At 34.2% G+C, this 72,089-nt stretch overlaps 5 protein-coding genes across 6 annotated transcripts; 4 read left to right on the top strand and 1 right to left on the bottom strand.

Annotated features, from left to right (window-relative positions):
- Positions 1-31,649: 31,649 nt before the first annotated feature.
- LOC134718740 (uncharacterized) lies at positions 31,650-39,851 on the bottom strand. Of its 2 annotated transcripts, XM_063581427.1 has the most exons (6): positions 39,641-39,850; positions 38,994-39,059; positions 38,320-38,401; positions 35,358-36,720; positions 34,363-34,581; positions 31,650-33,488 (listed from the first exon to the last, which is right to left on the bottom strand). In XM_063581427.1, the coding sequence occupies exons 4-6, from the start codon at positions 36,717-36,719 to the stop codon at positions 32,955-32,957; spliced, it is 2,115 nt and encodes a 704-aa protein (XP_063437497.1). In that variant the 5' UTR covers position 36,720; positions 38,320-38,401; positions 38,994-39,059; positions 39,641-39,850; the 3' UTR covers positions 31,650-32,954. The 2 variants fall into 2 exon arrangements, with proteins under 2 accessions (XP_063437497.1, XP_063437496.1); XM_063581426.1 differs by lacking the exon at positions 38,320-38,401 and having other exon boundaries at positions 39,641-39,851.
- A 3,657-nt stretch (positions 39,852-43,508) lies between these two features.
- Positions 43,509-50,885, top strand: LOC134717833 (glutamic acid-rich protein-like). The gene is made up of 2 exons (XM_063580327.1): positions 43,509-43,532; positions 50,370-50,885. Exon 2 carries the CDS (start codon positions 50,370-50,372, stop codon positions 50,883-50,885), a length of 516 nt encoding a protein of 171 aa, XP_063436397.1. The 5' UTR covers positions 43,509-43,532.
- A 733-nt stretch (positions 50,886-51,618) lies between these two features.
- Positions 51,619-54,624, top strand: LOC134719563 (titin-like). Its single transcript, XM_063582556.1, has 3 exons — positions 51,619-53,217; positions 53,726-53,809; positions 54,176-54,624. Exons 1-3 carry the CDS (start codon positions 51,807-51,809, stop codon positions 54,286-54,288), a joined length of 1,608 nt encoding a protein of 535 aa, XP_063438626.1. The 5' UTR covers positions 51,619-51,806; the 3' UTR covers positions 54,289-54,624.
- Positions 54,625-55,961: 1,337 nt separating this feature from the next.
- LOC134719562 (uncharacterized abhydrolase domain-containing protein DDB_G0269086-like) lies at positions 55,962-58,676 on the top strand. Its single transcript, XM_063582555.1, has 4 exons — positions 55,962-56,472; positions 56,981-57,064; positions 57,431-57,539; positions 58,625-58,676. The coding sequence occupies exons 1-4, from the start codon at positions 55,983-55,985 to the stop codon at positions 58,662-58,664; spliced, it is 723 nt and encodes a 240-aa protein (XP_063438625.1). The 5' UTR covers positions 55,962-55,982; the 3' UTR covers positions 58,665-58,676.
- Positions 58,677-68,294: 9,618 nt separating this feature from the next.
- LOC134717832 (zinc finger MYM-type protein 2-like) lies at positions 68,295-70,997 on the top strand. The gene is made up of 2 exons (XM_063580326.1): positions 68,295-68,556; positions 69,805-70,997. Exons 1-2 carry the CDS (start codon positions 68,397-68,399, stop codon positions 70,995-70,997), a joined length of 1,353 nt encoding a protein of 450 aa, XP_063436396.1. The 5' UTR covers positions 68,295-68,396.
- The last annotated feature ends 1,092 nt before the right edge of the window (positions 70,998-72,089 follow it).

The following is a 72,089-nucleotide window of genomic DNA, read 5'->3' as shown; positions in this document are numbered from 1 at the left end:
TAAATGCTTAAACGAACTAAAATAGTTAAATGCTTGTAAAATCGCATCGTTTAATTATCTATTTACAAAAACTAATTGAATACTTATTCTGCACTCTTAAAAATATAGAAAATAGTTGAACTAAAAGAATATACTCTTGTAACTATTATTGCATATATTTTGTATAAAGAATTCCCTTTCGAGTGCGCAAACTAGCCTAATTCAAATAAACTGTTAAGATTTCAACTATATCTATAAAAATAATGGAACTGAACTGAATACTGGAAAAGATCAATCTGTGTAAATGTGTAAAATTACTGGTTTGTTTGCTGGTCACCAATGCATTATCAAAACCTAGACATCCTATTACGTTCATGTGTTGGCTATTATCAGCAAAAGAAGGTCACATGCTGATCGTACTTTAATCAATGACATAATAAAAAATAGACATTGAATCAGTCAACATCCATCTATTGAGTTGGGTTATAAGACAAATGATTCATAATGTTAATAGCATAAAGCAAATTTATTCACTGATGTGTCCAAAAGACATCGGTGATAAGCCTTAATACTTGGGCACCTTGAAGCTTCGTTGACCTTGTTGGCAATAAGCGGAAGTTCCTCTCTCCTCTCTCGAGTTGAAAGAACACCACGTACAGCCTTACGGTTAACTTTGCTCGTGTGCACACTTCAATTTTGGTATTCATTCCGACCCTGTACATGTTGCGTAAATTATCTTGTCCGAAAAGATGGGGCTTTAACTCCTTCAACAGCAGTGAGGCAAAGTTCCCGGCTGAATGGACTCTCTCCCTAATAATACACAGTACATCTGCTGAAATAATCATGTCTTCAGGGTAGAGTTTTCGTCATCAGTGTTGTCGTTTGTCGCAATTGCTAGAACTCCTTGTGTTGTTAAAATTTGTTCCAACTTATCTTGTTCGGCGTGTAGCTTGTCTTCTTTTGTTTCCATTGTCCGGAGTCTCTTTTCAAAGTTTGACATCATGGTGAACAGTCTTGATTGGCCTGTTATCATTATATCAAACAATCTGCACCCCAAGGATGAATGGGGTATATAAATAAGGTCACTTTGTCTTCTCACACCCGGCAGTCACGTCCGGTCAGAAGCATGAGAAGGGGGACGTTAAATCCGATGCCTCGTGTTAAGAGAATGCCACGCTCTTTGCACGTTAAGAACCCTTGCAACAACTCTTTGAGGGATCTGTAGGTGGCCTGTTGCAAGGCTAAATTTATGTCCCTATCAAATATACCCGCATTTTCCAGTAGCAGTCCAAATTTCCCTGACCATCTTCCCAGATGGTCTCTATTGTGTCAGAATTAGAGTGTCTGAGTGTTTGCTTGGAATTGGTCTTATACCAACGGGGTATATACCTTGACGACTTGTGATGTCTGGAGCCAAGGTCTGAAACAATATTCAATAACACTTTAAATAGTTTTATGTCTTTATTTCCAAAGAGCGCATGTGAAAGTGACGCTTTTTAGAATTAGAATGTAGGGCTTAGTCATATACACATATATGATAATAAGTCTTGTTCCATATATACAAAAGTAAACATACAAAAGTTAGATTCGAATTTGGGGATTGTTTCAGGTTGGCCAATCAAAATTAACATTTAATCAAAAACCATGACAACTTTAGTCTAATTGACAAAAAATAGGTGGGGCCAAAGTTGACGCGAATGACTAAAAAATATCTTAATTACTTATATAATATTGCTATCAATCATTATGTTTACTCTATACCATATTTGAGCTGGACATTAACAATAGAAATAATCCGAAATATATCTTATTACATGTCGGCTTCACTTTATAAATCATATCTGTCAACACATTCAGACCATTGTCCGATAACTTCTTACATAATCTATATACAACAAATAAGGCTTACTAAAAGGAAATATGTTTGTGTGAAAACCAAACTAAAGCTATTAAAATGTCTTTCCAAAATTTTAATAAAATATTGAACTAAAAATAATTTGCTTTAAACTTAGAACTTTTCTAATTTTTACTGAAATTAAGAATTTCACAAAAATAATAAAATCTGATCAAAATGATACCATGACAACTGTATCAACCTACCTATTGTATTTATTGTAAACTTGTTCTCGTCCTGAATATGCATGAAATATTTGCCACTGGACGTTAAGCAACAATCAATCAAACAATCTGTAGATACTGTGGTAGTCCGGGAAAATGTGGTTTGGTAGTGCAGATGGGGGAATGCTGGTGCTGCGAGGAAATTAGTGGAGCAGGTACAGCTACCTGTATCGGAGGGGGGTCAATGTTTCTGAGTGATCAGTGGACTAGGTACAGCTACCTGTATCTGAGGGGGTCAACGTTTCTGGGTCTGGTGGTGACTGTTACTCGTCTAATGTTCATGATGACGGAGGACTCCCGGTCAAAATCACATTTCCAGGTGTTGATGTATGAAAATGAAATGAAACATTTACTGAAATGACTGTTTATGAATCTTTTTCACAGGTGTACAATTCCCATTACGTGATAAATCGACAAGGGCTGGGAGGATGTGATTGGCAAAAATGTTTGTTTCGGTATCCTTCCCATTCACATTTTGCCAAAGTACATGTAAATATTGAAAAAAAAATAGAATACGGAATACCTGACTACTTGATTTTATATTTTTTTGTATTTTTGCTAGTCACTTTTAAAGTAACATAAACTTACAGGGACAGACTATTTTTATTTTTACAGGAAATACTCTACACAACTGATTACAAGAAAGAAGAAATATTAACAAACCGCTAACTTTATTTTGTTACAAACTAGTTGAGACAAGGATAGTTAAAAACGACAAAAGTTTTTCTTTCTCTTTGTAAATTCTTGATATTATTTTTTTTCTTTTCTCAATTAGTTTGTTTAAAAATAAAACACCTCGTTGTCTCATCTATATTTAGTTTCTATTCATAACACATTTCATTTATTAACCATTTATTTAAAATATTCTAGATTGTATTTGTTTTTAGTTACAACATTTTAATTGTAACCATTTTTTTTTCTCTTCTTTTTTAATGTGAATATACTGTTTATGTCTCGTTGCACATACATTTTGTTTTTGGTTTCCATATTAGTTTGTGTCTTTTTTGTCTTATTGTTCCGTTGGATGTTTTGTCGTTAGAATAATATTTTTTGGTCGTCCAATATAGTATCAAACAGGTCCACTTCCATCGGTTCCTAAAACATATGTACAGATATGATTTATTGAAATATATCGCCTAATAGTTTCTATGTGATGTCCTGTTGCTGTCTCAATGTTTTCTTTGTTCCGTTTTTCACTGTTTTCCCCGTTTCTTCTTGTTCCAAACCCTAAGGGTGACTGGGTATAGAAATATGGTCACTTGGTCTTCTCCCGACCGGCAGTAAAACGCTTGCCGAAGTGGGGCGTCTGTTTGGCTGTGCGGGATGTATCAAGTTCGAAGTCACGTCCGGTCAGAAGGGGAACGTTTAATCCGATGTCTCGTGTAAGGAGAGTGCCACGCTCTTTACACGTTAAGAACCCTTGCAACAACTCCTTGAGGGGTCCGTAGGTGGCCTGTTGCAAGGCTAAATTTCTGTCCCTATACCCTAATTTTCCAGTGGCAGTCCAACTTTCCCTCTATTGTATCAACTTACCTTTCGTGTTTATTGTGAACTTGTTCTCTTCCTGAATATGCATGAAATATTTGCCACTGGATGTTAAGCAACCAACAATCAATCAATCAATTACCGAAATTATCTCGTCAGTTACTGGCTTACCGATATAAATTATCAATAAGAAAAATGTTGCATTGTATGTTGTAAGATCTAAAACAACTCACGTTGGTTTTAGTGAAAATCTTTACTTTTGAAATGAAGGATTTCATAACATATGTTACATGATCTTATATGATAACTGTCAAATAGAAATGAGAATATGCCGTTGTCTTATTCGTAGTTAAAAGAAAACAACAAGGGTGACTAGGGAATAGAAATATGGTCACTTGGTCTTCTCCAGACCGGCTTGCTGGAGTAGGGCGTCCGTTTAGCTGTGCGGGATGTATCGAAGTTCGCAGTAACGTCCGGTCGTTAAATCCGATGTCTCGTGTAAAGAGAGTGCCACGCTCTTTGTACGTTGAGAATTCTTACAACAACTCTTTGAGGGGTCCGTATGTGGCCTGTTGTAAGGCAAAATTGCTGTCCCTATCCAATATACCCTCATTTTCCAGTGGCAGTCCAAATATCTCCGACCATCATCAACGATGGCCTTTATTGTCACAAGACCTACCTATTGTGTTTATTGTGAACTTGTTCTCGTCCTGAATATGCATGAACTATTTGCCACTGGACGTTAAGCAACCAACAATCAATCATTATTCGTAATTTTAACAAAGAAACAAACAAGATACATAAAGAGAATGGTTGTGTTCACTAATAAGCGTACTAGGAGCTGTTTCATCAATTCAAATATTATCATTATCTGAACAGATTTACAAGGGAATCGAGTTGTCTTTCTTTGAACTCCACATTATGACGGTAGCCTATTTTGTACGGAATTGGAACTGGTTTGTGATCGCTATGGTAGATTTTCTGTCGATCTCCTTGATAAGCATGAATCAGTGCCAAAAAGCCACAAGAGTGACTCGGGGAAAGAAATATAGTTACTGCGGGTTTTCATCCGATCAGCATTCATACGCTTGTCGACAATAGCCGTCCGTTTGACTGTGCTTTAGCTGTAGACCTTGAGGCAAAGAATGCCCTGGGTGACCCTCTATCTAACTGTGATATACCATATACTGATTTTAAATCTAATATTAGAGAATATGTTTTTAATATATTGAAAAATAAATGGAGTAAAAAAGATGATAATAAATTGCATGAAATTAAACCTAATTTAGGCAAACCTTTTAATAATATTATGTGCAGAAAAGATCAGAGTGTAATTACTAGATGTCGTATTGGTCATACTAGAATAACACACGAGTGTCTTTTAAAAAATGAAGATGAACCACAATGTGTTCCTTGCAACTGCAAGTATACTATTAAACATGTTTTAATTAATTGTATTGACTTTGCTGATATTCGTAAGAAGCATTTCAATGTCAATAATATGTATGATTTATTTAATACTGTTCCATTTACAAATATTGTTGCTTTTTTAAAAGAAATTGGAATTTATTATAGAATATAAAAATATTATATTTAAATCGATTTTAATTTTTATCACGTTATTTTACTGTTGATTTTTATTTGTATATACTCAATTTGCTTTAGTCAAGAAATTTAGTATATTGAAGGACTTTTTGTCTTATTTTAAAAATATGCTTTAAATTGTAAAAATATACAAATTAGCTCTCGCCGCGATATAGCCTTTTTGTGCAAATGCGGCGTAAAGCAACCAACAATCAATCAATCAATTGACTGTGCTGTATGTTCAAGTACGCAGCCACGTATAGTCAGAATTAAAAAGTTGAATAATAAGTAAATTCACAAATAGTTATCAAAGATACCAGGATTATAATTTAGTACGCAAAACGCGCGTTTCGTCTACATAAAACTCATCAGCGACGCTAATATCAAAATATAAATGACAAGGATCACTTGGTACAGGTATGAAGAAATATTTTGATACTTTCTATATAAATATTGCCAGAACGGCTTCGAGTGGGAGTCCGTCTTTAGGAACGATTCACAATGCGGGGTATTAGCACTTAAGTCGCACACATGTCGGCAGTTCAATACAATAAACATAAACAAATTGGTAAAGTCCAAATTCATTTAATAAAGTCCAAATATACAACCTAGTAACTTTAAATCAAAAACAGTGTATATGATTGCGATAGAATATCCAAACGCAGTTCATGTGCTCTCGTTGGCATATCCAAAGGAGTCCCTGGATATAAATTTATCTTTCTTTAAATACCAAATAAAGTTGCTATAACAACACAGTTTGTTGGGGTCATGTAATAAACAGAAATTATATAACTAAGCGATTTAATTATCAAAGAGAATTACGATAGGTGATCAATCAATTGAATTATGTGTGTATTTGATATGACCGAATAAAAAGCTGCATAACGAACTTTTAAAATATTTACATTAGCTTAGAGTTTAAAAGGTTATTTGTAAATCGAAATTTATAATCTTACAAGTTTCAGATGTAAACAAATATTTCGGACATGTAAATTCATAGCGACTTTCGAGATCATTCTTAGTATTGAATAAATTAAATGTGCATGCTGTATACGAAAAGTACATAATAGAAATCAATATAATTCGACAGTTTGAATTATAAAATTTAGTACCAAAATAATGTGACTATTCCCTTTTTCAAGAAAATTCGTCCCGAATTTAAAAATTTAAGTCATTGAAAGAATAATAGTAAATTAAAATGTTCAACAGAGTTCAATATGGTTGATATCATTAATTTCTCGAGCAAAAAATTTGACAGTTTGTTCTTCTTGGGCTTTAAAGTGTCTGTGATATCATTTGTATCTGGTTGTTTTCCATGTCGCAAGTTCATTCGTTAATCCAGACTTGTCACTTTTCAATTGTTTTATTTCTTGTTCAAGTTCGTGTATTTCTGTGTACTTATCACTACACTGCTTATTTTCCCGGAATGCATTATCTTTCCAAAAGTTTGTGTATCTAATAGCTTTATTAAGTTCCACTGTTACACTTTGTAGGTTATTTTGAAGTTACTGATTTTGTTAAGACGAATGTCCTGACGAAGAAAGGTTTTCTTGATTTTGTTTTAACTTTTTATTTTCATCCAATAAGCTTGACGTATATTTCTCCATGTCAAAAACATACACTCTACACTTATCAACGATATCTTTGTGATATTTTAGTTCATTTGAAAGTATCTCTAGTTCTAATCTTTGGTCATTTGAATTGGTGTCAGGGATGCTTCCTGTAATATTTTCATTTGCAGGTGTCAACACCAATATTATCTTCTTTAAACCCTCATTTGCTCTTTTTAACTTGTTGATCTTTTCTGTTTTGATATCGAATTTTGGAACTGATTTATCTATTATTTGTAATCGACGAAAAGGGTAATTCGTTTCTTAATTCTCTTTGTGGTCTATATTGGAAAAGTCGCTTCATATCCCGAAGTCTCTGTGCTTTGGATTTATGACGATGGTCTTTAGATTGTAGAAAATGGAATTTAATGTATTTCCATTTTCTACAGAGTTCAATTTCCGAAATTCTCGGTAGGGTTGCCACGGTTTAACGTTCCGGCAGCATGCCGACGAGTGCATGCAATGTGAACATATTGGTCTTGATAATTGATATCAATAGTCCATTATTACAATTAGTAGGCGCCCGAACCTACTATGCTACTCGGTAGTCGTATTGCAAGATGTTCCTTTGATCGGTTCGATACTCCACCAAATTATGAAGAAAGATTTTGAAACTTTCTATATAAATATTGCCAGAACGGCTTCGAGTGGGATTCTCTCATGACGAAGAAAAGCAGTTTTATTTATAAGTATGTAATTTCATAGTATATATTACATAATACATATTTTAAAAATGTATCCAACTAAGCTTAAATTTGTTTTAACTCAATTACAAAATATTGAAAATCATATATGTTTTATTACCCAAACTCGGTATTTTGGTTCTTTTTGTAATGCCTAGATCACTTGCATGAATGTGGTATGTTGCTCCTACGACGAAGTTGTTACCTCACTGCATCACAGTGGCTTCGCACCACACTTTCTTGTTGCGTACACAACACCTCCAGTTGAATGTCATAGAAGTTGATGACTGCAAGAAAAAAAGAAAAATAATTAACATTATTCAGCTACATTTGTTATAAAAGCAAACAAGAACATTTGGTCTTTATTAGAGATATGTTTCATTGACAAGCATGTCATGTCTTCTATATATATGTTCCGGACCATACGAGTATTTGGACCATACGCTGTGCACGCTCCTTTGCGGTTACACCTTTTGCTTGCAAGTGAAATGGTAGTCTTCTTAGCAGCTGCGTGCAGTGATTCTGAGGTCCATGGACCATTCCAATGTGTACGGTGTTTTTAAGAAGCTCTAGATCTCCAATATCGTATAACATGACTTTCATGTTGAAACCCTGTTGTCTTTTACATATTGTCTAAATCTAGGTGTATTAGTTTTCTGTCCCTAGGGTCAATTATTAAACTTCATTCTGTCAACCTTTTAGTCAGTTATGGAAACAGTTGACTTCTTGAGATCATTAAAAAAATTAACGGTACCGATTTTCTTGCACCAGATGCGCATTTCGACTTTTTAAGATATGTTTAGAAGTTATCTTCCTAAGTCAACATATTGCCATTCACTAGTCATAACCAATCGGTAATGACCATAGGTATAAAATGTGTTTACTAACTGGGTCGATGCCACTGCTGGTGGACGTTTCGTCCCCGAGGGTATCACCAGCCTAGTAGTCAACATTTCGGTGTTGATATGAATATCAATAATGTGGTCATTTCTATAAATTTTATGTTTACAAAACTGAATTTCGAAAAACTAAGGATTTTCTCATTCCAGGCATAGATTATTTTAGCCGTGTTTGGCACAACTTTTTGGAATTTTGGATCCTCACTGCTCTTCAACTTTGTACATGTTTGGCTTTATCAATATTTCGATTTGAGCGTCACTGATGAGTTATGAAGACGAAACGCGCGTCTGGCGTACTAAATTATAATCCTTGTATCTTTGATATTTATTTACTATAGTTGTGACTAGTGGGTAAACTGAACCGTGTGAAACTGCTTATTTTCATTTAGTACACACTTACAACTTTTCGTCCAATCAAATTGCTTGAGTTTGTCTTCTAATTTTTATATTACATACCATGAATTCTTGTGAAGGGAAATCAAAGCAATTTGATCTATTTCATCATGAATTAATTGATTATTGGTTGCTTAATGTCCAGTGACATATATTTTAAGCATGTGCACTATCCACTAGACTACCTATGGGTACATACCAGGGGCAGATTCATCCATTTTTAAAAGGGGTTCCAACCCAAGATAAAAAGAAGGATTAACTGTATTGACTGTATGCCATCATTCAAAAGCATTGATCATTACAAAAGGGCGTTTTCCACCACCCCAAATTCCCTTTCCTTCCTTGTTGGATCCGCCACTGCAAACTATATAACTATTTTAAAATTTATTATAGTTTTGGTTTTTATGTGAAATTGAAAAAATGTTTTCAAGAACTTAAATCTTTTTCTTTAATTTAATTATTGCCTGCGTTTGGTCATATATAATTTGTCATCTTACCATGGAAATAAAAACACGGTCCGCTTTATATAAATAAACAGACTTACACCAGCAGCTACAATCTATTCATTCTGGAGTCAAGGGTCTTTTTTAAGTATGATGTAACATAATTACCTTTGAAATCGTCCTTTTAATGACGTGACAACCAGACGGACCATACCGTATACTTTAAAAGATGCCAAACGTCAAACTGATGTTTCTTGTCACTGTGATCTGTTGCCATGGCTTTGCGGATCTAGACATGTCTGTCTATAACCACGACTCCAACGGTAAGGTCTGCAGCCTCAATGCTTGCAAGGGACTGCTGAAATCCTATTAGTTCCATCTTGCATGATGATGTGGTCTCGGAGACTTGAACTAAACTGAAGTCTGGAACGATGCCGATGGCTGAGTCCATGAACGTATATGTACACTACTCGGCTGAAAAGCCCGGACTGTCACAGCGTTAATCTCCACCAAGGATGAGCTGTTTAACATGTAGTTGTTGCAGAATGACGTCTCTTTGCATGGTGTAATAGCGGTCAATGGCAGGGATGGCGATGTCTTTCTGTAAACTGTAAAATTGGGTTGATCCAATAAACTTTAGGGAAAGTATTTCGGCAAAGTGAGATATAGTCTTGAAAAGGTTTCACCAGACATGATAACAGCTGTAGCAATCAAATTACCTGCAAGTTTATTGTTAACCAATGGTTGTGACTCCCTATAAGTTTTGTGACTTTGCATACACAGTAACTTTACTTTCGTGGCAGTAACGTTATAGATTATCTCGGATTCGCCAGCAGCAATCGGTTCGTCACAGTCTGTGCAAATAACTCGTGCAAATAATGACGTCAGGCAGCTCTCAAACGCAATAACCTTGGGTTCCGTGGTGATGTGATGCAAGGAGTCTGAAGAGGATGACTGATTTGAGTCCCGGGATCCGTCGCTAGGTACATACGATAAGTCGCTGTCGGGCTTCTCTGGGCTGGATGCATCGGATGAATCCTGGTCTTTCTGAAGAGAAAGGGACCTGTGAGTAGCTGTGGGTTGTCATTGATGTACCGAAATCGGTGTCAGTTTGTGGTTGTGGTATTGTCTGAACCAAGACGTCAACCATTTAGGGTTTCGACTGTAATGAAAATGGGGAGATAATCTAAACTAACCATACTCCTTTGAATTGATTTCATTTCGAAGCGTTTAAGTTCACATGCAATATTGGTTTTACTCGTTGTTTCTATGTCACTTGGTCGCTTGTGATCAGTTGTCGCGTTAGCAATGATACCATATCAATGATCTCGTTTTTTTTTTATATATATATAATTTAACTTGCAGAGAGCCTTGAGGTACAGATTTTAAAAAAAATATATAATACACTGTACTGATATGCATTTTTTCAACACTTACCCCTTAGTTTTGTCTGAACTAAATTGGTTATATACATACTAGTAATAGGATTGCACACTCAGTACCAAGGAATGACATTATTTAATCGAATCAGAAATGATATTTGTTCTTCATATATCATGGTTCATTCAGCATTTGCAGACAAACATTAAAACACATAATTTCTATCAGGCATATGACCTATTATATATAAATGCATGAAGATGGCAGTATTTCCAGAAGTTAAAAGAATTAAATTCCAATTAAAAAAATTACTGACTATCTATTACCATACATGTAACATCTATAAAATGGCCTCTTTACCTTGTGAAGAAAATTAAAAAGAAGCTAAGAATATTTACCAATATATCGAACTTTTCCACTACAGCATTTACAGCATGTCTAGTTTTTTTTTCAGTGGAATGTTGTTCTCTGAAAAAGTTTTACCAAAGTTAGGTGATGATGGCATTATATCTGAACTTTACATTTTGTATTGGGATATAATAAAAAATGACTTTTTCACACTCCTTCAAGAAATATTTAATAAAAATGCCTAAAGTAAATCAGAACATAAAGGGGTTCTTACGTTACTACATAAGGGTGGCGAAAAAGAAAATATTAAAAACTGGAGACCTCTTACATTACTTAACACCGATTATAAAATCATAACAAAACTTCTTGCAATGAAACTAAAAAAGGTCTAACCAAAAATAATACATCCAGATCAAATAGGATGTGTTAAAGGCAGAAATATTAGAGATGGTAACAGATCAATTCAAGATATAATAGACTATATTGACAACGAAGACGAACATGGAATAATAATATTTGTTGATCAACAAAAAAAAACTTTCATAGAGTTGAAAAGGGATTGGGAGGATTTTGTATAAGAAAAGTTGAATTTTGGGGGAAATTTAGACAATGGATCAAAATGTTACTCTATGATGCTATTACTTGTATAAAAACAAATGGACATGATTCAAAATAGTTTACGATAACACGTTCGGCCAGAAAGGGCTGTTCAATAGCACCCCCTTATAAATACTTATCAAAGGTACCAGGATTATAATTTAGTGAACCAGACGCGCGTTTTGTCTACATCAGTGACGTTCATATCAAAATATTTATAAAGCCAAACAAGTAAAAATTTGAAGAGCATTGAGGATCCAAAATTCCAAAAAATTTTGCCAAATACGGCTAAGGTAATCTGATGCCAATTTGCTGACCCAGTGAATCATTCATAGACCAAATTTAAATTTTTAAATTTTAGGGCACTAATGGTATCTATAAACAGTTGAATAACATTTTACATGTTGAATATATGCATGTATTAATATCTGAGGTTTTAATTTTGCTTTTGTGTTTATTTTTTCTTTATTCTATATTTTGTCATTTGTATATCATTTAGAATTAATATGAATCATTGTAATAAATTGTTTGCTATTACACTGCACTTTTAGGGCGTCCTTGATTGACAATAAAAATATTGTATTGCATTGTATATACATTTTGCAAGCAGAACCAATAATATGTGCAATACAAGGTAACAAGGGAATTGAAGGGATTCAAATATCTGGTTAGGGGGGTAAAAGTATAGAGACAAAATTATACATATTTGCTGATGACACTCAGCTTTTTAACAAAAATGAGAAATTAGTAGAAATCCGTTGATGTCCTCACGCTATATGAAAAAGCTTCTGGATCTGAAATTAATTTTGATAAAACGAAAAAACGAAAATTTAATAAAATTAAATGGATAACAGGTAATGTAACAACCCTCGAATTAAATCATGGATGCTATATGGCCAAGTATTATAAAGGATTAAAAACTGTGTCCACGTGTAGAAATGCAGGAAACTTTCATTTAGTGGTAAAACCTTAATAGCAAAAAAATCATATTGCCCATGTGTAGTTATGAAATTGAAATGCGGGGAGTTCTTGAAAAATATTCAAAAGAAATAAACAATATTATTTGGAATTTTATATGGGATGGGAAAGTTAACCAAATAGACAGGTTTGTTGTCTTGATATAACAAAGGGTGGAATGGGCATGATTAGTATAGACTTATTCATAAGAGGTAAACAAATAAAGTCTCTTTATCGCATTTTCATGAACCGTTAGAAAGCTGTTAATGCGTTTCCATCAGTTTCAGATTGTTACCTCAAGAATAAATTTAGGAATTCTGAAATACGTAAATTTAATATTTTTTACATTTCAGGAACCATTTTTCCGATGAAAAGGCAAGAACAAGAGTGAAGGGAAAACAGAAAGAAGGAGAAATTGATAGGGACAGAAATGCTATACTAAAATGAACACTGGGCGTCCGGTGGGAAACGGCTAGAAGGAGCGAGGAGAAAATGCTTATGACCAAAAAAATTGGAATGGAGTAAATTAAGCTGAATGAAGCAAACAAAATGATTGAACCTTCGACAAATTAATCATTCAAGTGTTCTAGTGTTTACCATGATTTTCCTGTGTATATACATATAGTATGTTAAATTATGTAAGGGTTACTTCTTCGATGAATACCTCTTTTGACATTTACCTTTAAGTTAGCTACTTATGTATACGTATTTAAATATTTAATTACTCAGTTTTTTTGCCATAAAAAAGACATGTGAACACAATGCAGTCAAAATTATTTATTTCAATGGTTTTTAAGATGTCTATTCATGCTCGACCGGTAACCAAAGCTCTTGTTACACACGGTACATCTGTATGGTTTATCTCCACCGTGAATTCACGTGATCTTTAAGGCTGGTTGAATCTTCAAACGAACTTCCGCTCTTATCACATTTGTGTTTCAGTGATTTACCTTCCTCCCTTTCATTCTGGCGCTTCAAATCCTTCTCTGAGAAAAACAGTTTACTACAATTGTCACATTGAAATTCTCTTTTCCCATTGTGGGTTTTTAAATGCCTCTGGTGATTGGCGGAACTAAAGGAATGAAACCCACATTCCAAACACTTATATCTCCCTGAGTGTCTGTGTCGGGCTTCATGCTGTGACAATCCTGATCTTGTCTTTAATCTGTCTCCACAGACCGAACACACAAACACTGGCATCTAAATATAAATTATTATTGTTAAAGGAGTGACAGATTAACCATTGCAATGAAACCCTTCAATCATGAGCATCAAACTTATTCTACTCCAAAATATTATGATCCCCAATGTTATGTGAAAACATTATTATTTGCAAGCAAAAGAGAAAACAAATCCATATTTCCCTACACCCTCGTAGTTTTATGTACGAAAAAAATAATAATCCATAACGTCGTAAAAAATTCTTTTTCAAACTAAAAACATTCCCCCTACCTACTTGAAGTAGAACGGTTGCTCTCTTATAGCATTTCATTATCAAAAGAGCCGACGGCGTAAATCGGCGGTTTGACGGTCAAAATACACCTTACAGAGTAGCATTGTCTAATAATTATATAAGATGAATGTTTCATCTAAACCAGGTTCAACCCACCATTTTTTTCTTTAAAATTGTCCTGTTCCAAGTCAGGAAAATGGCCATTGTTATATCATAGTTCGTTTCTGTGTGTTTAACTTTTTAACGTTGTGTTTCCGTTGTATCGTTTGTTTTTTCTTATATTTCAGTGTGAATTCGCATTACTATAAGACGTGTCACGGTAATTTTCTTTCCCAAATTCACGTATTTGTTTTTTATGTTATATTTGTAATGCCCATCGGATTTTGTCTAATGCTTATTCCGTTTCTGTGAGTGTTACATTTTAATGTTGTGTCGTTGTACTTCTGTTATATTTAATGCGTTTCCATCAGTTTCAGATTGTTACCTCGATTTTTTTTTCTTTTCCATAGATTTACGAGTTTTAAACAGCGGTATACTACTGTTGCCTTTATTCATTACAATACGATAGAATGATTGGCTAACAGATATCTCTCGTCAATCTGAAATCAATATTCATTAACACGAGCTTCTACAATAAAGTGCACAGGTATATATAAGAAAACCTTGGTAATAATCGGGTTTTTTTTTTTATGATCATATCATCCCCAAGGGTGACTGGGGTATAGAAATATGGTCACTTGGTCTTCTCCCGACCGGCAGTAAAACGCTTGCCGAAGTGGGGCGTCCGTTTGGCTGTGCGGGATGTATCAAGTTTGCAGTCACGTCCGGTCAGAAGGGGACGTTAAATCCGATGCCTCGTGTAAAGAGAGTGCCACGCTCTTTGCACGTTAAGAACCCTTGCAACAACTCTTTGAGGGGACCGTAGGTGGCCTGTTGCAAGGCAAAATTTCTGTCCCTATCCAATATACCCTCATTTTCCAGTGGCAGTCCAAATTTCTCCGACCATCATCCCAGTTGGCCACTATTGTATCAACCTACCTATTGTATTTATTGTGAACTTGTTCTCGTCCTGAATATGCACGAAATATTTGCCACTGGACGTTAAGCAACCAACAATCAATCAATCAATTTATGATCATATCGAAAATTGTAATAAGTATTGAATGCGTCTTTATGTAATTTCATAGGATTGTAAAAGCATTGACAGTGCGCTTTATCCAAATGTACTGCGGTCAACGCTTTGACACCTCAATGAATTTACAAAAAGAAGCACATGATTTTAAATTAAAGTATTCGCATTATATATAAAATAGATTACTAACATGCAATGTGTGTCCGTTAGCAGTTTTGTATTTTACTGTGACCGCTAGCATAAATTTGGTGAATAAAAAAAAACTAAAATAAACATGAAAAGGTGGACAGAGATAGAGCTGAGGGGGCATGGAAAACAAATGAGAGGAGGCTTGTTACTTGGTCTTTAGTTTTCTATGCTGTTTTTTGTGTAATGGACTATTATTTTGCCAGTTTGTCTTTTTCGTTTTAGCCATGGCGTTGTCATGTTATTTTCGATCAATGAATTGAATGCCCTCTGCCTCTGGTAAATTCCCCCGCTGGTTTTTGACAGTTTTTTGCAACTTTGTTTCACAGAAAAATGAGTTTGAACCAATCTGCAAACAATCACTGCTGAAGAAACGAGTAAAACGGAAAAGGGCTGGAAAAATGGCTGGACGAAGGAGAAAGGTAATCGCTATACCACTAGGCCAAATAATTATGACGTCTTGAAAGGCTCTTTAATTATTTTTTTTGACGCCTTAAAAAAGAAAATATAATAGCCTTTCAAGACGTCATAATTATTTTGACTACTATACCACATGAAATGCACGAAATTGGTGAACTATCAATATTTTACGTACATTTATATTATGTTTCTTTATTTGTCGAACAACATTGGATGTGAAGATCTGTGAATGATACAACGTTATCAGTACAGGGACAGATCCAACCATTTAAAAAAAAAGGGTGGTTCCAATTTTTAAGTTTATGTCCCCATTCAAATGCATTGATCGTCCAAAAAAAGGGGGTTCCAACACCAGGAACTATCCCTAGGTTCCACTGCAGTGGCGGATTAAGAACTTTTCATAAAGGTGGCTGACTGACCTAGTTGATGAGGGGGGGGGGGGGGGGGGGTCCAGTTATGCTTTAGTGATTCCCTATAATATATAATCAACCATTTTTTTCCGACAAAACGGGGGCCGGGTTCCGCATATGGTTAGGGCATATTACAGGAATTAATAATGTTGCTATTGCTATTAAATTTATACAATCACAGCTGTATCGGAACGAACGAGAACCCCGATTTTTCCTGTTTTCATTGTTTCTATGAACATGTATCAATAAAAGTCGTGAAACCATTTTACTGGAAAGTAGGTGTACTTGCTTTTGCTTAATGTTTCTGTTGATCTATATGGTCTATACTATCATTTATCATTCTGTTACTGAGGAAATAAAAGAATGTTCTACTTTGTGTTTACACTGTGTCATGGTGCAGACTGAGACAATGCATGATCCGCTCACGGTTTTTGAGAGAGTTTGTAAAGTAAGAACGTTTAACATGAAAAAGTAATGCTAAACCATATCAGTATTGACTGCTATGTGCCGGTCAATATATTTTTACCTATACATGTTTTCATGACAAATAAATCATAGATTTCTTACCTTTGTTCACTTCGAAATTGCAAAAATGGCGGCTTGAAACTTACAAATATCACGTGACTCGTGACGTACGTTGTAGATCCTGTGGAATGCGATTGGCAAGTATTAGCTTCGACAATTTGAATTTTGTTATGTAAATGTTCAAATATTAAAGGACTAAATCTTTAAATATTCGTTTTATTTATCAGAAAATTATTTAAACATGGTGTAATTTTCAAAAAATTGGAGATAATCCCGAAAATAAGAACGAGGTACTTAATATGAGACTATTTGGTAATTCAAAATTCATTTCAAAATAAGCCATTGTTTTTTGGTTTTTTTTTTCCCTTTCTGAAAAGTAAAATGAAATATATCAACACCCCAAGGGTGACTGGGGTATAGAAATATGGTCACTTGGTCTTCTTCCGACTGGCAGTAAAACGCTTGCTAAAGTGGGGCGTCCGTTTGACTGCGGGATGTTTCAAGTTCGCAGTCACGTCCTGTCAGAAGGGGGGACGTTAAATCCGATTGCTCGTGTAAAGAGAATGCCACGCTCTTTGCACGTTAAGAACAGGTGGTCTGTTGCAAGGCAAAATTTCCGTCCCTGTCCAATATACCCTCCTCTTCCGGTGGCAGTCCAAATTTCATCTACCATCATCCCAGATGGCCTCTATTATTTCACTATCTATCTATAGAATTTATTGTGAACTTGTTTTCGTCCTGAATATGCATGAAATATTTGCCACTGGACGTTAAGCAACAATCAATCAATCAATGAAATATATCAAAGACATATGTAATAAATAAACCAACAAATTTTACAGTTTACAAATATTTGAAAAACTTGTTGATATAAAAGAAACTGTATATCGGAATTTTCAAGACTAAAAAGTTACATACCAATCGACTTCTTACAAGTTTTAGAAGTTGATAATGAAATTAATGAAAAAAACAAACATAGAATTTTTTAACCCCCAAGGGTGACTGGGGACTAGAAATATGGTCACTCAGTATTCCCCCGACCGGCAGTAAAACGCTTGCCGAAGAGTGCCCCGCTTTTTGCACGCCAAGAACCCTTACAACAACTCTTTGAGGGCCCGTAGGTGGCCTGTTCAAACAATTCAAATGAGAAAACTAACGGCCTTATTTATTTAAAATAAAATGAACGGAAAACAAATATGTAACACATAAACAGACAACATGTCTCTTAGAAATATACACCCCAAAGGTGACTGGGGTATAGAAATATGGTCACTTGGTCTTCTCCCGACCGGCAGTAAAACGCTTGCCGAAGTGGGGCGTCCGTTTGGCTGTCAAGTTCGCAGTCACGTCCGGTCAGAAGGGGGACGTTAAAATCCGATGCATCGTGTAAAGAGAGTGCCACGCTCTTTACACGTTAAGAACCCTTGCAGCAACTCTTTGAGGGGTCCGTAGGTGGCCTGTTGCAAGGCAAAATTCCTGTCCCTATCCAATATACCCTCCTTTTCCAGTGGCAGTTCAAATTTCCCTGACCATCATCCCAGATGGTCTCTATTGTATCAACCTACCTATTGTATTTATTGTGAACTTGTTCTCGTCCTAAATATGCATGAAATATTTGCCACTGGACGTTAAGCAACCAGCAATCAATCAATCAAACTTAGAAATATAACCAATAGGGCATTTATATTTGTTGTATTGAATAATTGTAAGGTGAACATATATTTCTCGTTTAGTCTATCTGGCTTTAACCTCACTTTCGTGGATAATATAAAAAAAGAAGATGGATGTGGTATGATTGTCAATGAGACAACTGTCCACAAGAGACCAAAATGACACATACATTAACAACTATAGGTCATCGTACGGCCTTCAAAGTTCAGTTTATTGGCTACTTGTTTAAGAGCTTCAAAATATTGAGGACTATAAAAAAAAAAACAATGGTTAGGAAAGATATCGAGACATTTCAGCGTGTGCACTCTTGTCTTTCGTTGTAATGATACTGAGCACCTTCAAGGAAGGATTGTGCTTGATTTTGATATGATCATGAAAACATAATTTTTCAATCATTTCAAATGAGGACCGACGCTATCATAACAGCAACTGCTAGAAGTCCTATGTTAATTAATGTATCATTGTCAATTTGCTTTGTTGCTTTTGTTCACTTTTCTGACATCGGAGTCGAAATTCTTTAAAACTGATTTGTACTGTGTATAATGTGTGTTTGTTCATTATACACTGGCCAAAGGTATAGGGGTAATGGGAGATTTCACAAATCATGAATAACCCCGCAGATTATTTTGGCGCCAGACCCAAATGAATTATCAAATAGTAAAAAAAAAATATTTGAAATTATAGAGGACAAAATACTGTCGGCTACCAACGCAATATATATTGAGTAATGGTTGAGCTGCCGTACAAGGTTAAATTGTAAAAATTACGGTGCAAAAATTTTTGGCTATATATCCTTAGTCGTTCAATAAAGTATTTCCGTCTGCAGTACGTGAATCTAAAGGTAACAACATTAACTGTATAACATTAGCTGAAAATTGCACACGTCAATATTTATTCATGTTATTAACAAACAAATATCAAAATCATCTAATAAATGTTTCAGTTAACCTTTTTCTATCTTCAATCATATTATACAGCTATCACAGATTAGTGACAGTGTTGCAGTCATTTGGTTACTGAAGACAACATAAAAAAAACTTGTTAAGCTATACAAAATTTAATTTTTCAATAATAGAATATTTCTGTTTGCATCATAAATTTTATTCATTACACCATCAATTGTTACTTTATGAAACGGTAAAAAAATCAACCATAAAAATCGACCTCCAATGATTTTTTAAATATTTATACCAAGGAAAAAGCTCAAAATTTTGAATCATCTTTTTTTTAACTCATCGTTGACCTATATTTTTATTATTGTATTCAAATAAACTAAAAAAAAAAAGTAAAATTTTAGCGATTTCTGTAATTCATAGATATAGGAAGTTGTGGTGTGAGTGCCAATGAGACAACTCTCCATCCAAATAACAATTTTAAAACAGTAAATCATTATACGTCAATGAACGGCCTTCAACGCGGAGCCTTGGCTCACACCGAACAACCAGCTATAAAGGGCCACAAAATTACTAGTGTAAAACCATTCAAACGGGAAAACCAACGGTCTAATCTATATAAAAAAAGGGAAACGAGAAACACATTTATATTACGTAAACAAACGACAACTACTGTACATCAGATTCCTGACTTGGGATAGGTGCAAACATTTGCAGCGGGATTAAACGTTTTAATGGGCCCAAACCTTCTCCCTTTTTCTGAAACAATAACAACATCACAACATAGAAAAATTTGATCTGCGATATCTGAATGCAAATGCACAGATAATAAAATATTAGAGACCAACATTCAAGGCCAAAAAGCAAACAAACAAGTCCAAACAAAGCCATGGCACTGAGAAATATTTAACCCTTCGAAAAAAACTGATCAATATTCACTTTAGAAAATAACCGTTTTTAAAAAAAATAATTTAAATCTTGAAGTTTATACAAATGTAGTAAGAATAAGTTCTTTGTTATTTCGATATCACCTATATTTCCCCTATTTGTTAAACAGAACAAAAGTATTTACGGTGGTATGGGAGTCTAAAATAAAAATGATAGAATTTGTTCATACTTTGCCAAAACGTAGTAACTATTGATATATGTTGAAATATATAATTAAAATGATAGGTCACCGCGCATTTTCTCAAGCTACAGGACACGACAAAATGACACATTTTGTAAGGATTATACAGGAAAAAACACCATTTTTGCAGTAAGAAAATAAACAAAATGATAGAAATGTTAAATACTTCAGGAAAAGATAGCTTTCAGACAATGCTTTGAGAATTTCAAAAGAAAAGATAAGGTCACCGTGAGTTTTTTCCGGCTAAAATACAAAATAGGAAAATTCCATGTAGAATCCTTCAGAAAATGCACTATTTTAGATTTACCTCCCCTTAAAATGGCAATTTGAAAACAAAATAAAAAACAAACAAAATTAATCAACATTTGCAAAAATATTGATATTCATAAGTTATATTCTTATGAATTGGTTCTTTCAACAGAAAATTCATATTAAATTTCTGCATTCCTGCATCAAATTTTGCTAACTTGATCAAAGATCTGGACCTTTTTTTCACTGTTTTTTAAAATCCAAGATGGAGGAAGACACCCATACCACCTTAAACAAAAATGCATGCTACTTTCAAAAGTAGATCGTGAGTTGAAATGAACGGTGACCGCAATTTTTATTTTTATTCTATTAAGTATATAATAAAGTTCATTTATAACAAAAATAGCGAAATCCTATATTTAAAAAGAAAATCGCTTAATACCCCGCGAGCTCCCCTCCCCATGCTCCCCTCCCATCAATATTCCAGTTTCAATAACTACATAACCAGAGATTTACACTGGTAACCTATGCACCATCAGTGTATGAACCCCTGTTTAAAAAAAATCTTTACATTATCTTATTGACAATTTTGCACACAATATCTATATTGGTACAACTTAACGACATTACTATTGTAGCGTCTGGATTCAAATCAAGTATTGCACTATGATTACAATAACAAAGTATTAATATGAAAAATGGGATAATCATTCAGAATAACAAAAAAGAATTAAAATAATTGGGAAAATGTTTCTCATAAATTGAAAGTAAAAAGTGTTTCTCATAGATTGAAGGTAAAAAAATGTTTCAAATTACCTGTGTGCAGTTTATAAAATTTTTAAACTTATGAAAGTCATATCAATATAAATGAGAAATGAAAGACGTAAATAAATACAAAAAAGTTGATAATCACATAATAATAGTTATTTGAATTGTCCTGCAATAATATTAATTTCAAGATGTACAAAAGAACTGAAAATATCTAATTATAACATGCATGACTTCCAACACATCTCTGTAAAGGAAATACATTTCAACTGAATACTGTTGAATCATACAAAAATATGCACACCACAATGCTGCGATTGTCACTTATTCATCATTCTTATGAACATACGATTTCTTTTCTGGCCATGTCACCATTTACCTAAAAGGAATACAAAGTATTATTCTACCTAGTATATAATAGTTCAGTCAATAGAATAAGTGCGAACATATCTAGTTTGATAACAAAATAAATGGAATACTATGATATAAAAAAAAGATGATGTGAAATGATGGACATTCTTCATTGAGAACATACTGAAGTAAAGTAAGCTATGATTAAAACCTAACATCAATTGCCAATGTACAACAATTTATATGAGAAAAGCAAGGCCTAATTTATATACAAAACGATACACAAAACACCTTTAATGTGTCTCCTTTCTTGTAATGTTGGCCAGTGAAGTGTGTTAATTATGTTTGTTACACTTTCAGTATATTTGTAATTTGAGCATACATATCTCGCTGCACGTCTTTGAACGTTTTCTATGGAGTTAATGTTCTCTGTTGTGTAAGGGTCCCAGACAGTGCACCGGTATTCAAGTTTTGGTCTTATAAGGGTTGGTATGCTCGGTCTTTGATGGTTACTGGGTTTATTTTTAAGTTTTTTCTGATGAATCCAAGGGTCTTATTTGCTTTAGATGTCATGTTCTGAATGTGTTTGTTCCATTTTAAATTTGATGAAATAGTTATACCTAATTATTTTGCATTTTCAACTGACTCAAGAATGTGACCGTGCATGTTATAATAACAATGGATAGGTGTTTTCTTTTTGGTCACTCTAAGTATGTTGTATTTATCAGGGTTGAATTATCCCCAAGGGTGACTGGGGTATAGAAATATGATCAGTTGGTCTTCTCCCGACCGGCAGTAAAACGCTTGCCGAAATGGGGCGTCCGTTTGGCTGTGCGGGATGTATCGAGTTCGCAGTCACGTCCGGTCAGAAGGGGGACGTTAAATCCGATGCCTCGTGTAAAGAGAGTGCCACGCTCTTTGCAAGTTAAGAACCCTTGCAACAACTCTCTGAGGGGTCTGTAGGTGGCCTGTTGCAAGGCAAAATTTCTGTCCCTATCCAATATACCCTTTTTTCCGGTGGCAGTCCAAATTTCTCCAACCATCATCCCAGGTGGCCTCTATTGTATCAGCCTACCTATTGTATTTATTGTGAACTTGTTCTCGTCCTAATATGCATGAAATATTTGCCACTGGACGTTGAGCAACCAACAATCAATCAATCGGGGTTAAATTGCATAAGCTAGTCTTGTTCCCATTTGATTGCCCCAACAAGGTCTTCCTGGAGTTTAAGGCAATCTGATGGTGATTTTATCTGTCTGTAAATGATGCTATCGTCAGCAAAGAGCCTGATTTGACTGTGATGTAAGTAGTCAGGAAAGTCATTGATATATATTAAAAATAGTATTGGACCTAATACAGTGCCCTGAGGAACACCTGATGTATCTGGTATGTTGTCAGAGGAATGGTTTTCTATCATAACTGTTTGTGTACGATTTGAATGGACAGATTGTATCCAGTTTGCGGCTTGATCTGATACACCAAAAAATTTAAGTTTATATAGTAAACGGTTATGGGGAACCTTGTCAAATGCTTTTGAGAGATCCATGATGATTAGATCAGTTTGTATGTTTTTTTCGTTATTTGAACACAGTTGGTGAATTAGTGATATAATTTGGATTCGCATGATCTATTTGCCCTGAAGTGGTGTCATAAAGTATGTTGTTGGATTCAAGGTGTTTCATAATGTTGCTTGCAATTATGTGCTCTAATAATTTGCATGAAATACATGTTAGTGAAATTGGACGATAGTTACCAGGATGATGTTTGTCTCCTTTTTTGAAAACAGGTGTTACATTTGCGTGGTTCCAATCGTGAGGAACTTTTCCTGTTTGCATTGATTTTGTAAAACTTAGAATGAGTATGTCTTTGCATGTGTTGATGTTTTCTTTAAGCACTATTCCAGTAATGTTATCAGGTCCTGTTGCCTTTTTTGGGGTTTATATTTTTAATTGATTTATAGATGCCTTCTCTTTCGACGTCTATGTCGTCCATTATTGGATGTGTTGATGGACCTTTGTCAGGGATAACTGTATTGGTCTCAGATGTAAAAGCTGTTTTAAATTGTTCATTTAATATGTAAGCTTTTTTCAAGGGATCTATATGAAGTAAACCTTCACTCCTAAGAGGTACAATACCACTGTTTTCATTGTTTTGGTCTTTTATGTATGAAAAGAGTTTTTTAGGTTGTTTGTTAAATCTCGAATGTTCAATGTCAAAAACCATGTTTTCGATATAATTCCAATAGGCATTTCTCATCTCTTTCTGTAATTGTGTTTCAATTTGTTTGAATTTTTTGGTATGTTTGTTATCCAATTTTGAATCTATCCCTGGTAGGTGGGTTTTATTTCCTATTAGCTTACTTATAGTTGGTATATGCTTTTGGATACTGTCTGTTGTTTTAGTTTTAAAAAAATCCACATATTGTCAATATCAAGTTCTATTTTGTGTTTTTTCATATGTGTGTATGTTGTTTTTAAGTCTTTTTCATTTTTTTCCCAGTCTGCTTTCTTGTAAATAGATATAGGAAGATGTGGTGTGAGTGCCAATGAGACAACTCTCCATCCAAATAACAATTTAAAAAAATAAACCATTATAGGTTAAAGTACGGCCTTCAACACGGAGCCTTGGCTCACACCGAACAACAAGCTATAAAGGGCAACAAAATTACTAGTGTAAAACCATTCAAACGGGAAAAACAACGGTCTAATCCATATAAACAAAACGAGAAACGAGAAACACGTATATATTACATAAACAAACGACAACTACTGTACATCAGATTCCTGACTTAGGACAGGTGCAAACATTTGCAGCGGGATTAAACGTTTTAATGGATCCAAAGCTTCTCCCTTTTTCTGAAACAATAGCATAACATCACAACATAGAAAAACATACGATAAAATATCAATTGGCAGACTTAATTCAATCAAAAAACGTATGATTACACAATGAACGAATAAATTTGATCTGCGATATCTGAATACAAATGCACAGTTAATTAAATATTAGAGACAAACCTTCGTGACCAAAAAGCTAACAAACAAATTCAAACAAATGAACACTTTGTGTGGTGACTGTTTGGCTTTCGAGAGGGAAAGATTAATTTCACTGAAGATTATGTCATGATCACCCAGTGGTGGTAATGTTTCTACTCTGTTTACTAGGGATGGATTTGACATGCACAGTAGATCAAGTGTGCGGTCATTTCTTGTTGTTTTGTCAACTACCTGTGTGAGATTGTGATCTTGTAATATGTCTAATAGGTCTAATAGGTGTTGATGAAGAGAAGGATCTGGTTTGCTAGGTATTACTGATGAATTTGACCAGTCAATATGGCCTAAATTGAAATCACCACTGAGCATGATATTTGCACTGGATATGTTTCATATCCTATTTAGTGAGGTACATAGATGTTCTAGTGATTCCCGTTTGTCTGATGGTTGTCTATAATATGCTCCAAGATAGATGGTTTTATTTCCCGTTGGAGTTATGTTTGCCCATATTAATTCGCAATCTGTGTCTAATTCAGGCACATGTGATGTAATAAGTGTTTGTGATTGCGAGTAGCACACCTCCATAACCATCTTTCCTTTTTTTGGTGTATTTGGATGGAGAAATATATTCATATGCTGATGTGTCATTTGAAAGCCAAGTTTCAGTTCCAAATATAACATCAGGTTTTCACGAGTCTATCATCTCATCAATTTCTGGCTTTTTGTTTTTTATTGATCGAAAATTAATAGTGAGTACACGGAGAGGTGGAACTGTACTTTGTTTCTTATTCTGTTTAAATGGTTTTGATTTTTGTTTGAGTATTGGTGATGATGTATGAGTTGGTGTTTTGATGTGAACTAAGCTTCGTGTGTTATCATCTGTGCTTAAGTCTGCATAGCTATTTGATGTTTCAATAGTGGTGTTAAAACATGTGATAGAAAAGTTTGGCATGCCACATTTAATGCATTCCCAAGAGATGTTGCTATTATTTTGGATTTTATACATGTGCTGATCAATACCTTCACATTTGTTGTGATACCATTCATCACATGTGTCACAGCAGACTGCTGTTTGTCTCCATGTGACTGCTTTAGAACAAGAACCGCAGGGGTATTTTGAAGGACCTGGGTTTGGCTAAGGCGCATAAGAATTTACTAAGAGAAGACTACATAGGTAAGTAAGTACTAATTTATTATGCTTTATTTCTCTGCCTCTCCTTATACTGATGTTTATTGAGAGGGTAGATATGTTTGCCTTTTTTGTTCTTGACTTGTGATTGACCAAGAGTTGTCTGAAGAACTGCTGTTATAGTGCCGACTACTTTGTCTTGTCAGATCATTGATGTAATTGATAGTAGTGCTAAGGTTCAGTACTTTTGCTGTTAGAGTCGTCACAGCTATAGTAATAAGTACTGTGTTTATGATTTGCATTTTGTTTTTGTTGTTACTAATTTTTTTAATGGTCTGTCATACTGAACCATTAGTTCGGTTAGGGGAAATACTCGTACTTCTTAAAGGGATGCAACTCTGTTATAATATCAAGGGAGGCACATCTAGCGGGAATTCAAGAATAGTAAAAAGTCCTAAAAGCTTTACGAATTGGAAATACTTTACCTCACAACAGTTGAAGGACAAATATGACCAGCAGAGGATAGAGATAACTAGAGGCTCTAAAGAGCCTGTGTCGCTCACCTTGGTCTATGTGAATATTAAACAAAGGACGCAGATGGATTTATGACAAAATTGTGTTTTGGTGATGGTGATGTGTTTGTACATCTTAATTTACTGAACATTCTAGCTGCTTACAATTATCTCTATCTATAAATAACTTGGCGGGCCCAGTAGTTTCAGAGGAGAAGATTTTAGTAAAACATTACTATGATTTACGAAAAATGGTTAAAAATTGACTATAAAGGGCAATTACTCCTAAATGGGTTAACTGCCCATTTCGGTCATGTTGACTTATTTGTAAATCTTACTTTGCTGAACATTATTGCTGTTTACAGTTTATCTCTATCTATAATAATATTCAAGATAATAACCAAAAACAGCAAAATTTCCTTAAAATTACCAATTCAGGGGCAGCAACCCAACAACGGGTTGTCTGATTCATCTGAAAATTAGAGGGCAGATAGATCTTGACCTGATAAACAATTTTACCTCATGTCAGATTTGCTCTAAATGCTTTGGTTTTTGATTTATAAGCCAAAAACTGCATTTTACCCCTATGTTCTATTTTTAGCCATGGCGGCCATCTTGGAAGGTTCGGCGGGTCACCGGACACAATTATTAAACTAGATACCCTAATAATGATTATGGCCAAGTTTGGTTTAATTTGGCCCAGCAGTATTTTCCCGAAAGAAGGATTTATTTCTTTTGTGATGTACCCCACTTACTGAAAACCACAAGAAACAACTTAGAAAACTCAAATTGGCACAACAAGACGAGAAATCTTCATGTAAGTTAGTCATAAATATAGATACAAATAATTAAGAACAAGAAGAAAGGGCTTTACATGTTGAGGTCTTAAGCATGCTGCAATGTATGTGTATTTATGGTGCGGGTTTTACTCATTGTTGAAGGCTGAACAGTAGCATTTAATTGCCTATATCCACATCATTTGAATTAATTTGGTGGATATTTGTCTCTTTTACAATCATATCAAATCTCTTTAATTTTTATATAGAAAATGTATTGGTTCCTGTACGGTAATACCCAAACCTTTTTTAAACAACTGCATGCATCACACAGGACCACACATGAAAAAAGTCATGAAATTGAAAATATATGTCTAACTACAAAATGGTCACATTAGAACCGTTGGCAACCACTTTTTATGTTATAACATATATACAGGGAATAACATTTCAGTGTTTCCTAAATGTCCAGTTGCAAATATATCTGGAATAATCATGACGAATTAATTAAAAAAAAAAATTTAATATAGTATAATGGTCAATCTCTTCAATGGACACAAATAGTGAGATTGGTTGAGAATGATCTTCAGGGTCTTGGTTTGAGACTTCTACCCAGGATTACAGTGGAACATCTTTACCTTACACCAACTCTACGAATGCGTGACTGGCAGTTCAGGTAATAACTAACATAACCAATTTTAAGACAATTTGTTGAAAGAGAAAATAACGTTATTGTGGTTATTTTTTATACTAAGGTGTTGTGCTTTCTGGTCTCTTCTCTGTTTGTCCTATAGTAATTTTATGTAGTTAAACAGTAGACCTTCATTTTATGGTTATACAAGTTTTATCTCATAATATATATATTATGTTTCAAATTGGCGGATCCCAAAGGGTGACTGGGGTATAGAAATATGGTCACTTGGTCTTCTCCCGACCGGCAGTAAAACGCTTGCCGAAGTGGGGCGTCCGTTTGGCTGTGCGGGATGTATAAGTTCGCAGTCACGTCCGGTCAGAAGGGGGACGTTAAATCCGATGCCTCGTGTAAAGAGAGTGCCACGCTCTTTGCACGTTAAGAACCCTTGCAACAACTCTTTGAGGGGTCCGTAGGTGGCCTGTTGCAAGGCAAAATTTCTGTCTCTATCCAATATACCCTCATTTTCCTGTGGCAGTCCAAATTTCTCCGACCATCATCCTCTATTTTAACAACCTACCTATAGTATTTATTGTTAACTTGTTCTCGTCCTGAATATGCATGAAATATTTGCCACTGGACGTTAAGCAACCAACAATCAATCAATCAATCAAATTGGCGGCACCAGTGTTTTAGTATAACTCATATGTGTATGTGTGTTTTACAGGTCTTGAGTAGTAGTACAGCACATGCCTTGCATCTGATTGGTAGACAGGACACCCAGTCTTTATGTCTTTTTATTCAGAAAGTTGATACATTTTTCGACTGCTTAAATGTGAGAAACATCACAGAAGGTTTACACACTAAAAAAACAGCATTGTTTCCTTATAGAGATGTTCAAGATTGGCGGTTTGAGGTAAACTTAAATGTGATCAACATGTACAAATTAATTTAAGATGTAGTGCATGTTTGTATACATGTAAATGTTGGGATGTATAAGTACCTGACCACGTCCACTTGTATTTTATATCTATCTGATGAGTTAAGAATTTTTTAACTAATTTTTATAGTTCGTTCTTATGTTGTATAGCTGACTATGCGGTATGGACTTTGTTCATTGTTGTTTCATTGGCAAGTTAATGTTTGTGTCATTTTGGTCTTTGGTTGATAGTTGTTTCATTGGCAATCATACCACATCTTCTTTTTGATAAGTACTATATAAACATGATAAAGACAAGCAATATTAGATACAAATAGATATATGTTGTTGATTGCATTCTCGTCATAATGGTCATACACTGTAATTATGTAATTTTAAATGTGTTTTCATTGAATGACAATTTTACATCATTCATGATAATTATATACAAAACACTTCCAATTTATGATTTTGAATAATTCAGTGGCTGGAAAAAGATTTCATTGGGTGGCTTGATCAGTGGGAAGCCAGTTGTCAGCAGCAGCCAGACTTGACACAGAAGGAAAAAAACAAGTTATGCTTGAGCAGAGAGACTTCAGAAGGATTTCGAATAACTGGTACTATTACATTTCATATTTTTCAATTAGTACAATTAATAACAGTTTCATTATCTCAACTTTTTCAATTTTTGATAAATATCATGCCCAAAGGAATACACACATGCTCATAAAAAGACAAAATATTGTAAGATAGAAATTGTATGTAATTAAGTTTCTAATTTTTGTACAATTTGTTTCTTTCAGTAAAGTCTTTTGTGTCCCTTGCGAAAGAGCTTTTACCCCTTGATGATGTAAAGTTCTTAACGAGCCACAAATTCAACCAGGAACCATTGGAAGCATACTTTTCGAAGCAACGTGGAATGGGAGGTAGATGTGATAACCCAACTGTCCAAGATTTCCAAAGGAATGCATTAGCCTTACATGTCACAGGATCACCAACTGTTATGGCCTCAGCACGTGGAAATTGTCAGCTATGGGAAATCAGAGAATTTCAAAGCAATCCCATTCCTCGAAGAAAAAGACATTCAAGATAGTCAATAATGCTTTCTTTTATGACAAAGGAGAAGGGTCATTAAGGGCCATTTTTGGCCCAATCTCAAAACTAGTGCTGTGAAGGATTTCCTGGTGAAACTAACATGACTTTGCCATAAAATGTTATTTTCTAACACTTTTGGCCATTTTTTCACCATTTTTGGGCAAAAAAGTAAAAAAATCAAGAAAAAGTGAGAATTTCTGGATTTGAGTAATAACAAATTTATTAAACACAAGTTAAATGTATCCAATAATGCATATGTTATATAACAACACCAACACCTATATCAGAGTTTTTAATTGACATTAAACTGCAATTAAATGTCTTTTTTGGGGCAAAAACCATTAAAAATATACATAAAATGAGGATTTCTGGGATTATTTAATAACAATCACTCCACAAATAGTTTAAATAACAAGTATGGTGCATATGTTTTGAATTGATACAGTTTACACTATCAAAGTTGTAAAAATACATAAGAATGCATTTTAAAGTTATTTTTTGGCAAAATACTGTAAAAATCTTCATAAAGTGAGGATTTCTGGGATAACTTAATAACAATCGCTACACAAATAGTTAAAACAAAAAGTATGGTACATATATTTTGAATTGATACAGTTCACAATATCAAAGTTGTAAAAATACATAAGAATGCATTTTACAGTATTTTTTTGGCAAAATACTGTAAAAATCTTCATAAAATGAGGATTTCTGGGATTATTTAATAACAATCACTAAACAAATAGTTAAAACAAAAAGTATGGTGCATATATTTTGAATTGATACAGTTTAAAATATCAAAGATGTAAAAATACATAAGAATGCATTTTAAAGTATTTTTTTTGGCAAAATACTGTAAAAATCTTCATAAAGTGAGGATTTCGGGGATAATTTAATAACGATCACTGCACAAATAGTTAAAACAAAAAGTATGGTGCATATCTTTTGAATTGATACAGTTTACAATATCAAAGATGTAAAAATACATAAGAATACATTTTAAAGTATTTTTTTGGCAAAATACTGTAAAAATCTTCATAAAGTGAGGATTTCTGGCATAATTTAATAACAATCACTGCACAAATAGTTAAAACAAAAAGTATGGTGCATATCTTTTGAATTGATACAGTTTACAATATCAAAGATGTAAAAATACATAACAATACATTTTAAAGTATTTTTTTGGCAAAATACTGTAAAAATCTTCATAAAGTGAGGATTTCTGGCATAATTTAATAACAATCACTCCACAAATAGTTTAAATAAGAAGTATGGTGCATTTGTTTTGAATTGATACAGTTTACAATATCAAAGTTGTAAAAATACATAAGAATGCATTTTAAAGTCATTTTTTGGCAAAATACTGTAAAAATCTTCATAAAGTGAGGATTTCTGGAATAATTTAATAACAATCACTACACAAATAGTTAAAACAAAAAGTATGGTACATATATTTTGAATTGATACAGTTCACAATATCAAAGTTGTAAAAATACATAAGAATGCATTTTAAAGTCATTTTTTGGCAAAATACTGTAAAATCTTCATAAAGTGAGGATTTCTGGGATAATTTAAAGGAGCACTAGCTACGATATTTATAAAAAAATAAAGTATATATTTTTTTAGATTTATCATTAATTAGATTGGAATAATGAAATAATAATTTGCTTTTAGCAATCAATTTGCTTTAATTTTGTTGAAATAAGCGATTATACATAATTTTTGACTGATTCACTTGCAAGTGAAAACGTCATCATCATTCTAACCGGTATTCATGTGAACTTAACTTAACCCCCTAGCTAGAGACTGACAACGCATGCATTGTACGTGAACTGGTTATTTAAAGAAAAAAAATGTCAACAATGAAAGTGAAACTACGGTAAATCATTTGATTACTAATTCGATCCACATAAATCATTTCTTTTACAGTTAAAAACAATGAGTAACTTATATTTTTAATCTATAAATTCAAATCAAACAGACCTATAAAAATCCAATTGCACGTGCTGGTTTAACCTATTCATATCTTTATTTGTGTTTACATCGCTTATATGGTCATCTGAGGTCAAATCGATAGTTAATTAGATGGCGTCTGGATTTAAATACACACGAAACGAACCTACATATCATCTACCCCATGCTCTGTAAACTGTTTATTTTAAACGTTTGATAGATTGGATAAATTTTTTACATTGTTATTAATCAAATATGAGAATTTGAGTCAAATTGGTGACCATGAATTTGACAGCTAGTGCCCCTTTAATAACAATCACTACACAAATAGTTAAAACAAAAAGTATGGTACATATATTTTGAATTGATACAGTTCACAATATCAAAGTTGTAAAAATACATAAGAATGCATTTTAAAGTCATTTTTTGGCAAAATACTGTAAAATCTTCATAAAGTGAGGATTTCTGGGATAATTTAATAACAATCACTGCACAAATAGTTAAAACAAAAAGTATGGTGCATATCTTTTGAATTGATACAGTTAACAATATCAAAGTTCATAAAAATGCATTTGAAAGTCATTTTTTGACCAAATACTGTGAAAATCTCTCTAACATGAGAATTTCTGGAATCATTTAATAACAAACACTTAACCTGATACTAAAACAACATCAATTCATAGTTATCAAATCATTTTTGGTCAAAAAAACTATTAAAATTCTACAGCAATGAGAATTTTAGGAAATAATTCGTCATACTTGCTTTGGTCTTTGAGATTATCATTTTGCTCATGAAAAATTGTCAAATCAAATACTTAAGATTGCATTGCATGATCTACTCTCACTCTCTGTATAACATCTTTCCTGACTTAAACTAACTATAATTATGAAATTCAAATGATATCCTTATCAGATAAGACTTAAATTAAGTTCAACTTGAAATATATACCAGCATACAATTTGGTTGATTCACTACCTACTAGATACTGAAATGGACATTAGAATTACACAGAAATGTACAGTGTTGAACTTTCCATTAATCAATGACCTAATACTTAAGATGCAAAGAATTTAATGGACATGGAAGAGAAGTTTGATGTCTATAGACAGCAACAACAAATAGATGCAAAACAATGACAAAAGTTCATCATACTTTCATTGAAGCAATTTATGCAAAATAATTCTGAATATAATTAAATATAGAGGGAAGATCATTTTATATACATGTACATAAATATTATGCATATTCAGTGACTGACAGTGAAATAAAACACATGCTAAAGCTGTTACTCTTCAATACCACTTGCTTCACTATCTGAGTCCTCAATCTCTTCTGGTACATTGGATGCATCCTCTAAATACATTGACCAGTTCTTAATATTGCGCACGGAATCAGCATACCTAGCATATCCTAAGTACCACAGTACTGATGAAACATGAGCACAAGCCCCCACAACACGAGCACCAGCCTTGCATTGACAATACCACCCCTTAATTACTGCAGGCCCATACTCGATCCACAGCAAGTATAGTTTTGATGAGGTATGACGACTTTGGATTTTTACGCGCAGTATATCTGCTATCTCAGCATTTAACATAATAATGTAGTCGCCATCCTCATCCAAATGTTCACAAGTGTAGCTTCTAGCTAGTTTGAGCTGATATACCCCAACAGTAATGTTTGTTAATTCTTCCTCAGACAGAGTGGGAAATCCTGCAACGACATTCTCTGCATCCATTTTTTTCCATGCTGCAATCCTTCTATCCAATTTCTCTTCCACCACTCTTTCAAACAAGGCATTCCCTTTGGATGCTAACATCTGGAAATAATGATTATACAACATAAGCAATTAAGAATAGTAATCAATTTAATTCTAGTTATTTGCTGGTATCTTGTACTGTTTGCATCCCAATATCATTATGATACCATTTAATATTTTATAATATATAATATAAAAAGAATTGACAAGTCTAATTAGAAACAGGTAGAAATGAAAGGTTTGCCGAACATTTCCTGCTTGTTTCACGGCAAGCACTAGTAAAAAAAAAAAATCCCAGACAATGTGTGTATCAAATGTTTTAATCCTACGTAACAAATACAAATTAAGATACATTTGTAAATAAAAGATTCTCAGAATAGATGTGGGCAACCTGTGTTCCTGACTGTAAATTATAATGTGTGAAGCTCTAGAGTACTACATGTATTATGGGACAATATGACAACAAAATCAATTACCTGAGTATAATAATAATAATAATAATAATAATAATAATAATAATAATAATAATAAATTCTTTATTTAAAGAGGGTAAACGTGAGTAACTAACCAGAACACTATGCAAAAAATCATTGAATGTCTATGCAATAGATTTATTAACAGAATAACCACTTCCCTCAGTGGTGTGGCTTAACATTAATTTTGTATACTGAACTAATATTACTGTAGTGTATTCCTACCCTGAATTTGTATAGTGAACATGCTCATTGCAGAATAATACTATCTTTATAGGCTTTAAATACTATATAAAATGTCCGGAGAACAAGCAGTGAGCCCTTAATGGTGGTATGTGAACTGAGTCATCAAATTCAGTTTAAACATTAATTCCAGATGTGTGAAACACCAGCGTAGTAATCATAAATAATGTAAATTATTCTAGAATTATATTGCTTCCTTGTATAAGTGCTTTAATTACCTTCATTTTAGCAGCAAGAAGTTGATCTTCTTCTTGATTTCCAGAATTCAAAGGAGGTTTGTATTTATTACAAATTGCAGCGACCAATTTTATGTCATCTCCAATGTGTGGTATCTGTGTGTTTGGCACAATATTTGCCAGGTACCGCCACAGCTTGAGTCTGCCATTTACAGACTCAACCACCCATCTTATTTTGGTTATCAACCTTGATGAATTTGCCTGAAATGTGAAATTGTAATTTATAATCCTAGCATTTTAAATTAGCTAAAAAAAACATTACTCATTAGGAAACTAGAAAATGTTGGTATCCACTTGGAATGCTTTTAATAAGATTTGGTAATCTGTATAACTACAAATTGTGTCAGCTACCAATCAATTTCTACAAAAATCTGTACAATACTAGGTTTCAAAGAAGTTGTGCTGACAAAGCTGCATCAGTAAAATAATTTTTGAAATTTATTAGTTCAAAGGGGCATTACTCCCACATAATTCAGCTGACCAAAAAAATCCTTGTTAAATGGACATCTTCAAATTGAAAGGTATAGCTGCCTGCAAATGGGTAACTGGTTCATTATTGAAGATCATGTGGTACAAGCATTTAATTTCATTTTGTAATTCATTTAGTGAGTTGGTGATGTCTTCGTCACATTGATCCATAAATGTCTTTTTTCATGTTGCTGATTATAAGTTCCTAAAATTAGGATCAGTATTTAATACTGTAATATTGGAGGATACATAAATATAAGTAGTAAGACTATGTGATTAACTGAAACATGAATTAAATATTAAATAGCTCATCAAGAAATCGTATGGTATACGTGTAACACAAATTATGTCTGTTAGTAAATATTGCCCTCTTTCACATTGATCATGCACATAAAAGTTGAGACCAAAAATAGTGACGATCAAAATTAGTGAATATCTGTTGTTTCTTTTACAATGGGTCAAACAGACACTATTTTTAGGAGAGTTTTGTAGCTAACAAAATTTTATACCTCTTCTACTGTGTGCTGCTTCTGGCCCTTTTTAAGAAAAGAAGGCATCTTGGAATGGACCCCCATCTCCTCAAGAAAGTCAACAGCATCCCGAAATCCTCTGTCCACTATAAGAACGTCCCCTTCTGATATCCAATCTGTCATCTGCTCCATATTCAATTTAAAGTTATGTTTAATAATGTTGGCATCATTGTTCTTGTAATCAGCATGATATGGCCCTAACACTGATACAATATATCCTGTAGTAGATACAATAATCATTGGCTTAACTAAAGGTCGATTTTTATGAAGACTATATGACCGTCTTTGGAATTTAAAGTTATTGCTCTTTTGAATGTAGATGTAGGTACCATCTGCAACTAAAATGACAGGATTTTCAATTTCATTTCCAAATAATTCTTTTGCTAGAGGTCTTGTATGATTGTCTTTGATGTCCTGTCTGGAAATGTGCTGAAAGCCAAGATATTTGGGAGTGAAGTTGATGGAGAGTTCTTTTCTAGCTGTTGCAATTGCTCTTCTTATTCCAGTTTTGCCAATGTTAAAAAGTGTTGAGAGCATTGGGTATGACATTCCAGTTCTTAATCTGACAAGAAAAAGTGCTATGCATGTTCTTATGCTTCTGTTTTTTGTCTGTCTGATGGATTTGACATGTGAGATTAGGTCTTCAAAATTTTCTTTTGTAATGCCGGTAAGGTTTAGGAAATCGGAATCTTTGAGTGTGTTTTTGTTGTCAAAATCAATTCTTAAATTTTCATTTTTTAAAGCAATTGATCGGATATCAGTGATTAAAGCCAGCAGTTCTGTTTTGTTGAAAAATGTGGTTGATGATGTTGATAAACTTTTGAAATGGAGGATGGCTTGTTCATTGAGGCTTCCATCTGAATCAATGTGTGATGGACAGCAGCGTGCTCCTGACAATAGCAAATGACCAGTTGATAAAAATGCTTTGTGTCTATTTTCAGTTGATAAAGTCTGAAATTTGGATTTTCTGTCTTTGCAAACACAACATGAAGAATGGCTTTTCCCAGCTGATGTTATTGGTAGCTGTATTATTTTGGGACTTTTATTTAATGTAGTTATTTGTTGTTTCTTTGCGGGAGGTTCATAGTCATCTTCTGATTCAGACAGTTGGTTTTCAGATTCCTCTTGGTTATCTTCATATCTTTTTGCCTGAGATTTACTTTTACGGTTAAATTGAGAGTAACATTTTATGCAGGTTACATCATTATCTTTGCATGAAATTACTTTGAAATGTTTTCTGTAGTTAGCATATGCAGGACCAGCAATAAATCTCCTTCTGTCTGGTTTTGTTCTTATTCCACATGCGATACAAAGATAGTCTTTAGGCCCTGTTCCAGGCATCCTATAAGAAAAATCAAATATTGCTCAATAGATGTTTAGAAGTGAAAAACAAGAGAGTGTTCTTAGAACACAGATATCACATTCACACATTCATTTTCTATGTTAAGTTGAACATGTTGAACATGAAATCGGGATCAAAACACTTATTTGGCAGTAAAATCAAAAAGATTATATCATAGGAAACAAGTGAACTACTTTTCAAGTTGATTGTACATTGACCAAAACTTTAACCTGAAGCAGACAGACAGAGGCAGCAATGTACTTTTGTGTTTTGATTTACGGTACCAAAAAAAGGTTAAAAAGTCTTTTTGTCTTTTGTTGTTATGATGTTCAAGTACCCCGCCACGTCCACTTGTATTTTTGCTCATCTGATGAGTTGAGCCTTTTTCAACTGATTTTTATAGTTCTATCTTATGTTGTATTTTTATACCACTGTCCCAGGTTGGAAGGGGGGGGGGATCCTGTTAACCTGTTTAACCCGGCCACATTAAGTATGTATGTATGTACCTGTCCAAAGTCAGAAGCCTGTAATTCAGTGGTTGTCTTTTGTTTATGCTTACATATTTTCTTTTTGTTTATTTTTTTAAATCAATAAAGCCTTTAGTTTTCTCCTTTAAATTCTTTTACATTGTCTTTTCATGGTCTTTTATATTGACTATGTGGTATGGGATATGCTCATTGTTGAAGGCCGTACAGATACCTACATATGTTAATTTCTGTGTCATTTTGTCTCTTGAGGAGAGTTGTCTCATTGCCAATCATACCACATTTTCATTTTTATATATTAAGCAGCTCTGATAGGATTCGGTACCAAAAAACATCAGCAAATATTCAAACATTTTTTTTTCCATTACAAATTTCATTTATTGCAATATAAGTTGTTTTTCTATAATATGGTACAACAGTCAACCAAAAAAAATCAATTCGTTTAGTTCCAGATGACTTTAAATATGTTAATTTCATTGAAAAAGCTCAAAATTATCTCCCTTTTGTGAACAAAATGCATTAAAATTGAAATATTTTTTTTTACTCCTCAGTTACCTATATTTTTCTTATTTTTTTCAAATAAGCTGTACTGAAACTGAACTGATGCAAAATTTAAGCAATTTCTGTAATTTCTTTCTTTTTTATTTCGATATTACCTTTTTTCTCCAATTAGTTCAACAGAAAAAAGTACCTCAACAAAATTGCAGGTTTCTTTTGAAGGCAGATTGTGAACAGCAACCCCATATTTTAATTTCATTTTTCTATTTGTTATAGGGTAAAGTTTATCTACAGATAAAATAGCAAAATCCTATCCCAGAAAAAAATATTTATACCCGCGAGCTAGCCCCCTAAAACAGGAAAAGAGCTCTTTTTTTATTCTCTGAGAGAAACATGTCTTTTTTTACATATGTCACTTTTAAGTGTTCATGCAAGTTTAAATGATGTTTTCCTTTGCAATTGTATATAAAATAATGCTGTTATGTTGTGTACACACAACTTTTGTAAATAGAAAAGAATTAAGGCTTTGTTTTCAAATTATCTCCTCATGTAACACTAACTGCATTTTCCAATAGTGATCGACATGGACAAATTAATATGGAGATGTTATACATACCTTATATCTCATAGCACAATCCAATATATGCATGTAACCTTTGACATAGGTAATCTTCCATTGGGCTTGATCTGCTTTATTCCTGTAAAAGTATGATATATGTTTTTATAAATCAACTATTTGTCATTTGGCTATTTTTTTTTATGTTGATTGTCTATTCAAATGCAATATGTATGTAACACACATATGGTTAAATCCTAACTGTCAAATACTCTATGCCTCGTCAAGGGAAGGGGACCATTCTTTACCAATATTTGGCAGCCATTTTGAAATTGCAATTTATCAGGAATTCTGTTTTGCACCATTGAGATGAAATAAAACTGACACTCAAGCATATCTTTTTAAATATCCTTTAATGTTATTTAATTGATATTTTTAGGGAACAGCAATTTAAGCCAAATTACGTAATAATTGTGAGAGATGCCATATTGTTACACTGATTGAAAAGAACCATACATACACCCCCAACTCCCTCCCCCTCTCCATTTTTAATTCATGTGACTGGAATCACACATCTAATTTTATTTGACCCTCCCCCATTGTTTTACATGTGACTGGAACCTCACATATTATTTATTTGCACCTCCTCTCCATCTTATTCTACATATTAAACGTATTATTTTATTTAACTAGCTGAGTATAAATATTATATTCCATATTTTTAAGAATGGTACCTTGTGAAACTTGACATGTTCTATCAACACTAAATTCACATTTCTTTTATTCTTCACATTAGCAACCTGAAACAAACATATTTATAGAACATCACAAGATCAATATTAAAACAACAATGCTCCATACAGTTCTTTGTTTAATACATTGTAAAATAAAGATTTCTTGTATTTGAAATTTGAATTCACATTAAATCATTATTACATAATGTGTGCTTGCATGTAATATTTCATGGTTTACATGCACTAATAAAGTCAAGTCATTGCAAAGTTTCAAATACCATGCATATAAACCTTAGTCTAGAAAATGCCATGGTGGACACATAGCACTCAAAATTCGGGACTATATTATTTATTTAACTGATATATTATTTCAAAGCAAACTTTGAGTTATCGTTTTCACATGAGTGTTCTAACCAGGATCAAGACTTGCAACTGCAATAATTGTACTGTTTGTGTTTGGGGTTGCTGTTCAGGGATGGTTCCAACTATATGTCCCCATTCAAATGCAATGATTGTATACATGAGGTTTATGAGAAAACAGTGTGACCATAAAGTTGAACAGATCAGTTGAATTCAATATATAGCTGTATATAAAATTGGGTTAATTATATGACCAAACACTTTTACTTGTGAAAATATAAACTTACACATGTTGACAATCCTCTTCATTGACGGCCATGTTCATAAACAGTGTAACAACTACATGTATCAATCATATATAAGTGCAGTCAGGTCATCTGTATAATCGAACTGAAATAAATAAAAAAAACATAAGTTTTATGTAACACCACCTTATTTGCGTTGGATCCCTCAACTGAGTCAAACCCAACATAAAAAGGTCAAGATACATAAAAAACCTATCAGAACTGATAAATGGATACATGTACCTTCATACTTAACAGTGTTCTAGCTAGGATTTGAAAAGGGGAATATAACACGGAAATGTCATTGAATAAGGGACAATTCAATGTGTTGATGTCATTGATAAAAGGGCACTTGTGTAAGCCTAATTATACATCATAATATACATGTAGCTAAGGTACTTTGGCATGATCAAGTTTCAATGAAATTATGTATTAAATTCTATCCTATTTGCACTATCATCATCAACACATGTACTCTTACACTGAAATAACTTAAATTAATTTTTTTAACACTCAGATTGGTTGTGAACTGGCCACTGCCTTTTTATATGAACATATTTTTTTTATATATAAAGAATGACTGGAAGTAGTTGTGTGCTTACATTCAACTAAGGAGCTGTTAAAGATATAGTTGAGTATATTAAAAGAGTGTTCAAGGCAACTTATCACTGAGATTTCAAATTATTACTATAATGCACTTTTAAATCATTTAATGGAAGTGAAGATGTAAAAAACAGTTTTCAAAATATTTTTTTTATAATGTTTTAATGTATAATAATTAAAATTTGATATGCATACAATTTGCATTTTATTTGTTATAAATTAAATCTTTTTTTTTTGGAAAAAGAGCATAAACTTTTCAAGAATTTGATTTTTATAGTTATAAAAAAAAGGGAGAGTAATGCATTTGTTTTGTTAAACATTATAAAGGGCAGCTCCCTGTCAATCCCTGTTCAAACTTTGTAGCTAGAACACTGCTTAATTCCCGAAGGGCTTACATCATCATGTATAAGAAATGCTTAATTTATTATTCAGGTACATGTTCAAGTACATTATTTTTAAGGTTATTTTTAAGGCAGATTCAAAACTTCAATACCTATGCAAGTTTCATTTAAAATTGGTGGCATTTATTTCTGCGATTATGTTGTTTCTGAAAATTTGCACACGTTAAAAATACACGCTATAAATAGTATTTGTAATGAGCAAATTAATTTTCCTCTGCATTAGGGTTCCTCACATAGGTATGAAATGGTCAGGTTATTGAATTGGGGAAGTACAGGTACATGTATTGCTCAATTAATTGGTATCAATGCAATATGTGACATGTTCCTTATTAATGCCATCTATTAGTTTTACATTAGTTGTAGGTGCTTATAGCTAAAGGAAGGACATATTAGTACAGGAGTACATTGTGATTGTTTAAAAAATATTAAAAAGCTAAATCCTTATTCCTGGAGAGATTGATTTTGTGGTTTGGGAAATATTTCTAGCCTTTCATTCCAGTGGCGGATCCAGGATTTTTCATAAGTGGGGGCCCACTGACTGACCTAAGAGGGGGCCCGCTCCAGTCACGCTTCAGTGATTCCCTATATAAGCAACCAAATTTTTTCCCAAAAAGGGGGGTCCGGGCCCCCCCTAAATCCGCCTCTGCATTCAAGTAACATTACAATGTATATTGTCTCCTACAATCCAGGACTATATAAAAGAAGATGTGGTGTGATTGCCAATGGGACAAATCTTTACATGATACCAAACCCCACAGAAATTAACAATTATAGGTCACCGTTTTGCCTTCAAAAGTAAGCAAAGCCCATATTGCATAGTCAGCTATATGTATATTTTTGAAATGAAAACCAAATATAAATATGTATGGCAACAACAAACAACCAGATCCTAACTTGGGACAGGCACATACATAATGTGGCCAGAATACATGTCATGATGGTTGATTCCAAACCCTCAAGCCCCCTTTCCATAAGGAGTTTATTGGTGTGACAGTATCAATATAAAAACAAGTTATAAAAATTGGTTGAAAAGGACTTACTCATCAGATGGTTAAAAAAAATTCTAACAAACCTGGGCATGTCTTTTGATACACTTAGGCTAGCATCCGAGTCATTTAGATATTGCCTAACTACAAGCTCCATTCTTCTAAAAAAAACATCATCATTGATTTCGTAGACTCCTCCACGATTGATTAAGTCAATCCAATGTTTTGTGTAACTAAGGCAGTTATAGGTTCTGGTAATTGAAGATTTGTGGAAACTGTCGAACTATTTCAGAGCAGATTTTGGCTGTATCATTTCTTGGATATCTCTTGAAGTGTCTTGATAATTCCCTGCATACATATCCTGCTGTATAACGGCGCACTTGCTCCTCTGTTCTGTCTAACTTGAACACCCTTTCTGGCTCAGCTGTTGGCATTTCTTTTGTTCGTTTTTTTATCAACAATTGAAATAGTTTTGGCAGTAAAAATTGAAGAATGAACATTGTCATAGCCCCATTTGGAACCTCAAGAACTTTGAAAAGCTCTTTCATCTTTAAGATCATTGATGGTGCAGATCTAATCTTGTGAACTAATGCAGTCTTGTCCTCCAAGCGTGAGTTTAACATTGCTTTTTCATCTGAAGTAACAATGGAGGGCCAGATCTCTGTAATAATATTACTACATACATTTTTTACTGACTCCATGGATCTCAGTTTAGGGTTTCCCAAATTTGAGAGGCAAAGTGTCACTGTCTTCCCAAATTCAGGATTCAGTTTCATAGTAGAATCCTCCATTAGATGCTTGACAGAAAGTTCAATCATGTTTATAGCATCTGCTTGCGTGTCTTCTAGTGAGAACTCTAAAAAAAAAATACAAAAAATAATTATTTTCAAATTGATTATCTTACATGAGAAAGAATTAAGAGAATAGATTAAAGCTAGTCAGTTGGCAGACTTGTTCCTTAAGAGTACAAGCGAGGACATAACACATTTCTTATTTATAGACAGGAAGAAGTATGAGAAAAAAAAATTGGCTAAACTTATAAACAAGAACATATTTCAAAGTGTTTCAACATACTGAACAGTTATTGGGACATTACAAACTTTTAAAGCAGAATTAAGTGTCATGCATTTATTTAAATGTTATGTGCACGAATCTGATCATGGGTACAGCACTACCTGTGACTAAAAAACTATAAATTTCTATTTGTTCGCTATGTTTTTACCTGAATAACTGTATATAGAATTAAAGCTTAATAACCAAGGAATCTCATTGTACCAGAGATCGGGGACTTAAAACATCGGTGTTTTTTTAATTTCAACATTTTTTTCGCAAAAAGTGGTTAAAATTCAGACCTGAAATGTTACATTCCGCCATCGTGGGTATTAAAATGGTTCTGTACTAAATATGTTTGCGAATATTGAACGGGTTTTTTTTAAACGAATAAAACTGACTTTAGAATAGCTATTTAAAGTACCAGAAACATATTTGAGCGTTTTGTTAAGTCAGAATATGCTGTCAAAAAAACGAATTATGTTCATAACAGCGGTGTCCAAAAAAAAGTTGGAAGAAAAGGTCAATAATTTCTAAATATTTACATTCTTATTAAAGCTACAACTAACAAATTCTCATTTTTAAACATTATTGAGCTGGTAGTTGAATATGAGCACGGTAGTTTTTGACGAACAGATTTTATTTACCATTTTGACAGCCAGGTCTTCGTGGTGTCCGGTTGTTATGAACGTTAAAATATGCAATTGCTTCGTATTTAGAACTACAATGTGCTCCACCTAAATGTAAAATGGAATATTCCAGTACACACAAACTTATGACGTAGCTATCATATTGATGTGACTACACTCATAGATGTGACCACATACACAACGTCGGTGTCCGTCCATAGAAGAGGTAAGTTATGAACGTTAGAAAAGATAGAGTAGCTAGTTTTAATTAATTTTAAAGATTTTCGTAAACAGTATGAATGTCATATGAAGTTTATAGCAAAGCATAGTATCTCTTTAATGGAATTGATGTATTTCTATGGGTTATAATCTTTGCAAATTGCAGAAATTCAGTTTTATATACCGACTTGGCGTAAGGGGCATGGTGTCCATAGTTATGAACAAGACGTTTATTTAAATTTTAACTTGAAATACAAATTATTCAAAGACGTTGCAATCGAAAATATAAGCCATTTTTAGGGCTACATAGATTTGGTCGAAATACTAAGTCTGAGGTGCACGATAAACTTTAAACAGAGTGATTTATGACGTTCATAATTCTGACACTAAGATACAGTATTGGTGTTATGAACAAATGTATTTATCTGTTTTTTAATTAAATGAAATGGATTACTGATGCACCTTCTAAATAAAATCTATAACATTTTATGCTTGATTTTATTTTATCATGTCACACATTAAATACTTTTGGGATGAATATTAAATTTTCAATAATAACATTGTTCATAACGAAGACACAATATGTAGGTGTCTGTTGTTATGAACAATTATGGTTAATTATTTTTATATAATTCTGAGCTATAAAATTACAAATTTGTAATATTTCCAAGAACACTTATGTTATCTTTAAAACAGGAGTTGTTAAAATTGCCAGAAATGTTCAACTTTTAGTATAATTCATTTGAATTTCTGAAAATCTTTGAGTTCATAACCATGACACCACAATAAGTACAGTTTTAATATATTGTTATGAACGTTTTTATTTTGATCTAAATATTGTGCTAACTGGTGTTTAACCTAGCTACATATAACAGAACCTTTTACATTCATTTCATGATTTTATTCTATCAGGAAACACAATATTTGGTTCTTTGCAATTGATTGCTATCTTTCAAAATCAATAGCGTTCATAACAGGGACTCTCAATTTCTGTGTCCATTTGTGTCCATTGTTATGAACAATGTTGATTTAGTTCTTCATGTGCATTTCCGAGCAATAAATTAATAAAAAGAAATAAAAATCAAGAAAACTTCTTATTGTTTAAACACCAGCAGTCCTTTTATACTGCCTGAAATCTGTTAATGTTTTAATTTATCTAAAATCAGGGGAAATCTTTTTGTTCATAACAAGGACGTGCACTTTTTATATACTGTTATGAACAATTCTTTTTGAGTTGACATGTCATGTTCAATGAACATTTACCTGGGTAACAACAATGCAATCTAAAGCATTTCATAAATGATTTAATTTCATGATAATATACATTTAATTTATTTTTGTCATTAAGGGTAAATTTTCAATAACAGTAATGTTCATAACAGGGACACAAACTATCTGTGTATTTTGTTATGAACAAATATGATGTTGTTCTTTATTTGTAAATCTGAGCAATGGTTTAATAAATCAGTAGTGAAATTCAGGAAAACTTCTTGCATTATTTTAATATATCAGTAAATTTGAAGTTGTATGAAATCTGTTAAGTTTTAATTCATATATTACGCAAAAATATTTGTGTTCATAACGATGGACGTGCCTTTTAATAATCTGTTATGAACGTTTCTTATTGAGTTAAATATTTAGTTGAATGATCATTAATCTGGATAAAAATCATTTTTTAACTCACTCTAGCATTTAGTTAAGCACAGCTTGTAGTTTGATATTGTTGGACTCTTTGCCATTTAAATTCTCTAAGATACAAATTTGGTCATAACTGTGGACGTCATTACGGGCACCAGTGGTTATGAACAAATAATTAGAAGCATTGCTGAACTGTTTGTAAGCATGGAACTTATTTGCAACAAAAAACACTTTTATATATTGACCATTATTTCACTTAGTATTATAGTTGGATAAAGAATAGTACAGAAATGAGAATTACAACAAACCAAAATATTTGTTCATAACAAACAAATGACATTGCTGTCTTATGTTATGAACAATATTGATGTTTTGATTACATAAAAAACATAATGTTTATGATTGTTTTATCATCTTATATGCTTAATCAGTATCATCACAAAGTTAATGGAGTGATGAAAGATACATTTTTGAGTAGGCATAGATTTTAATCACTGAAATGGCACACCTACAAATGTTCATAAAAATACCTTTTACAGAGCGTTGTTCCTTAACTGCAATCCAAAAAAAATATATATAAATGGAATTTTCCTTTTAACGCTTTTTAGTTTCAAACCTTTGTTGTGATCCGAGCATATAATTAATAATATAAGAACAATATATATGAAACTCACCAGGGTTTATTCAGGTGATACAGCAATTATACATAAAATACAGTAATAATAGGAATAATCAATGCAATCAATAATGTTAATACATGTGGTTAGGTGAAGAGTTCGGGATCGTGTGTTCTGTGTACTACGTCACGGATACATGATAAGGCACATATAAAACATGGACTGGTTCAATACTGTATATTGGTGTTCAGCACCACAATCGCCCCATCTCAGTAGAACCAGACCAGGGGTAAACAAAACGACTGGAAATAACGCACTGTCTGAGAAAGTTATCCATACAGTAATTTCCGAATACACGTGGTATCATTTTACACATACAGTTGCACAAAAGTTCATGAATAAATCCACATCATAAAAGTTCCATTTTCCTTTAAACATGCAAGTTACCAGTTAAGTTTCATAGTTCATAAAATACACAAAATAAACGGACTTAAGAATAAGCTATGTTTTTCCTCTCTGGAAACATAATATAATACTGTATATTATATAGTTCGACAAAGTAACGCAAGATTATAAACGAAATATCAAGATGACGAGTAAGACGCCGGAAACTATTGTACTGTTATACATCCTTAGTTTGGAATCTACAAGATATGTTATACACTGTCATTAACTGTTAACATTAACACAGAAAACGGATTATCAATAAAACAACTCAAGGTGATGGCAATCACTGGTAGGTTCCACGGGTAGTTTACGTGACAGCGTACGAACGGAAATTCTTGAGGTAACAATATGGGTACTTTATGAAAGTGTAAAGTTCTCTCTGTAAAATGTAATCCAAAAGAACTTCAAGAATGGAATATTCTAAAAGTATTGTGCTCATTTGATGGGGTGAACCCAGCATAAGCTTGCACCAACGAAGTATAATTTGGTCTGAGTCAAATACGGAACGTTCTTCTCTATGTTCCATTGCATGTTGGTGGGTCAAATGACCTGTCCGAGTTTCATAGCTCCAGCAAGTCGCGTGTAGTTCAAAATACAACGACAAAATTGTCTTTAAGACGTGGCAACCTATTTTGACCTGTGTTACTAATCCACACACAAAACACGGATGTGGTCGACTTCTAAATGAAGTGATGAATTTAAGGTCAATTGCTGCTGAAATAGATGCAGTAAAAGAGGATTCTGTGGGACCTTGGGCCCCTAAAGATCTCTGTTGGAAGACTTCCTTTCCATGTATTTTACGGTTGTCAGATGCGTGCACCAAGTCCAATACTGCAGTGCACGCTTTCAAAATATCAAGTCTAGTTTCGGTCATATATATCATACACACATCTAAATGCGTAGTATTGAAATGGTAGTGTTTGTGACAAAGTTGCAACTAACTGGTTGAGGTCGGATTCCCTTAATGAGTACATGTTCACGGTTTACAGGAGTGTTTAAAATACATGATCTACTTAGTAAAGACATAGCAGCAGTGTCAATTATATTCTGGACTGGTATATAATTTACTGCAAATATCAGACCACATATACCTACAGTATTAACAACGAGCTCTTGTAGGCTCTCTTTCTCGAGGGTCAGAAGTGAGCCTAATGACCTGACCCTGTCTTGTTTAAATATTGATCGTCTGGTGTATGCGAGGACGAGGTCCTCTGGAAAGATGGTGATATGCTGGGCTGCTCTTCATAAGGTCTTCTTTGGGGTGACGGAAAACGTGAATTCTGAGGACTCCGGAAATTTGATTGCGACAATGGTTGGGTTGTAGATATGTTACTTCTTCTATCTTTTAATAACTGACCAATTATAGAAACTAAGTCTTCAATATTAGATTTTAAAGATCCATCTTCTTTATCAAACCTCTGATTGTATTGCAAGGCCGAGGGCCTCTGCGAAGAATGATCAGAATTACTAACATCAGAAAAGGTAACTTGTCGTTGGTTATATAACTGAGAATAAGACTTTCGGGCTCCATAAATGGCTTTCTGATTAGCTAATGAAGACTTGATCCATTTCAGTGATTCGTTTATAGTCCTTGGATTTTTCTCTATAACGATCCGGGCTGCCTCCTTCTCCTGACATCCACGCAGGAACGCCTCAGTACCTATTTGATCAATGATGTCATTGTTGCTTCGGTAATACCCATCCATTGTCAAGAAATGAACTCGCTCTGCGTATTCCTCTATTGTCTCTCCGTCCAACTGCCTGATGTACTGTAGCTGTCTCCTTGCTGCAGAAGCTTCCTCCTTCTTACTAAATCGCCTTTTCATATATTTCCGCAAATCGTCATATCTTGATATATGCGATCGTCGGGCATATTCAAGTGCAACTTCAGTCAAACAATCTAGAAAACGACACGTTTTCTTTGCGTCATCCCAGTTACGGCGATTTGCAGTTCTTTCAAACTGGTAGACAAAAGCTTCCCAAGATAGATTACCAGAACCAGTAAAGACTGGCATCTTCGGCAGTTGTGGACTTTTGCTTCGTTCTCTAGCATGGGACTCCTTCCAACGGGATGATTTCCTGTCTATCGATTCATCACTTGATGAAGAGGATTCCCTCTGGCAGCGCTTTCTGCCCCTGCCTCTGTGCCTTTCTTGTGTAGCTTCACTTTTGGTCTGATCAGAAGTGTTGTTCACAGACTGTACATGGGAAGGCATAACTACTGGAGTATTCCAATGTACTGGGATTGAAGGAATGTTTGAAATGTCTTTATTTGATCCTGGATTGAAAACTGCAGTAGACGGTAAAGTCGATCCATTATGTTGTTGTACTCCCGGTGGTGGAACATTGCAAGACCAAAATGGTGGCTTGTTAGGTATCGCGGAACCTTGTACTATGATTGGGTTATAAAATGACGATGGGGCCAAAGTCCCCTGTCCAGTGTAACCCTGCGATACATTGTTATGTATTTCATGAGTTGAAATATTCGAAGTGGAGACCAAAGGCCCCTGTCCATCTTTAGACTGATTGTCCAATTGTCCATGCTGAATGAAGCTGGGTTCAGACTTCACTTCCAAAGTTGACTGAACGGGCCCCATGTTAGAGGTAACAAAAGGGGGAGCCGAGGGCCCCTGTTCAACATGGATTTCAGTGTTGGGTTTTACATGGTTTTGGTAAGCCGCTTCAGTTGCAGTACTTACTTTCAGAGTGGACGCTGCAGATGCATACATATCGTCCTGTAGACTTGTGTTGGTAGTGATTGACTCACCTAAACTAGAAAGTCCAGTTGGTTTACTAATGGGTGACACCTTGGAAAAGTCTGGATATGTTGCTGAACTAGCTGGGGTACTAAATGTTTTGGGTTTAGTTCCAAATTTTTCCTCAGCCTGCTGGTTTTTCTGGGCTATCAAAGTATCAATTGTCGCGCCAAAAGCACCAAATTTCGTCTCTGATTGTTCAACCTGTTCATGATGATCGTCCTGCAACAATGGCAGAGGGTTTTTAAACTGATTGGTTGACCCCATTAATTGAGTTTGCTCCATTTTAGTCATGCGAGCACATAAATCATCAAACTTCTCCGTCATGTTGTCAATTTGGGAGGCTTTCTTTTCTACCTCATGGAGTCCTGATATGACATTAGAGAGTTCCTGCCTATTTTCTGCTATCTCATTGTGCAGTTTCTGGTACAAGAATAACATACCAGGTTCAATGAAGTATTTCTTTAAAGTTGATTTTGGCAAACCAGTAATGCCGGACACTGCATTAAGGTCTATGAAATGTGAGGCATCTCTCACCTCAAGTATATTTATGGCCATTTCATTGTCTATCCCCTCAACTGATTGAAGTTGATCCAAGGTGGCATCCATTAGTGTAATAAGTTTTGACATTTTAAAAATTCTGTTAAATTGTATGGTCTATGCCTGTATTTGTCATCAACCACGATGCCTGTACTGTAGTTGTGCACGAAAGGGTGTAAGTCGTCAACCACGTTGCCTGTACTGTAGTTGTGCACAAACGGTGTTTGTAGTAAACCACGATGCCTGTACTGTTGTTTTGTCAAAGCATGCGCAGAAATCCAACTTCCGTCCTGCTCAATTTGGACAAGATACAGCTAATGGCTATTCAAAATGGCGACTCACTAAAACGAGAAACTAGCCAAGCATTAAATTTTAACAGTGAATATAATGTGTAGTATTGCCTAAAAAGGTAATAAAACTTTTCAAAATTGATAGAGATTTTATTTTAAAATATAGCGGAGGCTATATAACTTGCAGTAATTGAAAGCAAATGGTGTGAAACGTACCGTGCTGAGCGGTAGTTTCAAAATAAACAGATTCGAGCTGTCGACGACGCCAATGTTGTGATCCGAGCATATAATTAATAATATAAGAACAATATATATGAAACTCACCAGGGTTTATTCAGGTGATACAGCAATTATATACAAAAAATACAGTAATAATAGGAATAATCAATGCAAACAATAATGTTAATACATGTGGTTAGGTGAAGAGTTCGGGATCGTGTGTTCTGTGTACTACGTCACGGATACATGATAAGGCACATATAAAACATGGACTGGTTCAATACTGTATATTGGTGTTCAGCACCACACCTTTATAAAATAATTAATTTCATTTCAGATGGAATCAGTTGGGAAAAGAAAAAGATTAATACCAATCAAAGAAGACATTGAAGATAAAATTCCAAGGAAAAAACCTAGAGAGTACGCACAAGAATATAGAGATCGAATAAAGAGAAACACAGAAATTTATAAACTGCACAGACATAATGAAACGATCCGTATCAAGGAATACAGAGAAAAAGGTCAGACAGAGGAGGCAAAGCAAAGGAACAGAGATTTGCAGAGGGCTCGACAGCAAAAATACAGAGAGAGACTTAAAGATCTTGGAAAAACCAATCCTGAAAAACCAAAAACAAGACATGCCCAGGAAATGCAACGACGAAAATGGAGAGAAGATAGACAAAAACACAGACTTTGCATGAGTACTCAAAAGAAAACTGCAACAAATTCCAAACGAAGGGAAAAAAAAAAAAAAAAAAAACCTAAGCACTGCAACTTCGATTGTAGAAACAAAACCAGCAAAACCAGCAGAGGAAATATCAACAAATGCATTCAGAACAGCAAAGTCCCGTGAGAAGAAAAAAATATCTGTATGTGTAAACGCTATGCCAAATAACCCCAGTTTAAGGGCAGCAGCTATTGAGGCATCTATTAATGAACAGTCGCCAGGAACAAAAAAATGTATTCTTGACAAATTAGGTGCATCAAGTCCTTGCACGAATGCAAGAAGAAAACTAGCAATGGATGCTTTTGGTTCTGTTAAAGATGCTCTAGAAAAACTTAAAAGAAAAAGAAGCAAAAAAGACATTCGCTCCAGACGAGTAATTGCTCTTGCATTAAAGATCAAAGGAAAAGCATTCATGAAATCAGCCGGAATCTCGCGGAAACTTGGTAAAAGATTAGAAAGTTGCAATAGAACAGGCTGGGAGGAAGAAAGAAAAAAACGTAAGGATGCTCTTACAGACGCAAAACAGGAGGAGATAAAGAATTTTTACGAAGATAATAGCAAACATATACCAGATATGCGAGGTCCAGTGAAAAGAGACAGAGAATATGAAGGTAGAAAAATCATGGAAACCTCTTTGAGAGCTAGCTATGACAGGTATGCAACAGATGTACAGGACCCAGTAAGTTACGGTACATTTGTTAGGCATAAGCCTAGGAAAATTCTTCCATTCACAAATCACAGGTTTAGAGAGTGTATATGTGAATACTGTTTGAACATTGACCTAATGATAAGTCCTTAAACTCATTTTGCACATCACATGAAAATCCTGCATGTACTATTATTGATAGATATGCTGCATCACGCTTAACCTTATGCCCAAAGGTTGATGGAAACACGTACAGAAAACCTTGTCTTGATCGGGAATGCACAAAATGTGGCACAGGCAACATTCTTCAGCATTTTCAAACAGTCCTTGTTGAACCATATTGTACCACACCGGTCACCTGGTGTCAGTGGGAGAGTCGGGCATTGGGTAACGCATCACGAATGATGACTAAAGTAAAGAAACAGAGTGTGCTGGAGGGGATGATAGAAGAATTCATTTCAAAAATGAAAACATTTTCAGTTCATTTGTTTAATGCCAAATGGCAGTACGATATGTATAAACAGTTAGTCAGAGAAATCCCAGTAAAAACTGCTGTTTGCTGTATGGATTATGCCGAAAATTTCACCTGTAAGGCTCAAGATGCTCCGCAGGGATTTCATTGGAGCAATATTCATTGCACCATCCACCCAATTGTTGCAAACTATATTTGCAATGAATGTGAACAAGACCCAGTTCCAGTGATTACTGATTCCATCATCTATATCTCGGATGACTTGACACATGATCATCATGGTGTCCAACATTTTGTTGGCCTTTCCATCGAAAAGCTCCAAGAAGAATGCAATGGCACTTTGCAAACGGTCATACAGTTCTCAGACGGCGCCCCAACACAGTACAAGAACAAAATAAGCTTTACACATTGTTCCTTTTCAAATGAGGACTTTGGTATAGCTACAGAGAAACACTTCTTCGGCTCACGACATGGTAAGGGCCCATGTGACCGTGAAATTGGTGTTTTAAAAAAAACTGCAAAAGCAGCAGTAGCAGCAGGTAGTGAATGCATCCTGTCCCCTAGAGAGTTTTTCAATTACTGTAACAGTAAACTGATTCTGCCTAGAAAGCCAGAGGAACACTCACATACACGAAGGAGGTTTGTTTTTGTTGAAAAAAAAAATGTAAAAAGAAATTTTCCAGAAAGAACAGAAGTAAGGCCCTTGAAAGACACCAGAAAATTCCATTGCATACGGTCTGTGCAACCCCATGTTATCAGTACAAGAGAAAGAAGTTGCTTCTGTGAGAGCTGCATGGGTATTGTCCAGGAGCCTTGTACAAATGCAGAGATAACCGGCAATTGGTCAGTAGCTAGGTTAGCACCGCTTGCAGAAAACAGACGTAAGCAGACTATACCTAGAAATAGACCTCAGCCAGTACCAGATGAAGGTCAGGAGGAACAACCAGTACCAGAGGAACAAGAGGGACAACCAGTACATGATGAAGGTCAGGAGAAACAACCAGTACCAGAGGAACAACCAGTACATGATGAAGGTCAGGAGGAACAACCAGTACCAGAGGAACAAGAGGAACAACCAGTCCATGATGAAGGTCAGGAGGAACAACCAGTACCAGAGGAACAAGAGGAACAACCAGTCCATGATGAAGGTCAGGAGGAACAACCAGTACCAGAGGAACAAGAGGAACAACCAGTCCATGATGAAGGTCAGGAGGAACAACCAGTACCAGAGGAACAAGAGGAACAACCAGTACATGATGAAGGTCAGGAAGAACAACCAGTACCAGAGGAACAAGAGGAACAACCAGTACATGATGAAGGTCAACCATATCCAGATATAGGTCAGTAGCAATTTATGAATCAAAATGTTGTCGATATTTTATCTCTCCCCCTTTGATAGCAAAACGAGGGAGGGTGTATTTAGTACTCAGTATGTAAGTTGTTTCGTATTTAAAAAAAATATTTGACTGTGACTTTTAGATGAAGGACAATGAAGGCATGGTTGTCCTGCTATTACTCTATTTTACTTAGATTTAATGGCTGTGCCACACAAGCGGGAGGTTTGGCATGCCTTAAAACAAGTTTAACACACCATTATTTGTTTTGAATAATGTCCTGTACCAAGTCAGGAATATGCCTATTTATCCCTTGTCCTTTCATTTTGAATTAGTACCATGTCTGTATTTTAGAGACCCATATCAACTTTCTAATTGCCTATAGATATGGCCAGGTCATTGATAATTAGTTTAATATATAAAACTTCACTAGAGTTATTTGGCATGATTACATTTATCACTGGACTCGTTGAACTAGTACAAAACAATCTTAATTCAAATTTATTCTTTTCAGATAAAGCCGATACAGATCCATTCTACCTAGAGAATCTGTTGTTCCCTTCTACAGGACTTTGGGACACTGATATGTTTCTACAAGGTGAAGTTTTTTTCATATGTATTGCTTCAAAAGAACATAAAGAATTTATTATTATTATTAATTATTATAATATTTGATCCACAAGATGAGCATGATTACAAATTGTATCATCACTGAGGCAGAAAGCAAAATACGGAATGCCCTAATAATAACCTTATGTAAAGAGAGAAAAAAGAAGTTTAGTTTAGTTTAAAAAAAAACCTAATTTAGTCATGGTAGATTCAATAGTCAAAATCAATTTCTTCAGTATCCTTTCTATGTCAGTGATCTGACTGTACAGACTGGAACACTTACATAAAAAGGGTATTTTCAAAGGGTACTAAACTTTTAACTAGAATAAAATTTGTATGTCATATTTTTTTACAGATGGCGAGTTAATAAATACAAGTGACAGTTATAGCCCAGTATCAACCGCCACAGTCCAACATATTCTGGAGCTCCTTCCAGAGAGTCCACAGAAGAAACCTGAACCAAGGTGACTATGTCTTTCATACTTGATGCATATTTTCAACTGTATGAAATAATCCAAACTGTAAAAGTAGAATCAATTGAGAAGATTGTTTTTTATCATTTTTACAATTACCTTAATGCCATAACTTTCATTTTTCTTGATATATTACAATAATTGACTGATAATTTAAGGTTCAAAGTTGGAGATTATGTTACTGTTTCCCTTCCCTTGGGAAAAAAGAAGAAATGTTTTGTTGCAGAGGTATAATTGTTCTGTTGATTAATTTTTTGTTTGTTTCTGTTCTCATTATCTCGCCTCTAGTCATTGATATAACCATGATGGCCTTTTGCAATCACTATGTATCCATCCGTCGTTTTAATTTTCTCATTTAAAGATCTCATCCTTTGAAACTACTGGGTCAATTTGAATCAATAGTTTTGTCTGGTAGGTTTATGTCGGATCGACTATCATTATGGAAACTAGTTTAAAGTTGGACCTTGAGGTAAATGCATTTAATGATGTTACTCCTCAAAACTACTGGACCAATTAGAACCAAACTTGTTCATGTTGATAAAGACCGTCCTAAGATAATCTCCTTTTAAGATTTGGTCAAGCAGGACTGTATCCAATTCAAAAATGCCAACAGTAGGTAACATACTAGAGCACATTGGTCTTTTGGGTGGCCTATGAGCAATATTTCAGATGAGCGATACAGTCTCTTGAGAGCTTCGTGTTTAAATACTCTTTTTTTTTTATTAATTTGTATACTTTAGTTACAATTTACAGCAGAGGTATGTTTTTATTCAATCGTTCTGTTGCATTTTACGTTATTTCTTTTGATGTTTAAATAAATATTTCTGAGTTACAATATACATTTTCTCTTATTACAGATTTTTGCATATTATATTTTAAAATCATTTACTGTTTATTTAGACGTTAACATTATGAATCAAATTACAAAAGCAGAGGTTTATGTTCATCAATATTTATATATACTCGACTTATTAACTGCAAAGTTCAGTTTATAAGTTGATTATCATTGTGTTCTTTCATATGATATAACCAATATGGTACATGTTTTTAAATATTCATTGCACCATCCACCCAATTGTTGCAAACTATATTTGCAATGAATTTGAACAAGACCCAGTTCCAGTGATTACTGATTCCATCATCTATATCTCGGATGACTTGACACATGATCATCATGGTGTCCAACATTTTGTTGGCCTTTCCATCGAAAAGCTCCAAGAAGAATGCAATGGCACTTTGCAAACGGTCATACAGTTCTCAGACGGCGCCCCAACACAGTACAAGAACAAAATAAGCTTTACACATTGTTCCTTTTCAAATGAGGACTTTGGTATAGCTACAGAGAAACACTTCTTCGGCTCACGACATGGTAAGGGCCCATGTGACCGTGAAATTGGTGTTTTAAAAAAAACTGCAAAAGCAGCAGTAGCAGCAGGTAGTGAATGCATCCTGTCCCCTAGAGAGTTTTTCAATTACTGTAACAGTAAACTGATTCTGCCTAGAAAGCCAGAGGAACACTCACATACACGAAGGAGGTTTGTTTTTGTTGAAAAAAAAAATGTAAAAAGAAATTTTCCAGAAAGAACAGAAGTAAGGCCCTTGAAAGACACCAGAAAATTCCATTGCATACGGTCTGTGCAACCCCATGTTATCAGTACAAGAGAAAGAAGTTGCTTCTGTGAGAGCTGCATGGGTATTGTCCAGGAGCCTTGTACAAATGCAGAGATAACCGGCAATTGGTCAGTAGCTAGGTTAGCACCGCTTGCAGAAAACAGACGTAAGCAGACTATACCTAGAAATAGACCTCAGCCAGTACCAGATGAAGGTCAGGAGGAACAACCAGTACCAGAGGAACAAGAGGGACAACCAGTACATGATGAAGGTCAGGAGAAACAACCAGTACCAGAGGAACAACCAGTACATGATGAAGGTCAGGAGGAACAACCAGTACCAGAGGAACAAGAGGAACAACCAGTCCATGATGAAGGTCAGGAGGAACAACCAGTACCAGAGGAACAAGAGGAACAACCAGTCCATGATGAAGGTCAGGAGGAACAACCAGTACCAGAGGAACAAGAGGAACAACCAGTACATGATGAAGGTCAGGAAGAACAACCAGTACCAGAGGAACAAGAGGAACAACCAGTACATGATGAAGGTCAACCATATCCAGATATAGGTCAGTAGCAATTTATGAATCAAAATGTTGTCGATATTTTATCTCTCCCCCTTTGATAGCAAAACGAGGGAGGGTGTATTTAGTACTCAGTATGTAAGTTGTTTCGTATTTAAAAAAAATATTTGACTGTGACTTTTAGATGAAGGACAATGAAGGCATGGTTGTCCTGCTATTACTCTATTTTACTTAGATTTAATGGCTGTGCCACACAAGCGGGAGGTTTGGCATGCCTTAAAACAAGTTTAACACACCATTATTTGTTTTGAATAATGTCCTGTACCAAGTCAGGAATATGCCTATTTATCCCTTGTCCTTTCATTTTGAATTAGTACCATGTCTGTATTTTAGAGACCCATATCAACTTTCTAATTGCCTATAGATATGGCCAGGTCATTGATAATTAGTTTAATATATAAAACTTCACTAGAGTTATTTGGCATGATTACATTTATCACTGGACTCGTTGAACTAGTACAAAACAATCTTAATTCAAATTTATTCTTTTCAGATAAAGCCGATACAGATCCATTCTACCTAGAGAATCTGTTGTTCCCTTCTACAGGACTTTGGGACACTGATATGTTTCTACAAGGTGAAGTTTTTTTCATATGTATTGCTTCAAAAGAACATAAAGAATTTATTATTATTATTAATTATTATAATATTTGATCCACAAGATGAGCATGATTACAAATTGTATCATCACTGAGGCAGAAAGCAAAATACGGAATGCCCTAATAATAACCTTATGTAAAGAGAGAAAAAAGAAGTTTAGTTTAGTTTAAAAAAAAACCTAATTTAGTCATGGTAGATTCAATAGTCAAAATCAATTTCTTCAGTATCCTTTCTATGTCAGTGATCTGACTGTACAGACTGGAACACTTACATAAAAAGGGTATTTTCAAAGGGTACTAAACTTTTAACTAGAATAAAATTTGTATGTCATATTTTTTTACAGATGGCGAGTTAATAAATACAAGTGACAGTTATAGCCCAGTATCAACCGCCACAGTCCAACATATTCTGGAGCTCCTTCCAGAGAGTCCACAGAAGAAACCTGAACCAAGGTGACTATGTCTTTCATACTTGATGCATATTTTCAACTGTATGAAATAATCCAAACTGTAAAAGTAGAATCAATTGAGAAGATTGTTTTTTATCATTTTTACAATTACCTTAATGCCATAACTTTCATTTTTCTTGATATATTACAATAATTGACTGATAATTTAAGGTTCAAAGTTGGAGATTATGTTACTGTTTCCCTTCCCTTGGGAAAAAAGACGAAATGTTTTGTTGCAGAGGTATAATTGTTCTGTTGATTAATTTTTTGTTTGTTTCTGTTCTCATTATCTCGCCTCTAGTCATTGATATAACCATGATGGCCTTTTGCAATCACTATGTATCCATCCGTCGTTTTAATTTTCTCATTTAAAGATCTCATCCTTTGAAACTACTGGGTCAATTTGAATCAATAGTTTTGTCTGGTAGGTTTATGTCGGATCGACTATCATTATGGAAACTAGTTTAAAGTTGGACCTTGAGGTAAATGCATTTAATGATGTTACTCCTCAAAACTACTGGACCAATTAGAACCAAACTTGTTCATGTTGATAAAGACCGTCCTAAGATAATCTCCTTTTAAGATTTGGTCAAGCAGGACTGTATCCAATTCAAAAATGCCAACAGTAGGTAACATACTAGAGCACATTGGTCTTTTGGGTGGCCTATGAGCAATATTTCAGATGAGCGATACAGTCTCTTGAGAGCTTCGTGTTTAAATACTCTTTTTTTTTATTAATTTGTATACTTTAGTTACAATTTACAGCAGAGGTATGTTTTTATTCAATCGTTCTGTTGCATTTTACGTTATTTCTTTTGATGTTTAAATAAATATTTCTGAGTTACAATATACATTTTCTCTTATTACAGATTTTTGCATATTATATTTTAAAATCATTTACTGTTTATTTAGACGTTAACATTATGAATCAAATTACAAAAGCAGAGGTTTATGTTCATCAATATTTATATATACTCGACTTATTAACTGCAAAGTTCAGTTTATAAGTTGATTATCATTGTGTTCTTTCATATGATATAACCAATATGGTACATGTTTTTAAATTTTTGAATACATTTTTTTTTATAGATTTTGGAAGTATATGAAGACAGTGAGGAATTGTGGTTGACATACACGAAAGAATGTTCTGTTGGACTGTATCAATGGCCAAAAAAGACTGACCGCAGCTTGGAGAATTTTTCAAGCATTATTAAATCATTGCCAAAACCAGTGATCTCGGAAAAAAGCACCAACATTAGACAGTTATATGAATTCCTTGAATAAAAAATAATTTGTCATGAATACATTGTTATATTGGATGCTTTAAGGAATATCATAAAGAAATAAAACAAACTATTTGTATTTAATGAAAACATTTTTTAACAAGTTTTATCGCTATCTAGACTTTGCCCTTACTGCTAAATGGAATCTAAGGATGGTTTTGTATTTCTATTACCTTCTTCACCTAAACTACTAGGTACTTGTCAACATAACTTCCAGGAACTCCTAGATGGGAACCTTTAAAGTAACTTTTGGTACACAATTCAACGTTTTGGTGTCCTTGTTATGAACACCCATAATTTCTGCAATCATGGTTTTATTCACAGAATGTGTATTGTTTAGTCTTCAAACTGTTATATATGGTATTGTTTGATTCATTAGCTTCACCTATAAAGTTACTGAAATATTTTCTCATTCACACTGCAAACTTAATGAAAGATCCGAGAACAAAATTTCTGTTCATAACGGTGTCCAAAGATGTTGTGTCTTTTATTTTTTACTGTAGGCATAAAAAATAACAAACTGGATAATTGTGTGTTCAGGTAGTTGTTTTAAATAGTATGAACACCGATTATTCTGTTCAACTTGACTTGGTACTGGTTCTTTGTAGCAGAAAAGGACACCGGTTATGAACATAAGATTTTTTTTTTACATTGAATTAAAGTGGCGTACAGAAAAAAACATATTATCCACAGCTCTATAATTTTGGAAACAATAACTTTGGATATTGGGCTAAATAAATAGCCCATAATATTAGCGATTGAATGACTTTTATTTTCCAGTGATTTTGTAACATAATGTGACCCATGATCAGATTCGTGCACTTATGCAATAGTTTTTCGTACACATAATTTTAGCTCATGAATGAAGTAGTATATCGAAAACAATAGCCACACTTCAACCTTGCTATTCACATGTATATACACTGCTTATCGTTGTATGCGTAGGTGCGTTGTGTCTTCTTGCCATGAGTTTTCTCTTTTTGTACACATTTTTCAGGAAGCTCTAAAAAACAAATATATGTATGTCTTTAAATTGCTGTAAGGTAATACATGCAAAAACCTGTTTGTGACTTAGCAACAAACCTGATCAAACATTAGGAACTTATACTCTTTAAAACTATATTTCACAGAACGTAAAAATGCATGTAAGAAATAATGATGACCATTTGATTTTCATTTAAATCTGAGGTGGATTTAGGGGGAATACATGTATGTAGGGAATCATTAAAGCTTGACATGAGCAACCTCTCTTAGGCAGTTAATGCCCCCCCTTTTAAATAAATTTCTGGATCCGCCACTGTAAATGTATTGTGATGTTCAACAAAATAGTGTAGCAACAAATATAATCATTTTCATATTTAAAGAACAAAATATTTTCCTGCGCTAAAGAAGAACATTAACATCAAGGTTATATACATGTATGACCTCCTTGTTTAAAATATAAGAGTGCATGGATGGTGAAAAGGGGAGGGGGTTTATTTTTGTAATCTTTCATTTTATTCTATAATCTCATCAACTTTATTCAGTATATTTTAGTATCTCGTCATTCTCTCTAGTTTAAATTTATGTTCATTATTCTCTATTATGTAAACCCCAATACATTACGAGCAATACATACACTCGTGCAATGTGAAACTCTACATTATATTTACTACTGTTTGAAAGACATTTTATTCAAATTACTCGGTATATTTATTACCTTTTCTTACCTCCCAGTTACTTAGAGGCAGTATTTACGAATATATTGAAATATTATTATTAAATAAGTACAGAGAAACTTTCGCGGGAAATTATTACCTGAACTGTAAAGCATCTGTGGGTGTTGGATGCCACGACAGGTGAAACAGGTCATCCTTCATTTACGGGTGGTTCACCTGCACATTTTCTGTGATAGAAATTAATTTCACAGTCATCATTCGAATAGCAAATCAGGTCTGGAGTTATTTGACTTGCATATGCAAAACGTTTCGACATCGAATTCTTTTTCAAGCTCCAAGGATTTCGGCTTCACTTATAAATATATCGTCGTCCATGATCAGCTGATGACTGGTATATGGTAACTGTAAACATCCGGTGTATAGCCGGTCAGTTTATGACACCTCGGGTGTTTCCGTTCTTACTCGGGTATGTAATTAGGACAAAATCTCCCTCTGTGACAGAGTCGATCTCAACTAATTAACACCCACTTATTGAAAAGTCGGTAACATTTTATGTGTAATTATCGTCTTTCGTCCTCTCTCCTTCTAATATAACCTCCTTGGTTCGAATAAATTTGATTGTATCTTCCCCATAGTCTGTTTTTTTTCTTTTCATATGGACGTCTTGTTCTTTCGTTACCTAAATTCATCTCAATTCTCTTTCTCACTTTCAGGGCATCCACTGTGCAATCTTGGAAACTAGTCTTTGCATGATGTATCGTTTTGATACTGTCGTTGATTTTTTCTGTTGGTTGGCCGCTAAACTGTCTTAAGCTTCCATATGTCGAGAAAAAGAACGGGACGTGGTAGATCAGACAGTGGATATACGAGGTAATGTTTAGCATAGCCTTTCCTTTTTCCGTACAAACTCAAAAAAAGAGTTATCCAGTCCTTAACCAGAGTGGATGTTGTCTCTCCGGTACGACTCTCGCATTCGTTTGAGCAAATATACTGGTAAATATGCCAAAAATCTTTCCACAATTTTAACAACTGTGTCATGGGTTTCGTTATGTATAACGAACATAAGCAGGTCGGGTAAACTTTTCATAACTTTTTTCATATCTGCTCCACAAAGAGACGTCCAATCGAGTCCAGTCTGTCCTTTAGCTGTCAAAGTATCAAAGGAGACACCACATTTTCGGATGTTGGCTACTACAAGTTTCAGATAATCCCCCTTTTCTTCGTTTACATCAGCCATACTATCTTTATGTCTAGCGTCGTCGATCACATCACGGAGTAAAACATCGAATAATCTCATAAATAGATGAAGTTCATCTGGGACACAGTGATGAAGTTCATCTGGGACACAGTGTTCTGGTTCAAACGTGAGCAGAGGGATGTGCTTTACTCCATATCCCTTCTTCGACGATCGAGATAGTACTTTTGTCTCGGAAATGGGTCGCTTCATATCGGGTGCTAAGTAAAAGTCCCATGGCTTACTGATGTCTCCTCTGTCAAACTTCGAAACTTTACACCACACACAAGCATACTCCCCAGTCGATGAGCCACTTCCTAAACATATCTGCAAAAATTTCATATCTCCCCCAAAGAAAAGCTGAATTTTGTAAATGTTTTCATTGATTTGTATACTTCCTGAATGGTACAGTTCGTTTATTTCACTGAAAACTGGATGTAGAGATGAAGAAAGGTTTTCATAGCTTTCTGACGTTTTCACAATAGCTAAAACAGTTTGTTCGTCTGCAGACAATTTTGCTGTTTCACTTATAATAGAAAATGACAAAACGATAAAATTCGAGTAACTCGTGTACCGTCCCCTTATATTTTTATTTTTATTGTCTCCGATGGCAATGTTTCAAATTTTTTTAAACAATTCTCCAGCTCTGACTTAAGGCTGACAAATGCACCTGGAATATTGCCTGTTGTGCGATATATTTCTAACGTACTATTCGTCTTCTCTCTTAAACTCACGATTGAATGAAGCCGTGGCAGATCTTCGGTTTTCCTAACTATTTCATGGTAAGCCTGGTCACTGATTTTAAACTTGTCTAAAATAAATAATACTGCCTTCATTTTCTCCAGATCCATGCTCATACGGGTTTCATCATCTTTGTCTGCTAGATCTAACTGTTTGACTGGTTCTCCTGATACAGTAGTTAGTTTAAAACTAGAAGGTTTCAGTCCATACGATTCGAAAAACCACAAAGCCTTGTCGACTTTGTTTGTCAGTGTTTTGATTTTTTCGTATCGTTGAGTTCTACCAGCTTCTTAAACTTCTTTCCATGATTTATCAAAATAGGGTCTATTTCATGATGTTTTGAAATATTTGCTGCTGATTTGTCTAGTTTTCTTTGCTCCTCGGATTCTTTGATTTGCTTTGATAGAATCCTACATTGATCGGCAAGTGATACGTTTTCCTCTGCAAATTTTTCTAACGATGAAGTGAGCTCAGATGATGGAAGAATGTCATTTTCGAATATGTCAATTTTTGTAAATTTTGAATCGGACTTTGCTTTTTGTCGGCCACCACTGTTTTTAGCTCACCTGGCCTAAAAGGCCAAGTGAGCTTTTCTCATCCGTCGTCGTCCTGCGTCGTTAACTTTTACAAAAATCTTCTCCTCTGAAACTACTGGGCCAAATTAAACCAAACTTGGCCGCAATCATCATTGGGGTATCTAGTTTAAAAAATGTGTGGCGTGACCCGGCCAACCAACCAAAATGGCCGCCATGACTAAAAATAGAACATATGGGGTAAAATGCAGTTTTTGGCTTATAACTCAAAACCCAAAGCATTTAGAGCAAATCTGATATAGTGAAAATTGTTTATCAGGTCAAGATCTATGTGCCCTGAAATTTTCAGATGAATCGAACAACCCGTTGTTGGGTTGCTGCCCCTGAATTGGTAAATTTCAGAAAATTTTTGCTATTTTTGGTTATTATCTTGAATATTATTATAGATAGAGATAAACTGTAAACAGCAATAATGTTCAGCAAAGTAAGATTTACAAGTAAGTCAACATGACCAAAATGGTCAATTGACCCCTTTAGGAGTTATTGCCCTTTATAGTCAATATTTAACCATTTTTCGTAAATCTTTGTAATCTTTTACAAAAATCTTCTCCTCTGAAACTACTGGGCCAAATTAAACCAAACTTGGCCACAATCATCATTGGGGTATCTAGTTTAAAAAATGTGTCCGGTGACCTGGCCAACCATCCAAGATGGCCGCCATGGCTAAAAATAGAACATAGGGGTAAAATGCAGTTTTTGGCTTAAAACTAAAAAACAAAGCATTTAAAGCAAATCTAAAAGGAGTGAAAGTGTTTATCAGGTCAAGATCTATCTGCCCTGAAATTTTCAGACGAATCTGACAACCCATTGTTGGGTTGCTGCCCCTGATTTGGTAATTTTAAGGAAATTTTGCTGTTTTTGGTTATTATCTTGAATATTATACATTTGTAATAGATAGAGATAAACTGTAAACAGCAATAATGTTCAGTAAAGTAAGATTTACAAATAAGTGAGCATGACCAAAATGGTCAGTTGACCTCTTTAGGAGTTATTGCCCTTTATAGTCAATTTTTAACTATTTTTCGTAAATCTTTGTAATCTTTTACAAAAATCTTCTTCTCTGAAACTACTGGGCCAAATAAATCCAAACTTGGCCACAATCATCTTTGGGGTAACTAGTTTAAAAAATGTGTCCGATGACCTGGCAATCCAACCAAGATGGTCGCCAAGTCTAAAAATAGAACAAAGGTGTAAAAGGCAGTTTTTGGCTTATAACTCAAAAACCAAAGCATTTACAGCAATTCTGGCTTAAGGAAAATGTTTATCAGGTGAAGATCTATCTGCCGTAAAATTTTCAGATGGATCGGAAATTCTGTTGTTAGGTTGCTGCCCCTGAATTCGTAATTTTGAGGACATTTTTCCATTTTGGGTTTTTATTTTGAATACTATTATAGATAGAGATAAACTGTAAACAGCAATAATGTACAGCAAAGTGATACCTTAAAATTAGTCAACATGACCAAAATGGTCAATTGACCCCCTAAAGAGTTATTGTCCTTTATAGTCAACTTTTAACAATTTTCATAAAATTTGTAAATTTTTACTAACATTTTCCACTAAAACTACTGGGCCAAGTTCATTATAGATAGAGATAATTGTTAGCAGCTAGAATATACAGTAAAGTAAGATGTACAAACACATTACAATCACCAAAACACAAAATTGTCATAAATCCATCTGCGTCCTTTGTTTAATATTCACATAGACCAAGGTGAGCGACACAGGCTCTTTAGAGCCTCTAGTTTTTATAAAGTTGAGCTATATCTTTAAAGACGGTATAAAATCGTTTTTCTAATCTTTCACATTGTTTAAGATGAAGAAATCCATGTTGCGAATTGATAATGTCTACGTAATATAGATATGGATACTTGAAATTGGAGGTTGATAATTTTCGCAGGAACGGATACTTTATTTCCAAAGTGAGCACAATTTTGTTGTTAGAAACAAATGATTTAGCCAATACCGGCAATCGCGTACCTATTTGTAAAAAGTTTTCTGTTAGCTTTCTGTCTTGTGTTGTTAAATTGTCCGACATTTTGGTGGATTGAATAAATTTATGTACACTACTACTTCAGAAAGACTCGCTGGCAGAAATTATTTTTACAATTTCTATAGGTCTGTATTTTGTTTCCACTGACCCGTCATCTTTTCGCAAAAAAATTTTCCTCATCTGCAGTTTTGGTCTTAATCGAAAGGGAAAGGTTATTATTTGCCCATAAACCCTGTTTGTTCAATTTATAGTTACAGCCATTTGAAAGAGGAAGCTTTTTCAGGCTGTCTACGGAATCTATCCGAATGGATTCGTCTGTATTAAAACAATAGCGATACACATTCAGGTCAAATCGGAGATTACTTGATATTGTTCTATTTTTAAGTCTTAGTCTCTGCTGTATGACTTCTTCAAATAATCTGGCAGCGCTGTTTAACCGATCAAAACTGATAAAAGCAGGAAAGAAATTGGACATAGATTCTGCATCAAGCTTTGATTGCGGTTCCCATGTACTATCATCTTCATGAAAACCTTCCCATTTCACCAGATACAACAAACCCGGCAAAGACATATACAGAAACCGTTAGTTTACAAGCTTTGTATAATCATTAAGTAGTCTAAACAATAAAGCAAAATGTGCTAGCTGATGAAGTTTCTCTCATGTGTTAGTGTTTTCTCTTTTTTATTGTATTTATTGTTAGTTGGGCTCTTATTCAAATAGTACAAAGAACTAACATGAATCGGACATTTGGAAGAAAAACAATGTGTGTATGCATGGCACGAGTATGAATAACACGGCAGCCTACGTTTGATGATATTGGAGTCTAATATGAGTTATAGGGTGGCACGAGCGTTTTAATTTAAATTATTCCCTCATGCAACAAATGGCTTGTTTAAGACTAACGCACAATGTCCCTTTTCAGGCTCTTGTATAAAGCACGATTCATATATATTCATGCCACATAAATTATTACATGTTATCATATCGATATGTTTGTAATGTTTGTCAATTGACATGAATAACTCTAATACTTTTTGAACACAATTATCTACAAAATGTCTTTCCTGATAACTGTAGTTTATCAACACAATACCTTTCTTTAAGTAAAAAATGTCTGATATGATGTCGATTGTTAAATTCAATTCAAATCTTAACTGCCATAAAACTACATATTTATAGTATGTTACAGATATTTTAATTCCAGTAGATTTTAACAAACATATTCAGACACTGCATGTAATTTACATAATTGATTAGTTACACCTCGGGGTCATGCCTATTTATCAGAAATATAAAACGAATATCTTCACAACAATGTGACAAATAAATAACTTTTACACACATCACTCCCTGAGGCGAACAATCTGAGTTCTACCCGGTATATGTTTGATCAGAGACATATAATATATATATATATTATATGTCTCTGGTTTGATACATGTACACGCATCTATAGAAATGTGTTTTGCACTTTAATACATATAGAATTATATTTTTATTTTATTAGATGCATACATTGCTAAATAAGATAAATGGACGATTATCTAATTAGTTCGATTTAATAAATCTGATCAGCTTTAATAAAAGCTATTCATCTTATTTATTTTAATATATATATTTATCCATGAAACTTAGAATAGATAGTTCAAAACAAACATGTACTAGTATTAAACAATGCACGGATTTTTCTTAATTAGATTGCCAATTTTAATATACATGCTTTGCGTATGTATAATCTGTTTAAAGACTGTCGGACATATTATAAAGATATGTCTTATTAAAGTGTATGTTCCTATATATCATTATATTCTTGATTAATACATGTATACAGAAAATCTGAATTAAGAACAACAAAGTAGCAAAACTCTTTATAAATGACTTGTTTTCCGGAGTCGTTTAAGTTAACACCTGAGAGACTATTTTGGATAATCTTTATTCTAATGCAATCTTTATGTAACACGCTTTCTCATTGGCTCTTGTCAAGCGTACAATTACAATGTACCTGTCGGAGCCGCTTAACAAAATTCCTCGCGTATGAATCTTGTGACATAAATACTTCGCAAAACAATAACAATGGCTACGTCAGACGACGATTTTGACATGACAGAACTAGATCTTTTGGGCCCGTTGATGCCAAATTTCCTCTTGGAAACAGATTTTATGGATGGGTTGGAATCGGCTGATCTATCTGTACCCCAAGAAACAACAGGAGAAGGGTCAAAAGCCGATCAAGATGAACATACGGCAGTACCGGCAGTGGAGACAGCAGACGACGCAGACACAAGTGGTGCCTTGGGTGATAACCCTACTGATGGAGTTGCTTGTAGGTTTCAAATTAACAATTTCTAAGCAGATTTTAATCTGCACAGCTTATACCTTGACCCTTACATACTTTTATACCATTATTTCTTCCTAGGCTGGAGCATGTCAAACATTTTCACACCCTACATGTACATCCCGTAACAATAAACGGGAAATATTCAGGCTTTCTTTAATTAAGAACTTCATAATTCACTTTCCCTTTAAAATGCATGTTCTAATATTGATCACTGTAGCTGTTTCAAACTTTTTATTCCTTTCTCTGTGTTTGGCTTTGGGGAAAAGGGGGGTTCTCTGTCAAATCAAATTCAGGGAAAAAATGCTGGGGGAAATAACCCAAAGTTTCTAATTAAGAAATTACAGTATTGTAAATGAAGCCTTGTAGACAGACGTCCATCGGTAGTTTTACTGTTGCAAATTCAGTTTACTTAGCGACACGGAGCGCAGATATATGCCACAGTAAAACTACTGATGGATGTCTGGAAAGCTTCAAATATAATACAGCTACATGTATCTCTAGTCTAATGCAAGTTTTCCCAACAGTTTTCTCTAATGCAAATCAAACTCAATATAAATTTTTCAATCATGATTTCTGTGTAAAATTATTGCGAAAAACAGTGACAGCCCTGGTCATATAAAAAAGAAGATGTGGTATGATTGCCAATTAGACAACTTTCCACAACAGACCAAAATGACACAAACATTAACAACGGCCTTCAACAATGAGGCTGAGCAAAGCCCATACCACATAGTCAGCTATAAAAGGCCCAGATTAGACAATACAAAACAATTCAAACAAAAGAATAATCACCAATAAAAATTAAAACTTGCGTCTTTTTTATATACATGTATGAATCAAATTAATCAGGATTTTTCTTAATATTGCAAAAAATTAAAACGAATCAGGTATAAAATTACAAGATCGCACTAATTTATTATTTCTGAATAAACAGTAAGCCAGTTCATAATTTGACCATAGTCATATATATTTATTACAGTGGAACTGGTTAATGATCCAGAAAAAGACCAAGATTTAATTGACATGATGGAGGTGGTTGACAGTATAGCAAAAGACAACAAAGAGAAGACAACTGGCGGGAGGTTCCCAATATTATCATCAAATGAGAAAGAAAATATACTAGACGAGGCACTGAGCAAATCTACAAAGAAGCAAACTAAATATGGAGTAAAGATATTTAGGCGTATGTGTTAAAACTAAAATAAATTGATGTATATAATAAAGATTTGTATGTATTTGGAATTCCTTTTCCTTTTAACATGTTTTAAAAAAACAACGTAAAAAATATAATTGTAATCATTAACAAAATAAATCTGCATATAGCTTAAAAAGGTTTCCGCAATCACTGCTAATTACTGTCCATTTTGGCCATGGTATATATATAAACTGTCCATAAAACTAAACTTTATACATTCATTTGACATTGCAAACACTAACTTCGTGCAATTGCAAGTGTTCAATGTACAATTTTCAATATGTTTTCGTCTAATATTTCTGCATGCATAAGATTGAAATTTCTGTTCACTTGTTATTTCATGAAATTTGCTGAATTTAAAATACTGTTATACATCCCAACATCATGTTTGCACACATACATGTATCTTCCTATTATAATGGTATTACACAAGATACCTTGAAATCCACAATCAATTCAACAAGCAATTATAAAACTTCCTAAATTTCTTCATGACAATTAGCATACATATATATCATGCATATGTATCTTGATCAGCTGGTCCTTTCTTTTTATAGACTTTAATGTTTTCTTTTGTCACGTCTTCCAACATTGCCTTTTATATGAATTTTTCATATCCAGTTTAATCATGCGTTGCACTTGTATGTTATATGTACATCATTCGCATGCTACTTAGTTTTACACAGTTTACGAGACTTCCATTTTTATTTACATGTAGCACCTGCAAAATATATAAAGAAGTTAAACAATGCTAAATTGATAAAAAGAAAGGAAAATTAGACTATATAATGTTTAATTCTTCAACAATTTACAAGCTATATCATACAATGTCAAAGAAATGTAATAGGAAAATTTCCTTTGTTTATGACTACACGTACATAAGCTAAGTGTTTTCTTGCATTAAAAACGCATGGAAAACATAACAAATTAAAAAAAAATCCTAAAAAGGGCTCCGTGTTGCCAGGTTAACTAAATTTGCGACAGTAAAACTACCGATGGACGTCCTTAAAGCTTCAAATACAATACAGTTATCTCTTAATTAATGAGATACATGTTAGTGTATTTGAAGCTTTTGGACATCCATCTGTAGTTTTAACGTTCATTTTTTGCCACATGCATGCATTCTATGGTCGGTTGTTGTCTCTTTAATACATTCCTCATTTCCATTCTCAATTTTATATTGCATAAAATAAAGTATAAAAATTTCAATACATGTATCATAATTCTTAATTTCAGAGTGGTTAACCGATAGAGAGAAAGATGCAACATTTGAAAATTATACAATTCAACAATTGAATGATGCCTTGACTGAATTCTATGCTGAGGTCCGAAATACAGACGGAGAATATTATGCAAAGAGTACTTTAGTTGGGATTCGGGCATCTATAAATAGATATCTTCGGGCACCACCTTTTAATAAGACGTATTCCATCATGTCTGATGATTCAGCTTTTCTTAAATCAAATAAAATGTTTTTGGCCATGATTAAGAAGGTTCAGAGGGAAGGAATGGACAGGACCAAACATCATTCATCCATTTCAGAAGGTGATTTGCAAAAACTAAGGTCATCAGATGCCTTATCAACTCAAAACCCTAAGACTCTTCAAAGAAAAATTTGGTTTGATCTAGTTTTGAGTTTTGGAAGGAGGGGACGGGAAAACCAAAGGTTTTTCACTGACAAAACATTTGTCATTAAATCAGATGATTGTGGCCGTCGTTATGTAGAGATGGCAGTGAGTGAGACGACAAAAAATCATAAAGGGGGACTAGATGACAATCAAAACATTATAAAACCTAGGATGTATGAAACAAAAAAGCCAGACTGTCCCGTTGCTGCCTTGACGCAATACCTTGCTAAAAGGAACCCTACATCAGACATTTTCTTTCAACAACCAAGAGCCAAAGTAAATTATGAGGATGAGATGTGGTACACATCAAGGCCTGTAGGGGAAAGACTGTTGAACAACATGATGGTTGACATATCAAAAAGTGCTGGACTTAGTCAAATATACACAAACCATTGTGTGAGGGCAACAACTGTGACTGTTTTGGCACAGTCAGGTGTGCCAAAAACAGACATAATGAAGATAACAGGACACAAGTCAGAGGCCAGTTTGGAATCCTACTATCAGGACTCCTCTGAGAAACAGAAGAGGCAGTATTCTGCTATTCTACTTGGCAATACTGAAAATGGTAGTGATAAATCGGGTTCAACCGCACCAGTGCCAATTTGTACACAGTCAAATGCAATGCCCTTACCGCCAAATCCAGCTAATCCCTTCAACGCACACTGTTTGAATTTTACAAACACCACACAAATTAACAATCAAATGTCATTACCTGTTTTGTATAACAAACAGTTTGAAGTCCATAATTCAACTGTCCAAGTTTTCAACTACAACATAACAGGGAACGCTGCACAGCCGTAGATTTTGTTGTTTATCTTCATCGCACCTCTGCGTGATCGGCCATGACAGTTGACAATGCTCGATAAAACTCGACGAGAGGACTTGAAATTTACGTTATTATTTCTTGTTCAATAAATTGTGATTTTTCTTAAAAGTATAGTTTTTCACCTCTTATTACTATGATATTAAAAAATTATTCACACAAGCTTAATTTTTGACTTCAGGTAAAGGAACTATTTCTTGGCGGTTGGATAACGTAAATAGCCATGAAACGTACATTGTAAACATTCAAATTGGATCAATAAAACTAGGTTAAGCTAGGATAGGAGAACTTGAATTAGAATAGAGATAACTGTATTGTATTTGAAGCTTTGCGGACGTCCATCGGTAGTTTTACTGTCGCAAATATCCGTTTACCTGTCTCCGCTCCGCGTCGCCAGGTAAACTCAATTTGCGACAGTAAAACTACCGATGGACGTCCGCAAAGCTTCAAATACAATACAGTTATCTCTTAATTCTCTCAGTTTCGCCTGAGACTACTATAGGATGTGTTAAAGTAGTTTCAGGTTTCGCTTATTTTAATAAAAAAATATAAAAAAATATACCTGTACGGGAACACTTTTTTTGGTAATGATTCTTTCGATATGATATGTTTCTGGTAAGGTGTGTCTCTGTTCGAGTATCCTTTTCTTTTGGTGTGGCAGTGGTTCACCAAAACAAAGTTTTCTCCAATTAATGTCTGATTTTGGACGAAGATTATGATGTGAAGCAGCCATGCTCAACGGTAAACTGTAATTTGTTCTCGTAAACAAATATTTTATTAAAATAATATGCTTGCCGCTATCAATTTACCTAATCCAATTGTTGTTTATTGTAAATATCTCTTCACGAAGATGCCACAGTTTACGCTATGAAGCCATAAATCCACGGCAATTTATTATACATAGTCCTCTGCAAAATGTCAGTCTTGTGTGTGTTATGTCATTATTTGTTTCTGCAGCTTTCGTCATTTTTTTTAACAATATTAAAATATATATATTTATATTTATTTGTATAGCTTAAACTAAACTTTTAACATTATTCATTGATGATATATTCTATCCTCTATCATGG

Source organism: Mytilus trossulus, chromosome 5, assembly GCF_036588685.1.
Source record: "Mytilus trossulus isolate FHL-02 chromosome 5, PNRI_Mtr1.1.1.hap1, whole genome shotgun sequence".
NCBI classification, from domain to species: Eukaryota; Metazoa; Mollusca; class Bivalvia; order Mytilida; family Mytilidae; genus Mytilus; species Mytilus trossulus.
Note: the sequence above shows the minus strand (reverse complement) of the source record. Positions and strands in the feature narration are given on the sequence as shown.

Bases quoted from the DNA above. Each gene is read 5' to 3' on its own strand.
- LOC134718740 (XM_063581426.1), bottom strand. The intron at 34,582-35,357 runs GTATAAAATTTT...TTCACATTTCAG, and splicing joins AGCAGCACACAGTAGAAGAG to GCAAATTCATCAAGGTTGAT. The intron at 33,489-34,362 runs GTAATTAAAGCA...CATTATTTCCAG, and splicing joins TTCTTGCTGCTAAAATGAAG to ATGTTAGCATCCAAAGGGAA.
- LOC134717833 (XM_063580327.1), top strand. From the start codon at position 50,370: ATGGAATCAGTTGGGAAAAGAAAAAGATTAATACCAATCAAAGAAGAC.
- LOC134719563 (XM_063582556.1), top strand. From the start codon at position 51,807: ATGATGACTAAAGTAAAGAAACAGAGTGTGCTGGAGGGGATGATAGAA. The intron at 53,218-53,725 runs GTCAGTAGCAAT...TATTCTTTTCAG, and splicing joins TCAACCATATCCAGATATAG to ATAAAGCCGATACAGATCCA. The intron at 53,810-54,175 runs GTGAAGTTTTTT...ATTTTTTTACAG, and splicing joins CACTGATATGTTTCTACAAG to ATGGCGAGTTAATAAATACA.
- LOC134719562 (XM_063582555.1), top strand. From the start codon at position 55,983: ATGGGTATTGTCCAGGAGCCTTGTACAAATGCAGAGATAACCGGCAAT. The intron at 56,473-56,980 runs GTCAGTAGCAAT...TATTCTTTTCAG, and splicing joins TCAACCATATCCAGATATAG to ATAAAGCCGATACAGATCCA. The intron at 57,540-58,624 runs GTGACTATGTCT...TTTTTTTTATAG, and splicing joins CAGAAGAAACCTGAACCAAG to ATTTTGGAAGTATATGAAGA.
- LOC134717832 (XM_063580326.1), top strand. From the start codon at position 68,397: ATGATGGAGGTGGTTGACAGTATAGCAAAAGACAACAAAGAGAAGACA. The intron at 68,557-69,804 runs GTATGTGTTAAA...TCTTAATTTCAG, and splicing joins TGGAGTAAAGATATTTAGGC to AGTGGTTAACCGATAGAGAG.